This window comes from Eretmochelys imbricata, chromosome 2 (genome assembly GCF_965152235.1).
Source record: "Eretmochelys imbricata isolate rEreImb1 chromosome 2, rEreImb1.hap1, whole genome shotgun sequence".
In the NCBI taxonomy this organism is placed as follows: Eukaryota; Metazoa; Chordata; order Testudines; family Cheloniidae; genus Eretmochelys; species Eretmochelys imbricata.
Window position 1 is genome coordinate 2,959,563 of NC_135573.1, and position 62,233 is coordinate 3,021,795.

General features: G+C 60.0%; 2 protein-coding genes across 11 annotated transcripts; one reads left to right on the top strand and one right to left on the bottom strand.

Moving 5' to 3' along the window:
- The first annotated feature begins 7,604 nt into the window (after positions 1 to 7,604).
- On the top strand, positions 7,605 to 19,392 carry ADCK5 (aarF domain containing kinase 5). Of its 10 annotated transcripts, none has more exons than XM_077809652.1 (15): positions 7,605 to 7,681; positions 11,583 to 11,683; positions 13,521 to 13,670; positions 13,872 to 13,947; positions 14,396 to 14,596; positions 15,063 to 15,203; positions 15,836 to 15,949; positions 16,280 to 16,411; positions 16,829 to 16,912; positions 17,341 to 17,422; positions 17,654 to 17,732; positions 18,111 to 18,202; positions 18,438 to 18,690; positions 18,869 to 18,985; positions 19,092 to 19,392. In XM_077809652.1, exons 1-15 carry the CDS (start codon positions 7,664 to 7,666, stop codon positions 19,195 to 19,197), a joined length of 1,746 nt encoding a protein of 581 aa, XP_077665778.1. In that variant the 5' UTR covers positions 7,605 to 7,663; the 3' UTR covers positions 19,198 to 19,392. The 10 variants fall into 10 exon arrangements, with proteins under 10 accessions (XP_077665778.1, XP_077665780.1, XP_077665779.1 ...); XM_077809654.1 differs by having other exon boundaries at positions 18,470 to 18,690; XM_077809653.1 differs by having other exon boundaries at positions 16,280 to 16,387.
- A 349-nt stretch (positions 19,393 to 19,741) lies between these two features.
- CPSF1 (cleavage and polyadenylation specific factor 1) lies at positions 19,742 to 53,209 on the bottom strand. Its single transcript, XM_077809663.1, has 38 exons — positions 53,109 to 53,209; positions 51,393 to 51,562; positions 47,499 to 47,526; positions 46,959 to 47,092; positions 46,349 to 46,429; positions 45,329 to 45,480; positions 44,250 to 44,396; positions 43,407 to 43,546; positions 42,189 to 42,299; positions 40,698 to 40,791; positions 39,555 to 39,642; positions 38,676 to 38,801; positions 37,980 to 38,031; positions 37,490 to 37,584; positions 36,822 to 36,896; positions 36,040 to 36,120; positions 35,136 to 35,225; positions 34,668 to 34,778; positions 34,004 to 34,145; positions 33,498 to 33,676; positions 32,091 to 32,227; positions 31,480 to 31,654; positions 30,378 to 30,584; positions 29,499 to 29,588; positions 27,667 to 27,810; positions 26,979 to 27,131; positions 26,624 to 26,740; positions 26,126 to 26,216; positions 25,576 to 25,660; positions 25,074 to 25,215; positions 24,393 to 24,545; positions 23,607 to 23,783; positions 23,329 to 23,395; positions 22,898 to 22,945; positions 21,864 to 22,019; positions 20,941 to 21,070; positions 20,051 to 20,189; positions 19,742 to 19,922 (listed from the first exon to the last, which is right to left on the bottom strand). The coding sequence occupies exons 2-38, from the start codon at positions 51,534 to 51,536 to the stop codon at positions 19,875 to 19,877; spliced, it is 4,329 nt and encodes a 1,442-aa protein (XP_077665789.1). The 5' UTR covers positions 51,537 to 51,562; positions 53,109 to 53,209; the 3' UTR covers positions 19,742 to 19,874.
- Positions 53,210 to 62,233: the final 9,024 nt, after the last annotated feature.

A 62,233-nucleotide genomic window follows, 5' to 3' on the forward strand; every position in this document is an offset into this window, starting at 1 on the left:
TGAGAGCCACTGTTTTGGCAGTGCAATTGTGATATGGAAAGGCTTTTGACCATTTACTGAATTTATTCACTATAACAAGGAGATATTTGAATCCTTGGGTCCGGGGAAACTTAGTAAAGTTTATTTGCCACACCCGTCCGGGGCCTGGAGTGGGTTTCAGGGCTGCTGGTGGTACTGGGTGTCCTGGTCGGGGGTTATTTTTTTGACAGACTAGGCATTCCGCCTGTACCTGGGCAGCCAGGGGTCTGAGTCTGGAGGTTATGAAGTACTTTCCCATTAGTTGGATGAGTGCCTCCCTGCCAGCGTGAGTGGTTTGATGTCATTTTTGTAATACTGGCAGAATTGGGCCCTTTGGTAAGAGGACTTTCCCTTCCGGGGAATGAAGCCATTCCTCTTGTTTTTTGGAGACCAAGTTTGTCAGCTAGCTGTTTTGTTTTTTTTTTAGAATACTGAGGGGTCGGGAGCTCCCCCACTGATGGGATCAGGGCATGCACATAGGTGTTCTTAGTCTGAGGGGACATTAGGGTGGCAGCATGCTTTGTCTCTCTATCTGCCCTGGCATTACCCCTGGTCACATCTTGATCCTCCCTCTGAGGGGCCTTACAGTGTACCACTGCCCCTTCCGAAGGGAGTTGCACGGCCTCTAGGAGCCGGAGAATTTGGGGCCCGTACTTGACTGGGGAGCCTTGGGCTGTCAGCATTCCCCTCTGCTTCCACAGGCCAGCATGGGCATGCAGTGCACCAAAAGCATATTTGGAATCAGTGAAAATATTGACCCGGTTTTTTTTGGACAGTTTGAGTGCACAGGTCAGGGCCACTAGCTCAGCCAACTGGGCAGAGGTCCCAGCGGGCAAACTTTTAGCTTTCACGGTGTTATTGAGGGTCACAATAGCATAACCCGCCTTTTTTTGCCCTTTAGTACCATGCTGCTTCCATTAGTGTACCACTTATAATTTGCATTTGAGAGGGGCACATCCTTCAAGTCCGGGCGGCTAGAATATTGGGCATTTATGATTTTTAAACAGTCATGTTTTTGTTTTTTAGTTTTTGGTAAGAGGGTGGCAGGGTTAAGGGATGGACAAGGCTGCAGTGTGACCTTAGGGTTTTTTAAGAGCTTTGCTTGGTATCTTGCCATACGCGCTTGTGTGAGCCAGAGGCCGCCCTTAACATCCAGTAAAGCGCGTACCATGTGTGGTGTAAAAACCTGTATTGTTTTCCCTAGTGTTAGTTTTTCTGCTTTTGCCAGGGTCAGGGCGGTGGCTGCCACTGCCCGCAGGCACGCTGGCCAGCCCTTGGCTACTTGGTTTAATTGTTTAGAAAAATATGCCACCGGACGTTTTTATGCTTTTAGCAGCTGTGTGAGTACTCCCAGGGCCACCCCCTTTTGTTCATGTACATACAACTGAAATGGCTTGGAGAGATCTGGCAGACCTAGAGCCGGGGCTTCTATTAGCCTTTTTTTTTTTAGGATTTTAAATGCCCTGTTAGCCTCTGGGGTCCAATGAAAGGGGTCATGGTTTGCTCCTTTTACCCAGTTGTACAGGGGTTTAGCCCATAGTTTAAACTTCGGGATTTATATTTTACAGAAGCCTGCCATTTCCAGAAATGCTTTGAGCCACTTGCAATTACTTGGGATAGAAACTTGGCATATGGATTCCTTCCTCTCATTTGAAATCTGGCATTTCCCCTGCCGTATGTAGAACCCTAGGTACTGTACCTGTGGGAGAGCAATTTGAACCTTACTTTGTGCTACCAAATATTTTCGGAGTTTCACAAAATTTAGGAGACTTACGGTGGCTTTAAGGCAGGGAGTTAAGCCCACAGTGGCAATTAACAGATTATTTACATATTGCAAAAGGAGGGCTTTCTTATTATCCCACTCCTCTAGGTCCCTGGCCAGAGCCTGGCCAAAGAGGGTGGGGGAATTTTTAAACCCCTGGGCTAACACTGTTCAGCAAAGTTGCTTTTTAACTTTGTTTCGGTCCTCCCATTCGAAGGAGAAAATTTCCTGTGATGAGGTGTCAACTGGGATGGCAAAAAAAGCATTTTTTAAATTAAGAACTGAAAAATGGGCATACTGTCCCCCTATAGAAGCCAATAGGGTATACGGGTTAGGGACAAGAGGGTGCAAAGTCTTAACCCATTCAATAACTGCCCTTAGGTCTTGTACCAGCTGGTACGTGGCATCAGGTTTCTGTACGGGTAAAATGGGAGTGTTCCAGGCTGACTGACATTCCCGGAGAATACCGTATGTTAGAAATCGATTTATGGTTTCCTGTAACCCCTTTCTGGCTTCCTTCTTGATTGGATATTGCTTTACCTGCACCTGGCCTTTCCCGGGTATGAGCTGGACATGAATGGGGGGTTGGTGAGTAGCTTTTCCTGGGATCCCTGATGCCCACACAAGGGGATACACTTGAACTTCCCACTGGTCCCATTCTGGGGCTTGCATAGCTGAGGGTTCAACTGCAAGGGTCATAATCCATGCATTTTCAGGGGGTAAGGTAAGGGTTATTTCATCTTGAGTAAAATGCAGGGTGGCACCTAGGCGACACAGCAGGTCCCGTCCCAGCAACGGTGTTGGGCATTCAGGGAGGTATACCAGCTTGTGGGATATGGTTCTGTTTCCCAAAGCATATTTTGCTGGGGCATACACTAGGCACTTGGTATCTTTCCCTGTGGCTCCTGTCACAGTGAGGGAATCTGCTACTGGCAACTGAAGAGGTTGATTTACAGCAGTTTGTGCCGCTCCAGAGTCCACTAAAAAAATCTATTTTTTCATTTCCCACCCGCATTTTTACTCGGGGTTCTAAGGGTAGGATGATCCGTCTCCCCTGACACCCCTATTCCTGTTCTTCTGTTGCCATCATAGAGGTACCCCCCCTTTCCTTCTTGTTTGGGCACTCATTCTTCCAGTGTCCCTCTTGCTGACACAGGAACACTGATTGCTCCCCAGTTGTCTCTCCCGCGGGCCTGGACATCCGCGTCCACGGCCCCTTCCTTCTCGTTCACTTTCCTTCGTGCGTGCCTGCCTGCAAAGCCGCTACCATCAATCTCACTTGCTCCTTTTTCTTTTTCACTTCTTTTAAACTATACACTCGATTTGCTGCTTCTAAAATCTGTGCCATGGTCATACCCATTAAATCCTCCTTTTTCTGTAGCTTTCTCTTAATGTCGGGGGCTGCCCTGCTTGTAAATGCTCCTTTAATAATTGCCTCAGTTTGCGGATCATTAGGATCTGCATTGGTATACTGTCGGATCGCGTCTCGAATGCGCTGTAAAAAGGCTCCAGGGCTTTTCTTTGGGTCCTGCACTACCGCATATGGTTTAGTCCAATTATTCTGTCTGACAGCTGCGTGACGGAGTCCGTACAGTAGCAGCTCCTTATAGGAGGTGAGGTGGGTCACAGCCTGATTGTCATTTGGGTCCCACCTAGGATCCTTTACGGGAACCTGATCATCTGGGGTCGGGATATTGTTACGGTCCTGGTCATATCGCCTCTTTGCTTCCTCCCTTGCTTTAGCTATGACCTGTTCTCGTTCAACCTCAGTCAATAATGTTCGCAGAAGGACATTACAATCATCCCAGTCTGGCTTGTAGCTACTAAGACATCCCTCAAAAACCGATACAAACTTGCTTGGGTTGATAGAAAATTCTCCAGCCTGTGCTTTGAAAGCGGCCAGGTCCATAGGATTAAAAGGTGCATAAGTATAGACCTGCATGGTTAGGGCTGGTCTATCTTCTGCTGCATTCCGAGCAATTTTAGTCTCGGTAAGTAACGGGTATAATCCAGCAGATGGAGCTCAAACCTCACTATGAGCTTCACAAGGAATCTTACTCTGAGCCTCGCTCTGTGTGGGTGTAGGGGCCGAAGGGGGCACACTCTGTGTGGGTGTAGGGGCCGAAGGGGGCACCGGATCTGCCATTACATTTGGGGTGGGGGTCCGGGGACTGACATTAATTGCTACCAGGCCAATCGGGGTTAAATTACAGCATTGTAAAATATCAGTACGAGATCACAAGGTCATAAACAAGTAAGCATACGAATGCTCATTCCACTTCCCCGTTCACTGACAGAACAGGAGTAACTGGAGGATTGTATTATGATTTAGTGATCCTCCGGGAGGCCACTGTTCCTGGTCCTCTAATTGGTACTGAGGCCAGTCAACCGTACAAAATTGCTTCAATTTACCTTTAGTCGTTGGATCTGATCCAAATACCTTCCAATTTACTAAAATACACTCTAGGGGCATGCACCGTACCCTACCTCCCGTGCTCTGTTCCTGTCCCATACCTACAGGGTAACTCTGGGCGTCCCCAGGTTCCAACAGAGCATACAATCTGGATTTCAAAAGGTTCCTACCTTATCCAAGGGACCGGTTCCTCACCGTCGCCCACAGCTGCTTCTCCACTATATGAGTGCATTGCACCGTTGTGCCCTCCGGGGTCGATCAAATCGCGTCTCCTCCGAGGCCCCCAATGAACTCACCGGTGCGCGCTGGGCGTCGATTGTCGCTACAATCCTCGACCTCCAGAAGGGATCCGGGCAAGGCTAAATAGCAGCCTCGTCGCCCCACGTTGGGCGCCAAAAGCTGTTGCCGGAACCCAGTGCCCAGAGACAAAACACCAGCAGGGGTTCATTACCCGGTATGCTTCACTCAATAATCACAATGGGGTGGAGAAGCAGAAAAGTTTATTTGCAGCTGCAAACAAGGTACAGGGAGAATAGAATCTCAAATCCTGCACCCAGAGCAGGTCATTACACACACTTTTATATTTCTTAATGCTACTGCACTACACATTAGCCAATCAAAACTTTGCACAAATACTCTGCCTTCCTTATATGGGTTACAGCAATGTTTATTTCCTGCAACCTCTAACAAGCATTCCTAGCAACTTAAACAACCAGCACATTCTGTCTGGCCTTGTAACTGTCTCTCCTATTATCTTTAACTTGGCGTCAGCAAACCTTACACTATAAGGCATTATTTACAACTGCAACATTGTTTTAAGAGCAAAAGAGCTTACTCAAACCAGCCAGGCCTGAATTTTATTAAGGGGGGTTGAGAAGAAGCCCTTAGGCCTTCAACAGGGAGACCTCCTTGACCCTTATGGCCTTCCATCCCCTCAACTTAACTAGTGGCCATGCCCTGGGGTCTCCAACAGTGTGGAAACTTGTAGCAAGAAGGAAAAGATTCCTGAACTTGTGTGTGGCAAAGGGAAGGAGAATGCTTCTGACCTTTTGTCTAGTGAGTCTATAAATTTGCCTGAAAGGGGATTGTGTAGGAATCCGCCTGCCAAAGGTGATCATGGATGTAAGTGAGACCCAGAAAGAGTCTGTTGTTGCTCAGGAAAGTGTTCCTCTAGAGCAAGCCCTCGGTGAAGAGGGTAAGGGCAGAATTTCTGAGAGGGGTGAATTGTTGCTTAGAGAATCTCCCAGGAAAAGAGATCCTCATGGTAGTCTATGCAAGCAGTTTGCCGCAATTGAAGGGTGCAAAAGTGAGTTAATCAAGGAAGTTTCAGTGCCTAACAGCCAGAAATTTTCTGTGGTGAATGGATCCACTGACTTTCCTGTTGAAAGATCCAGTGTGGATAGCTTTGAGAAGGTCTCAGATGGAGTAAGAGCTGTTAAAAAAGTTGAACAGCCCTATAACCAAGTGGCTGTGCTTGACCAGTTTGTTGGGGATACAAGCTTGTTGAGAAAGGAATGTCTCCATGCCAATTCTTTGAGTGAGCAGTCTGTGCTTCAGGGTCTAAGGACAGATTTAGTTACTGGTGTTTCAGAGCAGAACACTTTTATGGCTGAATGCTTAAGGATGCAGGGGAGAGCAAGCAAACTGTTACCCTCAGACACTTTGGATTTGTGCGGTATCTCTTTAAGACAAGCCTTCATCTCAGATCTGCTTTGGGTTTCAAGAGGGGGAAACCTTAAGCCATCAGGATTGAGATCCCCAGTCACTGACTGGAGTCACCCTGAACATGCCCATTGGACTATAACCTCTGGAATATTCTAAAAGGACTTTTGGCAACTACAAGCTCATCTCTGCTCTGTATCTGGACCTCAAGAATTGAACTCAAGTCTGTCTGTATATTAATCTTTTAACCAACGCTCTCTCTTTTCTTTTTAAATAAATTTTAGTTTAGTTAATAAGAATTGGCTAGAAGCGTGTATTTTGGGTAAGATCTAAGTTATCATTGGACCTGGGTGTGTGGCTTACCTTTTGGGATCAGAAGGACATTTTCTTTTATATAAGATTTTCAGTAACCATCATCATATCCGACATGTATGTCTGGATGGAGGTCTGAGGCTGGGCATTTTAAGAGAACTGCATTGTTTGGACTTCTGACTAACCAGTGAGGTGATACAGAAGCTGCTTTGGGCTGGCTTGGTAAATCTAAGTGTTGGGATATCCACCAGCATTTGGGATTTGTTTACCCCATTTTGTTTGCAGTTCAACCTGATTGAGTGATCTCAGCTGGCTCCTGCAGGCACCATCATCACAGTAGGATACACTCCGGGGGGCTGGGGCGTGTGGGGGGTGATGCAGGATACACGCTGGGGCGTGTGGGGGGCTGATGCAGGATACACACTGGGGCGTGTGGGGAGCTGGGGCATGCTGGGGACCTGGGGTACGATACACCCCAGGGGGCTGGGGCATGTGGGAAGCTGGGGTACGATACGCACACTGGGGACCTGGGGTACGATACACCTCAGGGGGCTGGGGCATATCCTACACCAGCTCCCCACACACTCCAGGCCCCCAGTGTGTGTATCCTACATCAGCTCCCCACATGCCCCAGTGTGTATCGTACCCCAGGCCCCCAGTGTGTGTATCGTACCCTGGCTCCCCACACGCCCCAGCCCCCCAGTGTGTGTATCCTACCCTGGCTCCCCACATGCCCCAGCCTCTCGGGGTGTATCGTACCCCAGCCCCACCCATGCCCCAGCCCCCCAGTGTGTATCCTACCCTGGCTCCCCACATGCCCCAGCCCCCCAGGGTGTATCCTACCCCAGCCCCCCACACACACACTGGGGGTCTGGGGCGTGGGTGGGGCCGGAGTACAATACACCCTGGGGGACTGGGGCATGTGGGGGGCCAGGGTAGGATACACCCTGGGGGTCTGGGACGTGTGGGGGGCCGGGGTACAATACACACCAGGGATCTGGGGCGTGGGTGGGGCCGGGGTACGATACACACCCGCACCCTGCAGGGCTCTGGCTGCTCTGTCCCCTCCAGACATAGCCCCACCCACCCTGAGACTCCGCTGGGCCCAGCCCCCACGAGCAGCCAGAGCCCCGACCTGCGGAACTCCCCGCCACACGGTGCGCGGACACGCCCGCCCCCAGCGCCTCGCCCCAGCCCCGCCCCGTCCAGCTTCAGGGCGGGGCCACATGAGGGCCCCGCCCATTCTGCCCACCACTGCGACGGGGGCCTGCGGGCCAATCAGCGAGCGCAATGCGGCTTGGGGGCGGGGCCTGAGTCTGCAGGGTCCCCTCAGAGCGGGACAGGAGAGGCGCCGCGATCCGGGCGGGCCAATCGGCGCTCGCGGTGAGCGAGGGGGTGGAGCCTGGGAGCGGGCGGGCCAATCGACGCGGGGCTGAGTGAGGGGGCGGGGTCTCGGCGGCCCGTGGCGGCGGTGGCGGACGGTGACAGCGGCGGTCATGGAGCTGCGGCGGACGGTGAGGAGAACTGCGGGCCCCGCGCCTGGGCGGGGGCTGCCGGGACCGGACCCCGGGGCCTGGGTCCACCCGGCTGCGGGGCGGGGGGCGGCCGGGACTGGGGCTGGCTCCTCCTCCGCCCGCGGGCTGGTTACTGTGTTTACGGTGTAACCCCCCCTCCCCCGCCCCCGCCGTGCATTCCGCGGGCTGGCTATTGTGTGCATTACGGTACCGCCCCGGTGCTTCCCGCGGGCTGGCTATTGTGTGCATTACGGTACCGCCCCGGTGTTTCCCTCGCGCTCGTTATTGGGTTCATTACGGTACCTTCCGCCCCCCCGCCCCGGTGCTTCCCGCGGACTGGCTATTGTGTGCATTACGGTACTGCCCCGGTGTTTCCCTCGCGCTCGTTATTGGGTTCATTACGGTACCTTCCGCCCCCCCGCCCCGGTGCTTCCCGCGGACTGGCTATTGTGTGCATTACGGTACTGCCCCGGTGTTTCCCTCACGCTCGCTATTGGGTGCATTACGGTACCGTCCGTCCCCCCACGCTTCCCGAGTTAGTGGGTTAGTGGGTCCATTACTGTGTGCATTACGGTACCGCCCCTCCCCCCGCCCTCCCTAGTGTTGGGGATTATGTGGATTTTAGGACATTCCCCCCCACACACCTGTGGTTCCTGAGTGCTCGTTGTTATGTGCATTACGGTACCCCCCCCCCCCATGGTGCACTCACCCCCCCCCCCCAATGGTGCCAGGTGCTGCACTGGCCCTGGGCTCCCACAGGCGGAGAGCCCCAAGCTCAGTGCTGCCAGTTTCCCCTCTGCCCCAGCCTGGCCGGGCTGCACAGACGCCCTTGGGGGTCGGTCTCTGCCATGCCGGGTCCCGGCGGGCTTTGACCACGACAGGCAGCCCCTGTGGCTGGCTAGCGTGGCCGGGGCAGGGGGGGCGGATGCCTGCTCCCGGGCCTGGTCTGCCCCAGACGTCGCCCCAGCTGGGACATTGCACCGGGGACCCTTGCCAGGCAGGGCTGGTGGCTCACTCCTGGGATGAGGGAGGCCGTTTGCGCCCGGGCACCAGATCCGCCCAGTGTGCCTGGCACTGGAAAAACACCCCGAGGCCGATTAGGAAACAGCTTCCTGAAGGCAACTTGCCAAGGCCGGCTGGGGGGCTGTGCTGGGGTGGGGGTGGGGGTGAGGGGGAGGAGAGGGGGCTGCGGCTGCAGCCTTGAACCACCGCCGCCATGGGACTGGCGGGAGGCTCCTTGATCTCATGTTTCCTCCCTCCCCCAAGGACAAGTTGTTAATCCAGCCTGAGGCTGGAAATGGGGAAAAAGCCGCCAGCTCCTTGTGAGTGCCCATGCTGGGCTCCCAGACAGGGACTGGGGTGCCCCATGGTGCTGCCCGGGGCGGCCCAGCTGTGCACAGCCTGGCAGGGAGCAGTCGGGGTGGCAGATCTGCCACCTCTCCTCCCACTGGGTGGCATGAGGGAGGGTGCGAAGGCAGGAGCCAGGGCAGTGTGCCCACAGCTCGGCCAGGCTTTGGGCAGTCAGCGCCCATGGGGTGAAGCTGGTTTTGCCTGCTGGCTCCTGGGGGCAGGGACTGCCTGGGCTGGGCACTGTGCCAGGGGACCCTACGCCAGGGATGGGCAGCCCCAGGGCCACGTCGGGTTCCCAGATCATTTTATTTGGCCCACCACAGCCCAGGGCGGAGCAGCAGTCTGGTGGTGCCAGGGCCTAAGGCCACAAAGGGGTGCTGCAAGGGGAGGCCCCCTCCGTCTGTATCATGTGATGCTATGGTGAGAGCCAATGGCCAGAGCCGGGCCCAGCCCTGTGAGACAGGCCCCTACCTGACCCCTCCTTCCCCAGCATCACCCACCATCCTGGGGGCATGACCTGACCCCTCCTCCCCCAGCTTCAGCCACCGCCCCTTCCCCGGCTTCGCCCACCCACTCCGGGGACAGGACCCGACGCCCCCCTCTCCCGGCTTTACCCACCCACCCCAGGGACAGGACCTGACCTTCCCGCTCCCGGCTTCGCCCACCCATCCACCCCGGGGGCAGGACCCAACCCCCCCCAGCCCGGCTTCACTCCCCCCCCTCCCCCCCCCGGGGGCAGGCCCAACCCCCTCCTGCTCACAGCCCCTGGCCCACCAAAAGGTGGCTCTCTACCACCTGACAGCTGCCCATCCCTGGATGCCATTGAACTGTAGAGAGAAGTAGCGGCCAGCACACCTGTGGAAGGCGCAGTGAGCACCACGTGAACGGGCGTTACACTCCCGGTATTGATCTAACCCACGTCTATGGGGAGTTGGGGTGTGACGTTCACCGACTGGAACGCTCTCTCCCAGCGTCCGGGTCACCCCAGCAGGTGTCCCCGGCACTTTGCCGGCGTTCGAGGGCAGGCAGGCTGTGAAAGCTGGGAGAGGAAGGGGGCTGTCGCCTTGCCCCACCCCGGGCTGGCACTCAGCATCTGCCACGGAGACAAGGTGAGGACAGAGCAGGTTCAGGCCCGGGCGGGCACAGTCTGGTGACTGCAATCCAGCTGGGAACCCGGCTGGCTGGAACGCAGGTCCCCGAGGGGACGGCTGTGAGATACGTCTCCTCTGGGAGCGGGTTCTCCTTTCCCGGGCTTTGCACCAGCGTTTGGCTCCGGCCGCCGTTTGGTCTCTAGAACAAGTCAGCTGCTCCTCTTCGCTAACGAGTGCGGCCGGGAGCCGGCTCAGCGCCCCTGGGGCTTGTTCTGGGCTGCGCTGAGAGGGCTTCTCTGCCGCGGCGGGGTGGGAAAGCTTTCTCCTAGGCCGGCTGGCCCAGACCATGGGGGAGCGGCCTGTTCCCAAACGCCCAGCCAGCCCCCAGCCTGCGCCCGCTTGCTGACTTCCCCAGTGGTTGAAGCAGTCGGCTCCCGAGGCACGTGCTTGCGACATAACACCCGTTTACCCAGCGTAACGACGCAGTGCTGATCCAAACAGGTCTAGCGGGCCCCTCGCTCTCCATGCAATGCCTCCGCCTGCCCGGGGAGCAGCGAGGTCTCACTGCGTCCTCACCTCCTGCGGCCCAGCGCGGTCAGCTGGCGGGAAGTGGGCCTGCTCGGCAGGACTCCTGGGTTCTGCTGTAGGGTGACCGGCTGGCAAGTGTGAAAAATGGAGACGGGGGTGGGGGGTGATAGGCACCTGTGTCAGGCAAAGCCCTGAATATCGGGATTTCGCCTATAAGATCAGGACAGCTGGTCCCCCGAGTTCCGTGCTCTGCCTCTGCCGCTGTGAGGCAGCAGGGAGGGGGGAGTGTTGACCTGGGAATGTGCCCTGGGGAGGGGAGACCTGAGAGCCTGTCACCTGAGCCAGGAGGGGGACGGGGAGGGGGAGGTGACACCTCTGCCCAGGAATGTGAACAGAGGCTGCAGAAGGGAACCTGCTGTGGGGGGTTTGGTTTCAGTTTGGGGCTGGGTGGAGGAACGCAGGGAACCCCAGGGCTGGGGTCTAAGCTCCCTGCTCCCCCAGAAGGACTTGACTGAGGGGTCCTGGGTGTACCCACAAGCTCTGTTTTGGACTGTGTTCCTGTGGTCCAATAAACCTTCTGTTTTACTGGCTGGCTGAGAGTCTCAGTGAATCCCAGGAAGAGGGGTGCAGGGCCTGGACTCCCCCACACTCCGTGCTCTGCAGTGCAGCTAGGTGATGGTTTGGGTGCGGCTGAGCGAGGTGGGACGGGCATGCTGCCAGTTCTGTGCCTCTCCGGGTTTCCCTGGGGGCAGCTGGGGATGGGAGAAGCTCTGGCTGAGGGAAACTCTGGCTGGTGTCCCACGGTTCTGCTCTGGGAATGTCCCGGGCCCTGGCAGGTCCTGGTGGCAGTGAGTTCCGCAGGCAGTGCCCAGGGTGGCCGTTCCTCGCCTGCACTCTCGGGGTCCCGCTGATCTTTGCGCCTTGCCCCCCAGGTGCAGCTCTGCCGCTTTCACTCCCTCCTGCTGCAGAGGAGGTGCCCGTGGCAGCCGCCCGCCCTGCCCTGCAGACACAGGCCCACCCCTCCGATGCAACGGTAAGCCCGGGGAGCCAGGAGTCCCCGGGACCATCCCCTGCCACCTGGGTGTGTTGGAAACGGCCCTCCCCACGGTGCCCAGCCCCGCCCAGGGCCTGTCTGCACCCGCCTGCCGGGCAGGGTGTGAAATAACGGGGTGGGACGGACCATTGATGCCTAGGGGGGCCCGCACTGAGCTTGCTCAGTCAGGGCAAACTGCAGAGAATGGGGCAGATGATCCCCAAACTGGTGGGTTATTCTAACACTTCGATTCACCCAGCCAGCAACAAAACAGCTTCTACAATACCTTGGTGGCGACCCAGGAGCCAACACACACTCCCCTAGAGCGACCCAGCCCGGGGCTCCCCGCCCCTGCAGCCCAGTCAGACGCCATGAGGATGCCTGAAAGTCTTGTTCATTGTGTATAAAGTTCTGCCAGTCCCCAGGGATCAGCCACATCACCCCCCAGCTCAATGGATAGTTCAGATCTTACCCAAACACACGCTTCCAGCCAGCTCGTATTAACCACGCTAAGACTGATTAACCAAGACGAGAGAGGGTGGTGGGTCAAAGCTGGTTACACATCCGGATATGAACCGAGCTCTCCCAGCAGTTTCACAGCAGACATGGTGAGCTGCTGAGTGCAAAAAGTTCCTCAGGTTACAGTCCATGTGTAGGTTTCAGAGGAGCAGCCGTGTTAGTCTGTATCCGCAAAAAGAACAGGAGGACTTGTGGCACCTTAGAGACTAACCCATTTATCTGAGCATGAGCTTTCGTGAGCTACAGCTGAATGCGTCCGATGCAGTGAGCCGTAGCTCACGAAAGCTCATGCTCCAATAAATGGGTTAGTCTCTAAGGTGCCACAAGTCCTCCTGTTCTTAGTCCATGTGTAATTTGTTCTAATTCTTCCTCAAGGAGGAGCAGGGACTCCAGACTGGAGCTGGAGATCTCAGTCTTGTGACTCAGGCTTCCCCTGATGAAGCTTAAGCCGATCTGAGCTACAGGATCAGGGCCCTAGAGTTCCTTTATAGATCCCCGGCAGCCTGCGACAGCCTCTGGCCAGCAGGCGTTCCTCGGGTGCAGCATTGTGGCTTTGCCGTAAAACCTCCTGTTGCCTGTGTATGCACACGTAACTCGTTGCGTTCACCAGCACAAGGTAATTCTCCACTGGGCACTTGGCAAACTTCACTGAGAACTAGAGCCAGTGACGTCATCCCACCCAGGTTCCAGCTCCACGGTAATGTCCCCGTCTGATCTCGGGAGCAATAGGCTCCAGGGCCAGCCAGGGACCGGCTAGTTACCTGGGTACCCTCTGACAAGAGCGAGGCACACAGCCAGTTAGGATTCGCCGCTAATGCTCTCGCAATCCCGGTTTGCGTCTCCAAGCGCTGGTCTCTCTGCCGTGGCTGGAGCGGTTTGTCAGGACGGGCCCAGTGACCATTTACAGACTTTTCTAATATGTCTGTAAAGGTAGAAGTTGGGTCATTTCGCCTGCCAGTGGCATGACCCTGTCCGGCTCCATGTCACAGGGGGTTGGGCACTGCCCAGGCCTGGCAGCCCCGCCACTGCCCCTCCGCTAGCAGGCCCCGTCGGTTCACCCTTGCTGGGCCGCCAGCCAAGGCCTGTCTGGAGGGGGTGTGGCCTGGCTCTGCTGCACGGGGGGGGCATGGCGGGCACTGGCAGCGGGGGCCATGGAGGGTGGGGCGGGGCCGGGCAGGGCGGTCCCAGGTGCCGTGGAGGTCCCAAGAGCGTGGGGCAGTCACAGGGGGGCGTGGTGACCCCGGGGTGGGGTGGGGCAGTCACAGGAGGGGGCGGAGGTCATGGGGGGGCTCTCACCACTGTCCCCTTGTCCCTCCAGCGGGGGCCGGCGCAGGGGCCTGCTGTGGAAAGCGCTGCTGGCTGCGGGGTTGGGGCTGCCCCTGGCGGCCGGGACGCGCTACGGCCTGGCTGATGCCCAGGAGCGGAGGCAGATGCGGCTGCTGGTGGAGGGCGTCGGGCGCTTCGGCAGGTGGGTGTCGGCAGTGTCACACCCCCCACCCCCACCCCAGTACGAGGGGCTCCCTCTGCACGGGCGCCCAGGCGACTCCAGGGAAGGAGCAAGCTCCCAGGCCCCACTGCAGGGGGAATCAGGTCTCCTGGGTTCTCTGCCGGCCCCAGGCCAGTTGTCCTTCCCGTGGCCATGCTGAGCCGTCCCGCCCTGTCGCTGCAGGTCCCTGTACCTGGGCATGCGGATCTCGTTGGATTACTGGTGGACGGCCCACGTGGTGCTGCGGGGCGTGGACGAGGTATGTTCCCTGCTGCATGGGGACCCGTGTGCCCCTTGGCTGCGACCCAGTGCCAGTCCCCTCCCGAGCCAGATGGGTCACTGCCAGGCGCCCCGATCCCACGGTGATGGGCAAGGGGTCAGTGTGCAGGGGGTCACAGATGCTGTCTGGAGGGGTTTTCAGAGGGGGAGCCCCTCTCCTGCCACTGCTGCTGGCGTCCTGGGCAGCCCCCAGGGCGCAGCGCCCCCTGCTGGTGGGCGTGTCCGTCCATCGAAGCCCCATTACCCCTTTGCTTGGGACATGTCTTCTGCTGGCCATCCCCAGGCGCCCCCTGCTGGCCGGGTCCCTGTGCCCCCTGCTGGCCGTGACCGGACACCCACTGCTGGCCGCACCTGGGCGCCCGCGCCCCCTGCTGGCCGTGCCCTGCCGGTGCTAACGGCTGCTCCCTGCCCCGTCTCCCTGTCGGCAGAACAGCCCGGAGTACAAGGAGGCGACGTCAGCCTGTCATCAGCGAGCGGCCGACTGCCTGGTGCAGGGCGCCATCCGCAGCGGGGGCCTGTACATCAAGCTGGGCCAGGGCCTGTGCGCCTTCAACCACCTGCTGCCGCCCGAGTACATCAGCACCCTGCGCGTGCTGGAGGACCAGGCCCTCAAGAGGGGCTGCGGGGAGGTGAGTGCCGGCTCTGCGGGGCTCCTGGAGACGGGCATCACTTCAGCCACCACCACTGCCCCCAGGGCGAGGGGCCAGGCTGGCAGCCCTGGGGCTGGAGCCCCCTCTGCCTCTAGCTTCCCCCAGCTGCACCGGGGGGGGGCTGGGCAGAGCTCTCCATTCTGCACAGCACTGACTGAGCACCCGCCGGCCCCCCCGCCCTCTGGAGCATGGGCGCTGGTTGCTCCTGCAGGCTGGGTGCGGGGGACACCTGCCCGACAGACCCCCCCCCCAACTCATAGCACACAGAGCACAGCTGGAAACTCTGGTTTGGTCTCTGCTGCCCTGGGGCCGCTCAGAACCAGAGCTCCCACGCTTGGCATCTTCAGCGGCTGAGCCCTCCCGGCCGGCCCTGCCCTGCTCTGGCCACGAGCCGGTGCCGGAGGGCAGCTCCCTGATGGCCAGCCCTCCCTGTCCCCTGCTGCAGGTGGATGAGTTGTTCCTGGAAGATTTCAAAGCCACAGCCGACACGCTCTTCCGGGAGTTCAACTACCAGCCCATGGCCGCAGCCAGCCTGGCCCAGGTGCACAAGGCCCGGCTCCAGGACGGCACGCTGGTGGCTGTGAAGGTGCGTGAGCCGGAAGGGCTGGTGTGACTGACCTCCCTTGCTGGGGCTGGCTCCATACGGGGCCCTTGCCTCCCCCGCGGTCCCAGTCAGAACAGCCGGGCTGGGGTCATGGAGCCAGAGGGGCCCAGCTGCAGCCCTCTTCAGCCCCACAGTCCTGGCCCCAGCCTGGGCTGAGAGCAACCCTGCGTTGCTGGGTGGGAGCAGGGGCAGGCAGCTCAGGCTGATGGAGGGGGCCTGCAGGGTGGAGGACAGGCTAGGACCCGAGGCAACTCCCAAGACTTGCCTCCATGGGAAATCTCCAGCAGCTGCTCCCCTAGGGCTGGGGCTGGGAGGGAGATGGGGGCTCTGCCCCAGGCAGGGGTGTGTAGTGCCCAGCATGGAGCAGCCCCGATCCCTGCTGGAAGCCTCCCGGGCACGGATACTCAGCAGGAGGAGCCAGGACGCTGTCGGCTCCGTGGGGCTGCAGTCTGAGCCCTGCAGGGGGTGCTGCCAACGCAAGGCCCCCTGCTCTGCAGGCAGACAGGGCAGCATGTGCGGGGGGGGCCGGCCCCAGGCTGGGGGTGGTGAATTGCATTCTGGGACGTGTCGTCCCTGAGGGCAGCCAGCGGCTGAGGCGGGTCTCTGCCCCCCAGGTGCAGTACATCGACCTGAGGGACAGGTTCGACGGGGACATCCGCACGCTGGAGCTGCTGCTGCGCATCATCGAGTTCATGCACCCCAGCTTCGGGTTCAGCTGGGTCCTGAAGGTACCGGTGCCGCCCGAGCCCCTTGGACTGGTGCCACATCCCGGGTGCGGGGCCGGTGCTGCCGGGTGTGGGCGCTCCAGGCTCCGTTCGCCCCGGGCGCCAGCCCAGCCCCGGGCCTGGGCTGTTAGCACCCGCCCGTGGGCCCTGCCCCAGGCCAGGAGCTTCCCTTCGTGCCGGCAGGACGAGGCGCTGAGCGGAAATCAGGGCAGTTGGTGCCCCATGCTGCGGGATATGTGCCCCCCCTTGGCATAGGAACGCTCTGGCTAGCCCAGCTGTAAGGGGCCCCTGGCCATGCCATTGCCCACCCCTGCCCTCCCTCCCCCTCCGCAGGACCTGAAGGGGACGCTGGCCCAGGAGCTGGACTTCGAGAACGAGGGCCGGAACGCGGAGCGCTGTGCCCAGGACCTGCGCCACTTCCCATACGTCGTGGTCCCCAAGGTGCACTGGGACAAGTGCAGCAAGGTGGGGACGAAGGATGGCCGTGCCCCGGCCATGGCTCCAGCTGCCCACGCTGCGCCCCGGGCGCGGGGGCCCAGCCACGTCTCCAGCCGCCAGCTGGGTAGGACGCCTGGCTGCAGACTGAGCTGCACAGGCCCCTCCTCTCCTGTGGCCGGGTGGGTTTAGCCCCCAGCCCCAGCAGGCAGCTGGGGTCACCCCCTCACCCCAGACGTGGGCTCTATGGAGACTAGCTCCTTCCCCCCCAAGGGGACACAGGAGACCCCCTCGCCCTGGTAACTAGGCCCAACACCAGGGGAAGGACCCGCCTGCACCCCGGCCCCTGGGGCCGTAGGGCTTACCCTAGTTCTCTCTGGCTGCATCCTGGAGAGCAGGGCCCCAGCCCCCGCCCACCCCCTCCTGATCCCCATCTGCTCCCTGCAGAGAGTCCTGACGGCAGATTACTGCGAAGGCTGCAAAATCAACAATGTGGAGAGCATCAGGGCGCAGGGCCTGGGCCTGAAGGACGTGAGTGAGGCGCTGCTGTTCGGTGAAGGGGGAGCTTCCCTGGGGTGATTGGGGACCAGGAAGTAGGGCCCAACAGGCAGAGTCCCAGTGGATTCTGTGAACCTGCCCCTGGGCATAGGGCTGCCATGTTTAAGCTCCCCACCCCCCACAGCCGCTCGTAGCGTTCCTGCAGGTTGGGACTCAGCTGCCACGGTCCACCCCAGAGGCGGCTGCATTCACCGGCAGGCAAAGCACTCCCCTTCCGCACGAGCACTGCGGAACGGCTGAAGGATGGCACTTGCTGAAGGCCCTTCCCTGTTCAATGGAGCCCCGGTGCTGCCCTTGGCTGCCAGGCACCAGTGTCTGCAGGCTCGGCCCATCTGCTGCCCTTGGGGTGGGTGTCTGCCTTAGGGCACTCAGCAGCTCACCCCCCTCTCGCCCTCTTGCAGACCGCAGACAAGCTGATCCAGATGTTTGCCGAGCAGATCTTCTACACGGGCTTCATCCACGCGGACCCGCACCCTGGGAACGGTACGGGGGCGGGGGGAGCAGGGAAAGCCCAGCACAGAGGCACTGCCCTCTCCCCTCCATGGGCACCTTTGCCTTCGTGGCCCCCAGGCTGGGCCGGGCCAGGGGTTCTCTCCGGAGCAGGCCGGCTGCAGCCCCCTGCCCAAGCGCCAAGGGGAGGCGGCCAGTGGAGGAAGCAGGTTGGGCGCCGGGGGGAGGGCTGGCTGCTGTGCAGTGACCTGCTCTGTGTTGCAGTGCTGGTGCGGAAGGGTCCTGACGGGAAGGCCCAGCTGGTGCTGTTGGATCACGGCCTCTACGAGTTCCTCAGTGAGAGGTAGGGACCGGGCAGGGGGCCGGGGGTTCATGGATGGGGGCAGCGCACCAGGGCCCAATGTCTCCACCCCTGCAGGCAGGGATGCGGTCCCACCCCCCGGGGGGCGGGCAGCCCTGGGTGACGCGGTCCCACCCCCCGGGGGGCGGGCAGCCCTGGGTGACGCGGTCCCTCTCCCCGGGGGGCGGGCAGCCCTGGGTGACGCGGTCCCACCCCCCGGGGGGCGGGCAGCCCTGGGTGACGCGGTCCCTCTCCCCGGGGGGCGGGCAGCCCTGGGTGACGCGGTCCCACCCCCCGGGGGGCGGGCAGCCCTGGGTGACGCGGTCCCACCCCCCGGGGGGCGGGCAGCCCTGGGTGACGCGGTCCCTCTCCCCGTGGCAGTGACCGGACGGCGCTGTGCAAGCTGTGGCGAGCCATCATCCTGCGGGACGACGCAGCCATGAGGGCCTGCTCCGCCGAGCTGGGCGTGAAGGGTGAGTGGGGCTTGGGGGGCTCTGGCCTGGGCATAGGAGATGGGGTGAGAGGGGCCCCAGCCAATTCCCATGCTGGGGGCTGGTTCACTGCACTAAGCTGTGTCTCCACCTCGCTCGCCGGGGAGGGGGGGCGCAGAGGCTGGGAGGATTGAGTGGTTCAGACCCTCCGGCTCCTAGCCTGGGCCCCTGGGCTCTGCCCCGGCTCCCCTGACGGCCAGGCTTGGCCTCGCCCCAGATTATTTCCTCTTCTGCGAGATCCTGATGCAGAGGCCCATCCACATGGGGCAGCTAAGGCTGGCCAACATCCTGACGCGGGAGGAGACGCTCTACATGCAGGCCATGGCCCGGCACCACTTCGACCGCATCATGCAGGTGCTCAAGGACCTGCCCCGGCCCATGCTGCTCGTCTTCCGCAACATCAACACGGTGCGCAGCATCAACATCGCCCTGGGCGCCCCCGTCGACCGCTACTTCGTCATGGCCAAGAGGTGAGCGGGGCTGTACCCCCAGCTCCCGGGTACAGGCTGCAGCAACGGAGGGGAGCCCGTGGCACCAGCATGCAGCCCTGCCCAGCCCCACTGCGCCAGGGTGGGCTTGTGCCCAGTACAGAGGGCGATGGGCACCGAGGGGAGCCCCGGGCCTGAGCTGGCTCCTCTGTCTCTGCAGTGCTGTGAAGGGCTGGAGCAGGATCGCTGGCCACAAATCCTCAGGCATCCGCAGCAGCAGCCTCTTCTGCTGGCTCCGGGTGAAGTGGGAGAGCCTCAAGTTCGAGATCGCCCTCAGGTACGGTGGGGTGCGGGTGCGGGCTCGGGCTCCTGCACCGGGATGTTGACTCGAAGCAGGGGTGCTGCCGGCGCACGCTTCACGGGGTCTCTTTCTTCCTCCCCAGGCTGGAGACGTTCTCCATGAGGCTGATGGCCTCCTTCATTCGCTTCCTCGCCGACGTGGGCTTCCTCTCCGAGAGTGACCAAATCTACGAGTACCTCCAGGCCTAGCTGAGCTGCCAGCGCAGACAAGGGCAGACCCAGGCCTGCTGCGGCCTCGCAGGCTGACCGGATTGGACGCCAGGGGCAGCGAGCCTTGCCAGCGGGAGCCTGGGCCTTTCCCTGTGGCTGCATCAGCTCCGGGGGCCGCACAGACCCTGGTCTTACACTAATAAAAGGTGTGTGTGCGCCTGTGGGCACCCCACAGCAGGTGGTCAGTGGTGCTGCAAGGGGAGCGGTGGGGGGAAAGGAGCCAGGCCCCCTCCCTCGATGGCTTTCCGTGCAAGGGAGCCTGTACGGTGGGGCGGGGACACCCACTTCTCCAGACAGGCTGCCCGTGCGGCCATGGCCCCTCCTGGCCAGCGCTGGGGCTGGAGGGCAGGGGATGAGGCACATGCCTGCCCCTTCACCCTGGGGTTGCAGCCAGGGCCATGCTCTGCCCTGGCCTGGCCCCCAGCCTGCTGCAGCCTGGCGGGCCAGCATCTCTCTCTGTGCCAGCCGCCAGCAGGGCTCTGCCCTGTAAGCATCAGCCCCCAGCAAACACCACAGCCAGGAGCGCATTCTGCTTTTTCTTTACAAACCCCTCCCAGTTCGTACAAAGCCGGGCCGGGCACTCCTAGCCCGGACTCCACGGAATTTACAAGAGCTGGGGCAGGTGCTGGCCCTGCGGCCCGTCTGCCCAGAGTCCATTAGAAATGAGCCGTGACGCGGTCAATTTCCAACAAGTCCTCCAGGATCTGCAGGGAAAGAAGCAGGCAAGTTAGGGGAGGGGTTACTGACTGGGGAGTGGGTGGCTAACCCCTCTGGGGTGGGGCTGCCACAGCCCAGGGGCCAGCCTGCAGTCAGAGCGAGGGGCCCGACTCACAATGTCTGGCGTGGTGCCGATCTTCTTGGCCAGCTCGTTGCGCTCCATGGCGCTCAGGTAGAGGTAGCGGGTCAGCAGCTCCCCGTCCAGGATGTTGCGCACGGCATTCTGCAGGGTCCGGCGGTCCACGTGCAGCATCCTGCAGGAGAGGAGCTGCAGCTACCAGCAGGGACAGCCAGCCGAGGCGGGGCAGCGGCCCAGGCTGGCGTGCTGCCCCACTGCCCTTCCCACGGGGTCCGGGCACTTCGGATGGCCCAGGGAAAGGCACCGGGTGAAAGCCCCGTGTCCCCCTGAAGGGAGAGCTGGGGAAGCTCGCTGACCTTGGTGAGGCTGCTGGGATGGCAGGTTTGTGCTATGGCCAACAGGCCATGGGGGACCACATGGAGCCCCAGCTCCTCTCCCCAAGAGCCCTCCTGCATCAAAGCCTCCCACCCTGCATGGAGTCCTAGGAAGAGGCTGGCCCTGCCCCAGGAGCCCCACACACTGTTTTGAGGTCTATCCCCCCTTGCTGGAGAGCTGGGGGGCACCAGGGCTGAGTGCAGCCCCACGCAGGCTCACCCAGCACCTCCCTGGAGACACTTCACCACATCTCTCCTGCTACTGGCAGGGGGCAGCTGAGCCCAGGGTCATGCCCGTAGGACACAGCCCTTCCCCCTGACCGAGGGTACAGGGTACTGGCACCCAGCAGCTGATCCCTGCCCCTCCAGGGTCAGACAGGCTGAATGCCATCCTTCCTTAAGGGTCCCCTAGAGCTCAGCCCAGATGCCTCCACCTCTGGGGTGGAGAGCAGCCACCAGGCGCACACCAGGAGGGGAGGGGGGGGTCTGGCCAAGGGCAGCGGGGCAAGGCAGAGGCTGGGAGCAGATGGTGTGTGGGGAGCGGGGCAGTACCTGAAGGCCCGGGGGTTGAGGCCGGCATGGTGTGGCAGCATGGTGGTGAGGGCGTTCTGCAGCATCAGCAAGCGCCGGTACGTCTTCTCCAGCATGGGCAGGAGGAGGCCGATCCCACCGTCCAGCGTGGCTGGGGAGAGGAGAACGGCCCAGTCAGGGAAACCCGGAATGCCCCGCCGCGAAGGGAGGCTCCCTGGGCTGGGCCAGCAGCGAGCCCTGGGAGCTCAGGGTAACAGGGAATGGGCCTCAGGTGCCCCCTGCAAGATAACCCCTTCCATTGCAGAACCCGGAGCGAGGCCGGCAGCTCCAGCGCCTTCCCCGCCCGCTAGCCCCACCCTGTCCTTCTCTGGACACCAGTGCTGGGACGCATTTCCCACAGCCCCAGGCAAACCCCTGCTCCCATTGCAGGCTGTGCACGTCCCCCGTGGTCCTGACCTGGCCTGCCCCTGGCCCCACAGATGCACCTGATGCCCACTCCGACCCCATCTCCCCCCACAAACCACCGCGTGGCTCCTCCGCTTCCCGGCACCGAACACGAGCTCCTCCACGACCCCGTCCCCTGGCAGACCTGAGCCCCGCACTGGTCCGCCCACGTCTCTTCCTGCTTTGCCTGCCTCCCTGGCCCATGTCAGCCCCTCTACATACCTACCCCAACCCGGCTGGAAGCCTCTGGGGCAAAGCCTCCAGAGCACAGCCCCGCGCGGAGGACACAGATGCAGGGCCGGGGTGGAGACACACTCGACCTTCACTCCCCCCACCCACGTGGCAGCTGTCTCCGGAGACGGCCACCTGCTCAGCCCAGGCACCATCTCAGTTTGTACAGCCCCCGGCACAACAGGGGTCCAGCCCGGCTGCTCCCCCAGCATGTGGATGGGTCAAAACTGGGCGCAGCGCTGCCCTCTGCAGGCCGGAGCCCAACCTACCGAACCAGGTGATGTGCTTGCTCTCCCAGGCACTGGACTTCTTGGTGACGCCATCGGTGGCCCAGCGGCACGGCGTCCTCCAGAAGGTGTTGACGTGGGCGCCCACGTGGAAGTCAGCCCTGCGCAGCAGCCGCATCCCACCGAAGCTCTCCTTGGCTAAGAAGGAGCAGGAGCAATTCCATCAGGGCGAGGTGTGGCCCATGGAGACTACAGTTCTCAGCATGCTCCGCTTCACAGGTGATGGAGCATGGCATGCTGAGCGCTGGAGTCTCTAGGGGCCACACTCCCGAAGGGGCTGGACTAGCTGGAGTCCTCAGGCTCCCACCCAGCTACCGATGCGGCTCTGGCTGTGCCGGCATGAAGGACTTTCCAGTCCCATGTTCAGGGGGCCACAGGTTGTTAGATGTTCCTGTGGGTTCCATGCTGCTCTGTTTACGTGCAGCCCTACAGTATTATTATCCGGCACTGCAACAGGCCAGAAACAGAGGCAGATGGGGAACGACCACAGTGGGGCAGACCAATGGTCCATCTGGCCTAGTATCCTGTCTTCCAGCAGTGGCCGGTGCCAGGTGCTTGAGAGAGAACAAACAACGGGGCGATTTCAGTGACCCGTCCTATGAGCCAGTCCCTGGTTCTGGCAGTTGGAGGCTCATGGTGGGTGTCCCTGGCTAATTAGACCCTGGGCTAATCAGAGGCAAGGTGGGTGAACCACAGTGGTCGGTGTAGCTGGAACGCCTGGCTCTCACCCAGAGAAGCTGGCCCAATAAAAGCTGTTCCCTCCCCCCTGGTGTTTCTGACACAGCTCAGCCAGCAGCCACCAACAGACTTGGCTCTTCTCCAGCCTATTTGGCTGGGCTCCCAAAGCACCAGACAAATACGAGTGTCATTGTGTCTGTGCTAGAGGGGAAGGGACCCCCTCACAGCCCCAGAGCGAGTCATTGGGAGAGCAGGGGCTATCCCTGGTCCTGTGTGCTAGCCATGGCCCTCTGCAGGAAGGGGCATGGCTTAGAAGCGGAGGGTGCGGAAGGCCTTACCTTCAGGCAGGTACATATAGACCATGAGGTTGCGATCGCGATCTGACACTGCGGGGAGAGAACAGATCAACAACGTTGCTCTGGGCAGCATTTCAGCCCCACCAGAAACACAGAGCTACCCAAGAGCCCCCACCCTGGTGGGCACGCTCCAGCTCCCCCGCCCTGGGTCCAAACCTGGATCCAGCCCCCATCCTGATCCGCCCACAGCTGCTGGCTCTGCCCTCAACACCCCCCACCCCCAGCAGCTCTCAGTTCTCAGCATGGTCACCACACTGAGAAGAGAGGGCCCACGCAGTTCCAGCACCACCAGCTCGTCCAGCCGGGACTGGGGTTGCCCATGGGGGTCTCCCTCCCTTGCTGGCCTCCCTGGCTCTGGGCAGGACGCCCAGCCAAGCCCTATGTGCGGGGGATGGAGAAGGAGCAGCACATACCCAGGAAGCCCAGCTGGTCGGTGTCCACCATGAAGTCCACACTGTACACCTCCAAGGGCTTGGCATCCTGCAGCAGGAGAAACAGGGGTCAGGGGGAGTGCACACAGCCACGGGCGGGGACCCAGCACCCCCCAGCACCACGTCAGGGAGTGACTAAGGTACCATGCTGAGCCCTGCTCTTGGCCCCGGGCAGACCCCTCCTTCCCGCAGAGCCTCTCCACCCTCCCAGCTCCCCCGTGGGCCAGGTCCTGCAGACACCCCCTGGGCCCAGCCCACACCCGGCTGACGAGCGACAGCGTCTTGCTCTCCTCCTGGTAGCGCAGCAGCGAGATGCTCTTCATGACGTCAGCCGCCAGGATGAAGTTCTTGACGCTGATCATCTGGTGGATGTAGAGCTGCGTGTCGATGAAGGCCATGCCCGTCAGGTCGTTGTCCTTCAGGCTCCACAGGAAAATCTGCAGGGGGCAAGGGCGCCAGGCTCACGGCCATGGACAGGCAATGCAGCAGGGGGCAGACTGCCTGAGATGGGGCCCGACTGGAACCAGTAACCTGGAATATCCCCCGACCCACTCCTATCCCAGGGCTGGGTGAGAGCCAGCGCTCCCAGAGGGAACAGGCCCCATACTCCATAACCACACCCCCTGAGCCAGCCATTCACCACCCCCCCACACACCCTCTGGGGCTGGATCAGAACCAGCGCTCCCCAGAGGGAACAGGCCTCATACCCCGCTCCCTGCCAGCCCACCCTAAAGGCAGCGGCTGCCCTGTGGTGTCTCAGGCTGGCACTGGTTCATGATCAGACTCCACCGCCCAGGGCACTTGGTCCCCAAGACCAGCTGGAGGAGACGGGACTCTGTTCCCCAGGTGGTGCCCTCCCTGAATCGGGACGGTTAGCCGCCGGGCAGCTGCTGGGATGGGGTGGCACCAAGGGCCCGTTTCTTGCCCACAGCCCCCTCTGGGCCAAGCTCCTCGGCAGAGTTTTGTGCAGTTTCTCTGTGGTGAGGGAGGACAATGAGAGGCTCCTGGCGCCCCCTGCTGGCCCAGCTGGGGAACAGGCCCCTCACCTTCTGGCCAATGGCCGACACCAGGTAGCCGTGGCAGTGACAGAGTGCCGTCACCGGGCCCTTCTGCTCCTTCTCATACAGCACCTTGAACTTGTTCTTGGTAAGCGGCTGCCCCGGCTCCGGCACCACCTCGATGATGTCCATGATGAGGATCTGCAGAGACGGGTGGGACAGGGGGCTGTGAGCGAGGGGCCGCTCCCTCCCGGCTGCCCTGAGAGCCCGGCCGCAGGGCCGCCCGCACCAGGCACCACACACTGGCCTGGGCTGAGGGAGGGAGGCGACCCCCACCCCCAGGGCCCATCAGAGCTGCGGAGAAAGCATGCCCCACAAGGAGCCCGGCTCCATGGAGAGAGTCGGGGAAGTGACACCTTCCCTCCTGCCCCCCATGACAGGTATCTCTTGGGCACAGTCCAGCAGCTCCCACACGGCGACCTGGCCAAGTGCTGGGTGCAGATGATGGCTCCACCGAGGGAAGGTGGGGGCAGCACAGTCCAGCCTCCATCAAGGTGCAAGGTGGAGGGGGCAGCCAGGAGGGCAGAGGGATGGGCTCAGTAGGGGGCGCTGTGATGCAGGGAGCGGGGTCGGGGCTTGGTGGGAGGACGTGCAGGGAAAGGATGGGGGAGGCAAGCCCCAGGCCCCCCAGGGTGCTGCTGGGGCAAAGCGAGGCCAGCCCGCACTCACCCGGCCGCGGCAGGTCACCTCCTCGCCCTGCATGAGACACGTGCCGGCGGCAATGTAACCCTTCAGCCCCGACACCGTCTCCTCGCTCTTCAGCGACACCGTCTTCATGCAGGTCACGTGCTCCCATTCCTCCAGCTCGATCCTGGGCAACCGGGAGCGGCAGGCACAGGTCAGGGGAGCAGGGAGCCCCACACCAGAGCAGCCAGGGCCAGGATGGGAACTGGCCCTTTTGGCCCAGGGCATCAGGCTCCTCCTCCCAGACACAACCACTCATGGGCCAGCATCCTGCCCCATCTCCCTCTGCTGTGGGGGGCAGGGGGAGGCCAGCGCCTGCTTCCCACCCTCTGCCCTCCCGGTGCAGGGCCGCGCCCTTGCCCATGCAGCACTCCCAGGGCCAGCCTCCTCGTCCCCCTGCCTGGCAGAGCCCCGGGAGCCCGTCTCCAGGAGAGGAGTGCCAGGGCGCAGCCAAGCCCAGCCGCCTGCCCCACTCGCGGGCCCTTACCGGGTGTTGGGGATGGTCTCCCAGCTCACCGGTGAGATCAGCTGGATGGAGAAGGCCTCCTGCTGAGGGTGGATGTAGCGCTCGTCTGGGGGAGAGACCAACACAGCTCCAGTCCCCAGCTGGCCCCCAGGAGAGAGTATGGGGCTGGTGCAGGCATAGCAGCCCCCCTGCTGATGTCACGCACCGACCCAGCCCAGGAAGGTTTGATGGCACCCCCCATCCCACAGCTCTGCCCCATGGGAGGACACAGCTCTGCCCCATGGGACCCCACCCCAGGACTCTGTGGGCTGGGGGGACCTTCACAGCCATGGGCACAACGGCGAGACCCCCGCGGAGCCCACTGGGACCTGTGCCAAAGGGGGCCAGGAGCCGGGCCATTGGGCCCACGCAGGACAGGGAGTGCCGGCCCGAACCTGGCCCGTAACTGCCCCGCAGGAACCTCTGCCAGCGCTGCGCACCCAGTGCCAATGCGCTCCCCACACACCCCTCCCGCTCAGTGGGGCCAGGGGGGGACCCGGGAGGGGCCCCTGCAGGGCAGGTCTCTACTCACCCCGCTCGATGCTCTCAAACTCCTTCTCCTCTCCCGTCATGCGTGGGATGCGGGTGCAGGGGTTGACGACACTGGTGGCCACGGCGTAGACCTGCCAGAGACATGCAGCTGTTAACAGGCCACCGGGGCGCAGCACCAAGAACGGGGGCCCCCTCTCTGACCCCCCGACTGCTGCAATCCTCCAACCACGCAGTGTGGACACAGGAGACACCAGCTGCTCCCTGGGGGCTCCCCTCCCCCTCGGCTGGCGTTGTGCAGGCTGCCAGTATGGGGCATGCAGCAGAGCCAGGCAGGACAGGTCTGAAGCACCCGCTTTGGGGGCTGTGCTCTGCAAGGCCAGATGCCCCTTGACCAGGATGGGGGATGGGCAGCATCTGCAGAGTAGCGGGTCCTGCGCCGGCAGAGCTGAGCTCTCGGGGGACGCTGTGCCCCAGAAGGGGATCCCCAAAGCAAAGCCCGTTCCCACACGGCAGAGCTGTCCCAGCAGCACCCCAGTACCTTGGACTCCACATGATAAGCCACGTAGTGTGTGGTGCAGCGCAGCGGGATCTTCCTCACAGGCCACGGAGCGTCGTAGGAGAGGTACGCGGGCAGGACGCTGATCCGCAGCTCCCCCTGCGAGCAGAGCCCACCGTCAGCCCCTCCCCTCAGTTCAGCCCCCCCAAACAGCCCCCGCCTTTCCCCACGCCCTCGAGAGAAGAGCTGCTGGCCAGACAGCCGTGCCCAGATGGAGCAGTGAGTGCTGGGACCTGGAGGCCTTCTGCACCCCACCTCCACAAAGAGCCCAGGCAGTGTCTGTCTGCCCCTTGTGGGGCCCTGGGCTCTGCCCCCAAGCCAGCCGTGCCCCACATACCTGCCGGTTGAAATAGAGAAAGCCCTTGGGGCAGTTGACATTGTGGAAGGGAGCGAAGGACTCGATTAAGCCGTCTATCGTCATGGGGTGCAGGCGCAGGGCCCCCCGGGCCGTCACCAGCAGCCAGTGCGGGGAGGGCCCACAGATGAACACCTGGGAGCAGAGCAAGCACCGGGGTCAGAGTGGGGAGCCCAGGGTCCGCTGCCAGGCTGCTTCGGACCAGGGGCTCCCGCTCGGACTCTCCACGGGCTCTTTCCTGGCCAGCACGCCAGCTGCAACACAGGGCTGACTCACCAACCCAGAGCCCCGGCCCTGCCCAGGTCTCCCCTCCAAGTGCCGGCCGAGCCAGCCCTGCTTAGCTTCTGGGCTCTCACAGGATGGCAGCCCGCAGCAGGAGGTCGGGAAATCCTGCGGCGTCACTTCCCCAGTGCAGCAGCCAAAGCCGGCTGCAGATAGCGCAGAGCCCAACCTCCTACCAGCACCCTGCAGGGTCTAACTGCCCCAGAGACATGCCCAAGTGGGGCTGCCCCACCGGCTCTCTCCTGCTGTCAGCCCCCGATACCAGCAGCTGAGCCTGGGGTCAATCTGAACAGTGAGGGACTGACCCAGAGGCAGTCCCTGCTGCCCTGCCAGCCCCCAGGACAAGACCTGGCAGTAGTTCTGAGGCAGGCCTGCCCCCGTGGCTCACCCCCGAGTAGCCGTAGATGTCCTCAAAGAAGCGGAAGCGGGCGACCCGGCCCCGCGCTCCCCCCGACTCCTCACCCCCTGCACTCTCCGATTTCTTTTTGGACAGCTTCAGCTTCTTCTCCCGGAAGTTGATGTTGTGGGGGACCTGACAGGGAGGAGAGATGGTCACAGACGAGCCAGGGCCTCCAGGCACCAATGGGACCGGAGCCCTGCAGTTGAGGCTGGGAGGGGAAAGCACCAAGTGGGGAACCCACACAACAGGTGAGGGGGGTCCCCACCTTTCCATGCCCACAGGCACATCACCTGCAGAGGGCACTGCAGACCGCACCCCAATACTCCCTGGCCCTGCCCAGCGCTGGCCCCCAGGGAAGTGGCTGAGGACAGTCTGAGCTGCAGCCATTCAGCTGCTTTGCACCTGGGACACACACTTTAAACCAGGGCACTCGCCCCAGACCAGCCCCCCAGAAAGGAACAAGCTGCTTGGGAGTTTTACCTGCCACTGGGTCAAGATGGTGCATTGTGTGCTGGGAGCTGAAGTCATATGGATGGGACCTCGAGAAGTCGTCTAGTCCAGTCCCCTGCACACGTGACAGGTGTTTGTCTAACCTGCTCTTAAACTTCTCCAACGACGGAGATTCCACAACCTCCCTGGGCAATTTATTCCAGTGCTTAACCACCATGACAGTTAGGAAGTTTTTCCTAATGTCCAACCTAAACCTCCCTTGCTGCAATTTAAGCCCATTGCTTCTGACCCTGTCCTCAGCAGTCAAGGAGAACAATTTTTCTCTCTCCTCCTGTAACAACCTTTTATGTGCTTGAAAATTGTTATCATGTTCCCTCTTAGTCTTCCCTTCTCCAGACTAAACAAATCCAATGTTTTCAATCTTCCCTCAGAGGTCATGTTTTCTAGACCTTTACTCATTTTTGTTTCTCTTCTCTTGATTTTCTCCAATTTGTCCACATCTTTTCTGAAATGTGGCACCCAGAACTGGACACAATCCTCCAGTTGAGACCTAATCAGCACAGAGTAGAGCAAAAGAATTACTTCTCATGTCTTGCTTACAATACTCCTGCTAATATAGCCCGGAATGATGTTTGCTTTTTTCTTGCAACAGTGTTACACTGTTGATTCATATTTAGCTTGTGATCCACTATGACCCCAGATCCCTTTCCGCAGTACTCCTTCCTAAGCAGTCGTTTTCCATTTTGTATGTGTGCAACTGATTGTTCCTTCCTAAGTGGAGCACTTTGCATTTGTCCTTATTGAATTTCATTCTATTTACTTCAGACCATTTCTCCAGATCATTTTGAATTTTAATTCTATTCTCCAAAGCACTTGCAACCCCTCCCAGCTTGGTATCGTCCACAAACTTCATCAGTGTATTCTCTGTGCCATTATCTAAATCACTGATGAAGATATTGAACAGAACCGAACCCAAAACTGTTCCCTGCAGGACCCCACTCATTATGCCCTTCCAGCATGAGTGTGAACCACTGATAACTCCTCTCTGGGAACGGTTTTCCAACCAGTTTTGCACCCACCTTGTTGTAGCTCCATCTAGGTTGCATTTCCCTAGTTTGTTTATGAGAAAGTCATGCAAGACAGTATCAAAAGCCTTACTAAAGTCAAGATTACCACGTCTACCACTCCCTCACTATCCACAAGGCTAAACGCTGTCACAGAAAGCTATCAGTTGGTTTGACACATTCCCACTGGCGTGGAGGGTGACTATGAAGCAGAACTTTGTGGGTTGCTTTGGGCCCCCCTGCTCCATATCGGCTGGGTGTGATGGCAGGAGGAAACATGGGTGGCCTCAAACACTCCCCTATTACCTTCTTAAACCGGACTTTCAGGTTACTCTGGCCCAGCTGGGAGTCATGGCTGAAAGCCTCATAAATCAGCAGCTCCTGGTCCACGTGAACCTGCCAACAGAACGAGAAGAGCTGAGACTCCTGCCCCTCCCGTGCTCACCCAGAGACCACCCCACCTCACCCCCGTACCCACAGGTCACACTTGGTCCCTGCTCCAGGCAGCGGAGCTGGGGCAGTGGCAGGAGGCGTGTGAAGCTGTGCTGTGAAAGGAAGCCTACCCAGCGATCGCAGGGTTGGAGTAACCCCAGCGGGTCCAACCCTCAAGACAGGGCAGGATGGTACCCCTCAGACAGACACCCCAGGGCATGGCAGGCGGGTACCCCTCACACAGACATCCCAGGGATGGGCTCCCACACTGCGCTGGGGAGTCAATTCCCAACCAGCGCTTCTTTGTGTGGCGAACATTACCTTAATATTCAGCCTACGTTTCCCTTTGCTCCATCCCCCACTCACCCCCCAACCTCACACTGGTGGGCCAGAGCGCTACAGCCCCCATCCCCTGCTGTGCCCCCTGCAGCACACTCAGACTGCCCAGCCAGCCCCTCCCAGCTTGGTATCGCCCACACACTTTATCAGTGTACTCTCTATGCCATTCTCTAAATCACTGATGAAGATATTGAACAGACCCGGACCCAGAACCGATCCCTGCGGGACCCCACTCATTATGTCTTTCCAGCATGACTGTGAACCACTGATAACTCCTCTCTGGGAAGGGTTTTCTGCACCCCCCTCGCTGCAGTAAGCGGCCATCTGCACCCCGCCCTGCAGCCCCCTCGCTGCTCCCCTGCCTGGTACGTGCACACACCAAGTGCAGCAGTGAGCGCCCATGACCCAGCTCACCAGCAGGTACGGCCGGCTCTGGCGATTGCCCAGTGCCACCAGCAGGACCTCCTTCACCAGGGGCATCTCCCCCTGTCGCGTCACCTCCTCCTTCTTGGTGTCCCCCTGGGCCGCAGGCTGCCCGAACGAGCTGTCCACCAGCACCCGCTGGCCCATGGGAAAGTTCTTCACCAGGAAGACCAGACGCCAGTCGGGCAGCTGATAGATCTGCAGGGAGAGAGACAGCAACTGAGCTAGGCAGGGGCCCAGGGAGGCTCCTCGTAGGAATCCGCACACGAGGTCAGAGCAGGGTCTGCCTCACCCACTCCCAGCTGTCCCGAGGAAGCTGCAGGGAACCCTGCAAGGGCCATCCCCAGATAACAGCCCATGGAGAAATGTCTCCCAAGCCCCCTCCCTCGGCCTGGCACTGACCCGGGAGTAGGATGGCTGTTGTTGTTACTCTCATTAGCCACGTGAATGTTATGGCCTTTCTATGCTTCTAGATTCAGTCTTGTGGCCAGGAGTTCCACAGGTTAATCACATGTGGGGGTCAACATTATTTCCTTGTCTCAGTTTAACTGCTCCCCTTTAGGGCCCCTGCACATTGAACCAAGAGAGTGATTTCATGCAAGGGGGAACCCTAGAAACACCCCAGAACAGGGCCAGCAGCAGCATGGGGTCACAGCTCAGTGGGAATCCTGTACCCAGCCGACTCGCCGGGGGATTCAGAGCAGAGCAGGGATCTGGCTGGGACTGACCACCCAACTCTGGGGGTAAACACGAACTAGGCCTTGGTTTCACACCTCACCCACCAGCAGCACAGCACCTCCTGGGGGTCCCCTGGGGTCAGCGCCCCCACAGGCTCACTAATGCCACAGCGTCCCCTAGTACCGCACTGGGGCATTAGTCAGCACTGATTCCAGGGGGAGGACACCTCGTACTAAGCCCCCCACCCCACTCCCTGCAGGCCGTTTTGAACCCGGAGGTCTCCCATCCAAGCCCTGACCAGACTGAACCTTGCTTAGCTTACAAGATCCAAGGGGCTCAGCACTAGGTGGGCAGGGGCTGCCCTCCAGGCAGTGCCAGATCAGGGTCCTTAGGGAGGGGCTGGACCAGGCCTTACCTCCATGGCTCCATTCTCCCGCACCAGCACACACCAGTGCGTGGGCTCCACTTTGTACTGATGGGGGTCCCTGTCAGACAGTGGGAGGCTGCTGCGGCGCGGCTCCTCCTTGGTGGGGCTGAAGAGGGAACTGGAGTCCCCGTAGAGCATCTCCTCCTCGTCGTCCACCGTGTTACTGTGCCGGGCGGCCGGGGCGGGGGAAGCAGGGAGAGGCTGTTACGGGGGGTTCTGAGCTCCTTCCCACCCTGTGCACACAGGGACACGCCCATGCTTGGGGGGAGACTCATGCACCCTCTCTTGGCCGGGAGCGGCAGGCGCAGGACGTAGGGATCACTGCCAATGACTCACATGGCACAGAAGCAGCAGCCTGGAGGGGTGGGGGGGCTGCCCCCAGCTGTGCCCTGTCACACAGATCACCCACCCTCATTCCCTATGCCATTCATGCAGACACGGCTCCTCTCCCCTGCCACGTGCTGCTGGGCACGGCTCGACTGCCGCTCCTGGCCGCTGGGCCAGGACAAGGGGCGCTAAAGCCCCCCTGCCATGTGCGTCTCTCCCCGCCCACCTGCCCATCCCCGATGGCCAGGGAAAGGCCCCAGCCTCTCTCGCACCTGATGTCCTGGATGACGGTCTCCACCTCTGAGTGGCTCCTGAGGGAGAGCTCGTCCCTGGAGCTGGTCGTCCTGCTCTCCGTGGTGAACATGCCTCTGACGTCGCGGTACACACACAGTGCGATCACCTTGGATTGCTGAAAGGGAGAGGCGCTGCAGGTCCCACCCCGCACAGCAAGGAGATGCCCAGGCTGTCCCCAGCCCCGGAGCCCTATGTGCATGTGACAGCACACGCCCCTGCATTCACACCCTGCTCGCTACTGTGACCATCTCAGTACAAGGTACGCCTGGTGAGGGACCACTGAAAACTCATCACGGGCTGGTCAGTATCAGCCTGGTAACATGCGTGTGGCAACATTGTGTGATACGATTCCCCTGTCTGGTGCAATTTACACACGTGCCAAACCCCACTCCCCTCCCCAGGCAGACGTTGGCAAACAGGCCTGTCCTACACCAAGGAATGGGTGCTCCGCTTAATTTGCATTTAAGAGTAAACAGAGTCATCGAACAGGGAGGGAAGACAAAGTAAGTTCAAACAGGTGAGGAAAAGCAGCAGGGAACATCCTTCCACACAGACTCTGTGTCTCCTGGTGCCCAGCTGGAATCGTTTTTCAAGAGGGGGCCTGAAACTATAGAACTGAGGGACAAACACCCCAAGCCTCCCTCTCCTTGCCCATTGCATTCACTGCTCCCAAAGAGACAAGGGAAGCAGGCCTTGGACTCTGGGGGAGGGGGTTGGTCAGTAACCTGCTGGAGCATGTGGTGAGAAACTTTGCTTGAATCCAATATAGTTTGTTAAGTTAGTTATTAGTAAATGTCTGGTTTTTATTTTCTTGTGACCATTTCTGACTTTTAGGCCTCATTACTTGGACTCAATCTCTCTCAGTGTCGTTAATAAACTTGTTTTACTGTTTTATCTAATCCCGTGTGCTTAAACCAAAGCGTCGGAATAACTATTTGAGATAATACACTGGCATATTCTTCCCTTACTTAAAGGAAAGTATTTGTCCTGCCCAGGAGTGGGCTGGGCAGTACAGGACATACAGTTCTGGGAGAAGATCCGGGACGGGGTTGGGGGTGTGTGTTGGGGTCACCCTGCAGCGTAACCGAGGCGTGGCTGGCAGGCTGCAGTCACACACACACATTCAGGGGGTAGCTCACATGCTGGCAGGCTGGTTGTGGGCGGCTCTTGGGGGAGCTGCAGCAGGAAGGCGGCAGGGCTGGGGTGACACAGCTTCCCACTGGTCTGGACTGTACCCTGGTATGTTGCACATGCCCACCCCGACCGACAGCACCCGGGCGTGTCCCTCCAGCCCCACCCCAATGGACAGCCCCAGTGTCACACAGACATCAGGACAGGGGCATGGCAGCCTGTCCCCCACAGCAGCACCGCCTGCTCAGACTCACGTGGTGCAGCTGGGGCTTCTGCAGGGTGAGCCGGTGCGTCCTGCCCCCGTACGTGTCGCTCTTCAGCACGAACATGGTCACCTGGCCCTCGGCGCTCATGATCACCACGTAGGGGTCGGCCACGGCGCAGTGCACGATGGGGGAGCCCAGGTCCACAGGGATGAAGTGCAGCTGATTCACTGGAAGACAGAGTCACCCGGCTGAGCCACGGCCATGCCCAGGGCCACAAGGCCCAGCCCCAGCCCGCCAACCTAGCACCCCCTTCAGATCGGAGCAATGGGTTCCTCCAGCCCTGCATCCCCCCTTGGGGAATAGACCAAGGTGGCCCTGCTCCCAGATCAGAATGGGGGGCCACGGAGGTCCCCAGCATGCACCAGTCCCGCCAGCACCAGCCACTGCAGATGGCCCCAGCTGCTCGGTTCCAGTGTGGTGACCGGAGCAGGCAGGCCAGCCTGAGGGGGTCGGCAGGAAGAGACGTGGCGGCTCTGCCCACCCGCAGTGCCCACCTCCTTCCAGCAGCCGGATGCCCAGGGGCGACACTTGCACGATGTAGCGGTTCTCTCCGATGTTGCCAGCAAACACAGTGGGCCCCTGCGTGGCGAACCCACTTGTGTCCAGCTCCATGATCTCCTGACCCGTCTGCAGGATCTAAGGGGCACAAGACCAGAGGGCAGTCAGCGCGGAGAGTGCCCAACCCTGCCCGAGCCCCTACACTAACCCACCTGCCTGTCGCCTCAGCAGGCATACAAGGAGCCAACCCCGCCCCTTTAAAAACGGGACAGGTACCCCCCCACCCCCCCAGTGCAGCCACCTCCAAGGTGGAGCATGTCAGCTGATTAACAGAGCCCAGCAACACCAGGGAAGGCAGGAGACGAAGCTCCCCATGTCCCAATGAACCCACAGGGAAATCAGGGAGCTGGAACAGAACGATCCAAGCTGGATGGGAGGTTCATGCCCCACATGCCGGGAAAAGAGCCAGGGCCTGTGTTCTCTCTCACCCGAATACAGCCCCTCCAGAGGCACAGTGCACTCGGGCTCCCTCCACCCGGCCTCTGAGGCAGTTCGCTGCTGGGGCGCTTCCCCAGAGATGGAACCGACTCCATGCACACTCCAGTGCCGCAGTCCCCTGGGGACAGCTGCCTGGGCTGGCGTCACTGCCAGGGCCCTTACCATGGTGGAGTCCTCACGGCTCAGGATCAGGAACCCATGTCTCTTGCCATCGTCCTCAGGTTCGGGGTGGCTGGGCTCCTTCTCTGCAGTCTCCCCTTTGGCACTCTCGTCCTGCAGAAGGAGAGAATGAAGCCAAGCCCTGGGAGTGCACAGCACCCCCCAGTCCCTAGGAGCCGAGCCCACAGTGATGGGGTGCTATGGGGCACAGTGCTAACCAGCCTCGCCAGGGGCCTTTACCCCAGCGATGGGGCTGGGGGGGGGGCACTCCTCCAAGAGACATCTCCTGCCTCGCCAGGCCAGACACAGCGAAGGAGCACACCCAGAAGCGAGTCCTTGGCATGCTGGGATCAGCTTGAAGAAACTGGGGCTTGGTGGAAGCCAGCGGAGGTGCCAGGAGCTCTAGGGGCAGGTGGCTGATGGGCCAACCCAGAGCCTCCCCCTCCAAGCTGCAGGCAGCCACCCACTGACCTCTTCCTTCTTCTGGGGCGAGATCACGGTCCACATGTCGTAGCAGCCGGGCAGCTCAAAGGTCGTCACCACTTGGGGGCGGATGCTTTTCTGTTGGGACGAGGCAGAGGCTAGAACTGCAGCTTCCCAGTCCCCCCAGCCCTGGTGGGAGAAGCGCCGAGACCCAAGACTCCCTCCCTGGAGACCCCCATTGCTCCTGAACACTGGCGTGGAGCCCAAACTCTGCCCAGCCGCGGGCCACCCCTCGCCATGTGCACTGCCAAGGGAGCAGCCCGCAGAGAGCACGCAGCCCTGCATGCCCAGCAGCTGCGGCATTGCATGCGGTCATGTGGCTGTGCCTTTAGACTGGAGAGTAGGGGCCACGCGCCAGCCAGCCCTGCCGTGACAAGCGCCAGACGCCCCCTTCCACCGAGCGACCTGGGGTAGCAGAGCTCACTCCCCCGGCCCTGTCTGCTCCTCCCCACCCCCCTCCCTCAGGCAGGGCCCGTCTCTGCCCCGCTGGGCGCTCCCCCTGCAGGGATTGCCAGGCACCGCACCCCACCCCACCCCTCCCATAGCCTCAAGGCAGATCTGCAGGGTGGGGATGCCTGAAGCCCAGAGCCCGGATGTGGGGCCTTCGCACGGTGACAGCCCTCCCCATGCCACACTTGGACCAGCCAGGGCTCACACAATACCCTCACCCCTGGGCACAGACTCCGCCTCCCCTGCCTGTGCCGGGCTCACTCTGGGGCACAGACATACCCCCCTGCTGGCGCCACGCTCCCCCAGCACAGATGCCCGCCCCTCCTGCCCATCGGGGCCAGACTCTTCCCAGCACAGATGCTCGCCCGCCCACCCATCCCGCCCATTGGGGCTAGGCTCCCCCCAGCACAGATGCTCCCCGTCCCGCTGGCACTGTGCTCACCTGCAGGACAGAAAGGGCCCCGTTCTTCCCATAGCCTGAACAAACCACGATCTCCAGGTCTGGCTCCGGGCTGTTCTGAAACTGTAGCCATGGAGACAAGCACCGGATGTCAGGAGCTGCCCCACCCCCAAAGGGACGGAAGCCCCCTGTCCCCCCCACCCAGGACTGGCTGCTGCCAGGGCCTCCTGCGGGCCCTGTGCTGGAGGGCTGGCACCCATCCCTGGGGCTGCTGCTCCTGCATGCTGACGGCTCCACAGACCCCAGACCCCCTGTAGCCCCCCGCCCTTCACCCCACTGGCTCTCACCGCCTCGGCTCCGTGGAGCACAGAGGGAGACCTACTCCAGCCCCTGCACCCATCCTGTCAGAGTCCCGACCTCCCGCCCAGCTGCCCTGCAGCGACAGGGACTCGGGCAGGCAGTGAGCTGGGAACGGCCATTGCTAGTGGCTTGGTTTTGTGGGGGATCAGACAGGACAGGAGGGAACAGCCGGACTGGACTACCCAAAGCAGCCCACGTGCTGGCTGTTCTCAGGGGGCAGAGGGAGAAGAATGAGGATCGGAAGGACTGGGGGGTCTTGGAAAGCGTTGTCAGCTCAGGTCAAATGCCACCCTGGCTCAAGCTGCACAGAGCACAGCCCTCCCATAGCAGGCAGCAGCCCAGGGAGACTCCAGATCCCAGCATGCACTGCAGCCAGGCCACCTGGAGCATGGCCTGCTGGGACCCGTAGGCAGCACGTGGACGCGAGGGGAGCAGAGCGCCGTCGGCTCTGGCGCGGTACGCACCTCCTCGGACAGGAAGGCCGGCTCCCCCATGGCTGCGTTGGCACAGGGCCCGATGTTGAGGATGCTGTCGCACACCTGCAAGATTCAAGAGGGGGTCAGCGCCCTGCGCCATAGACCAGGCTGGGGGAGTTCGGGGGGAGGGCTTCAGGGACTGGAAACGGAGCTTTCAGCCTCGGGGCAGCAGCTCCAACCCAGCCCCAGGGCCAGGAGAACGGGACACATGGCCCTACCCCCCAGGGCTCCAGCTCCAGCCTGGCCCCAACCACCATGGAGCTGGTGGGGATCAGCCCGGTTCCTACATGAGAAGGGTCAGCACCACCAAGTCACTAGCCCGGGCCCCTGCCAGGGACCATCTGAAGGGAGGGGCATGAGGGAGGGGGTCAGCGTGGGAGGGGAAACAGAGCCCCCACTGCCTAGCCGGGGCCCTGGGCGTGTCAGGCTGCTGGGGAAGTGGGGAGAACTCACCCCCTGGGCTGACACCAATGAGCAAGCAGAGCAGCCTAGGGAGAGCTCGGCTCAGGGAAGAGCTCAGTCCCTTGGGGCAGCAGGGGCCTGGGTCCCACCTAGCTGCCGCCAGCCCCCCAGGCCGCTGGGCAGGGAGCCACAGCCAGCCCCCCCGGCCAGAACGGCAGGTCCAGGGTCTTCAGGCAGCTCCGCAGAGCGCATACCTCAAAGGAGTAGGTGGCCAGCTGGGTCCCGGACTGGGCCTCGCTGCCATACACCTCGATCTCATCCACCTCGTCCTGCGGGGCCGACTTCCCCCCTGCAACACAACAGCGAGCCGGAGCCTGGGACAGAGCTGCACCTCCCTGTACTCCTGCCCCGAGCCACGCCAGCCTCCCTCTCCCACCGCAACACAACAGCGAGCCAGAGCCTGGGTCAGAGCTGGGGGCAACGCTGTGCCCCCCTGTACTCCTGCCCCAAGCCACGCCAGCCTCCTGCACCCCACTGTGTGCCCCAGCTCCCCCACCCTGAGCCACACCAGCCTCATGTGTCCCCCGCACACACTGTATCCCCAGCTCCCCTGCAATGCAGTGCATGGGGGTCCGGCACTAGGGCTGGGCAGCCACTGCCAGGCACCCCCGGCCAATCCTGGGATGCAGAGACTGGCTCAGTCGGACCCCTTCGCCCCCCGACCCCGAGGAGGCGCCCACCTACCAGCCCAGTTCCCGGACGACTCCGATCGCTTCTTCTTGACAGGGGGCTCCTCCTGTGGGGAACAGAGAAGCCAGCAGTGACTCCCCACCTCTGGCCCCGAGCTAGGGAACTCCAACCCTCCCAATCACCCTGCAAATGGGAGGAAGGATGGGGCTGTTTGCTGTTTGGTGCTGATGGCCAGGCCAGCAGTGACCCACGGCAATAGCCACTCAGTGGAAGGAGCTGGGGGCTCTCAGGCCTGCTCTAAGGAAAGCCACAGCACATGGGTACAAGCCAGACCCTACACTGGCAGCCTCCAGAGAGGCCAGGGACCAGCCAGAGACAGACACCTGGGCAGAGAAAGGGTGGGCAGGTGGGGTTTGCCTGCCCGGCTGCCCGCTGGGCTGTCCATGGTCTGGGACAGGGCTGAGCCTGGCACCTCTTCTGGAGCTTTCATCACCTCCAGTTCCTCAGCTGTCCAGCGGGACACCACACGGACGTGGGGCTAACGGCTACTAGGTCACAGAGCCATGCCCTGTAGCCCCTCGCCACGCTGACCCGTAGCAGCCGCTGGGCCAAGCCCCCGAAGGACGGCGCAGCAGCGATGCACGGAATGTAGCCAGGCTGGCTTGGGCCACAGCAGAAGCCCAGGAGGGGCAGGGTGGGGCAAAGAGCACATGGAGGAGGAAGCACCCACAGGCCCTGGGCTGCCCTGACCTGCTTGTCGGCCGGGTCCTTGACGACGTTCATGGGGGGCTCCTGCAGCTTCTCCGTGTACTTGAGGAGGAGAGAGTTACCAAGCCGCGAGCCCAGGAACAGGTAACCCGGCTCCATAGTGATCATCTGAGGGGAGCAGAGAAATGGACGCTCAACAGATCCACCCCTGCGCCGCTCTGGGACTCAGACACAAAGGGCCGGGCCACGCGGCCCGCACCGGCCCGCCCCCGGGCCCGGTCCGCACTGGCACTCCCAGAGCCACATAGATGTTGCTGTCAAGCCTACACAGCTCTTTTTAGAGCGGCAGCACAAGCCGGAGTCTGTGGAGCCAGGCTCGGCAGCTCGCTGTCACTGGCTGTGTAGACGTGCCCTGCAGAGGGCAGTGAAACCAGGCCTGGGGCCATGAGCTCCTCTGAGCCCCCAGAGCACATGGGTCACTTGCAGGAATGCTGACACGGTCAGTGACTGATGCCCCCAGGCCTGGCCTGGAAGCCTAGCAGCCACCTGCTAGTGCATAAGGGCCCCACAGCAGCCCCTCTGACTGCCCATTCGGGCTCAGCCCTGCTGACCGGCCTCGTGCGGAGTCGGCAACGCTCTTGGCACCAGTGTCCCGCCCATACCTGCTCCCCCACATTGGGCCACCAGTTCATCCCCAGGCACACGACGGGGATCCCTGGGAAGCATGGCACCTACCCCATGGTCCCCATCTGCCCGCTGAGGTCTCTGTAGCCCAGTTACCCTGGCAAAGAGAAAGGCACTAGCCTAGCACAAGGCAAGAGCTGGGATCCCACCTAGCCAGGTCCAGGAGAGTCCCCAGGCAATTACTAGCACCCCCGTGACAGGCCCCCCGGGACACCCCTCCTCAGCCCAGCGGCTTACACAGGTGGTGAGGACGCTGGCTGCTGCCTTGTCAAAATGGAAGGAGCGGACACTTCTCATCCCGTCTGTGATGAGGGTCAGGACGTAGCTAAGGAGAGACAGGGAGAGCGGTGAGGCCAGAAGCTTGTCCCGGGTCCCGCAGGGCTGCTGTGGGCCAGCTGGAAGCTCTGACGAGCTGCTGAAACAGGCTCCGCAATCAGCCCCCGCTGCGGAGCCGGGCACGGCTCAGGAGCCTGGGGAGGGGCCAGGGCAAGCTCTTGCGCACCACACCGCGAGGGCGGCACCCAGGGGCCAAGCTCCACAGCAGATCAGAGCTTGCGCTCTGCATGGCAGGGGAAGCACACGGGAGCAATGGACGGGGGAGGGGGAACCCCTGCATGGGCACGGACCATGCTGGCGAAATCACAGCAAGAGCACCAGTTCTGCACGGGTGAATTTCTAACACTGGGGTCGGGGGACTCCGTGGAGACTGGCAGGAAAGTGAGTCAGAGTCAAACCATGAGCTCCCCAAAACCGCAGGCACCTGCTGGCCATTCTCCTAGCCACTAGTGTTCTCTCTTGCCCCCCCCGGGGGTCTCCAGAGGGCACGCCAAGCAACGTGTGTGGAGCCCACCCTGTGGCCCTTCGCCCATCCCTTTCCTCTCGGGGCTGGCCGCACTGTGCACAGGATGATTTAATTGGGTATGGGTCCTGCTTTTGAGCAGGGGGTTGGACTAGATGACCTCCTGAGGTCCCTTCCAACCCTGATATTCTATGATTCTATGATTCACCACCCAGAAGCACCTCCAACGCAACGAGCCAGTGCCACCATCCCTGCCTCACGCACATGCAGGGCAGGGACTTGCCCCGGGCCGCTGAGGAGAAATGAACAGACCCAGGAGTCCTGCCTCCCAGTCTTCCACTCTAGCCCTAGACCCCAGTACCCCCACAACAGCTCCTACGAACCTGCAGCTGCTGGGGGGACCGGCTCCTTTCAAACCCTGGCTATTTAGAATCCATGACCTCCCCACCACCCGCCAACTAGGAGCGAGAGGGAACAGCAGCAGCTCAAAGCTCCCAGCTCCCTGGGACAGACCCAGCTACCAAAGGCAAGGTCAGTGATTGAGCCGGGCCAAGCTCCCGGGGCCACCGCTGAGGTCTTACATCTCCCCTCCTTTCAGCGAGATCACCATCTTGTCGTAGGAGATGAACGCCGCCTGCGCACAGTCCAGCGTTACCTTCACTCCGTCCTGAATGCCTGCAGAGAGAGGGCCCTGCTCAGTGGCAGTCCAGGGACATGACGCAGCCCCATGGCCCAGCTCGGCCGGCCACACCACCACGACCCCCAGGACTGTGCCTGAGCTGGGGGAAAGGAACCGGGACAGCTAACTGGCAAGCACGGCCCACACAGACTACATGTCCCAGCATGCATTGCTCTATGCACTGCATTGCATCAGGCTTATAGGCTGCACCTATGCTGCGGCCCCCTGCTCTGAATGCTGCCCCCTCCACACCCCCTGGCACCACAAATGCAGGGGGCATAGCTCTGCCGTGGCACACACTGATGCCAGTGGTCTATCGGAGGGCAAAGGAGCGCACCGATGGGCATGTTAGAGACCCACGGGCACTGCTGCAGTCTCCCCGGGTGAGCAAGGCCACTCTAACCCACCGGTCCCTTGCAGACTAACGACCCCCACAAAGCACGTCCGCAGCTGGTACCAGAACAGGTCCTCCAGGTGGAGCAGACCCCAAGTCCTGAGGGGAGGTTCACACCCCCAGCCCCACAACGAGAGCTGTCATCTCTAGCCTGACAGCTGCTGGACCGATGGCAGGTCACTTTTACTGTCTCCGCGGCCCTTTCCCAGCGCGGCCCTTTCCCAGCGCGGCCCTTTCCCAGCGCGGCCCTTTCCCAGCGCGGCCCTTTCCCAGCGCGGCGCTCTGCTCCCCCGCAGGGCCAGGGCGAGCCTGGTGCACACACTCTGGGGAAAGCAGCACTCTGCAGGGACCTGACTGTCGGGCAGGTGGGTGAGGCATCCGGCTGTCCAGAGCAAGCGGGAATTCAGCACTGGAGAAAGGTCTCAGAGTGAAGAGCTCAGGACATCTTCCCCCACCCACTGCCCACAGGCCTCGAACCAGACCCGGACAGGCCACAGGAGAACTGGCAGTGGAGTCGCCATTCAGGGCTGGCCTGTCTGATGACAATGCAGGAGCCAGCTGGCGGGAGGTGGCGGGAGCCCCCGGCTCATCTCACATGCATCACTGAGCGACAGCAGCCCAAGCGGGCACCACACCCCTCTACCCGCCACAGCTAGGCCCCCTCATGGGCTGTCGGCAGCAAACTCCCCACACCCAAAGTGGCCGGGGACAGTCGTTCTCTGGGCTACACGCGCCGCGGCCATCCGATTGCTCAGACCCCAGCTCCCAACTGGGCCAGAGTCAGTAACAAGCCCTCAACAGCATCACTGCCATCGCTTCGGCAGCTGGCATCTCCCACTCAGGCCAAGATCGCCCAGCCTATCTCCCCACCTTGGTGCCCATCAGCCCCCTAAGCTCTGCCCAGAGAACTGCCTCTCCAGAGGCCCCAGAGGCCCATCCCACACGGAGCCAGGCCCAGGACAGAGAGCCGCGAAGAGAAGGACAGGCACGCCAGCTTACGCAGGGGGAACACCGTGGTCCCGGTGGTCAGGCAGTTGAGAGACACGCCGTACGGCGGGACGCTCTGGTTCAGATACAGCAGGGAGTTAACCGCGAAGATCACCACGCCTCCTAGAGAGAGGACGAGCGCAGCTGTAAGTGTCAGAGGACACCAGGGCAGAGCAGGGACTGCCCTGGGGACAGAGCTCCTCCATGCTATCCACACATGAGTGCTGACTGGAGGGCAGTTTGTGGGGTGGGCAGCTGGCGTGAGACCCATGGACTCATTGCACACACGGCCCCACGCAGCTCTCCGGGCCAGCCTGGGCACAGTGAGCTGAAGGCGAAGGGCTCCGGATCCCGGCCCAGAGCGCCCCTCACTAGACCTGCAGTTCAGCCCATTCTTCAGGGAAGATTTGTCGGGACTTGGGCTCACGTTCCCCGGCATGAGCGGATCAGCTCCCCCAGGACCCATGCAGGTCCAGGGCTGGCGGCAGGGAAGGACACTGCGCAGAGGACAGCCCTGGAGCTCTTGCTTATAGGACCCAGCACGAGGCACCCCCAAGCCAAACTGGGGTGGGTTCCTGCGCTGGGTAAATTAGATCAACCCGGGATCCTTGCCCTGCTTTAAACCCTTCCCCTGGGGCTGGGTGAGGAAGGATTTGCAGAACTCACGGCACCAGTTCCTGGGGAACGGGCTGGGTCTGACCCCTTCCTCTCAGAACCGAGGGGTCTCTCTGCACCAACCCAGGGGGGAACTGGCGGGGCTGGTGATGCAGGCTCACGTCTGAGCTCCAGGGACAGCAGATGGTCAGAGAGGAGTCTGGGAGGAAATGGGGCTCCTTTAGCTCCACCCTCAGCCCCCCCCATATCGTGCTCCAGGGGAGTGAGTGCCCCGCACAGCAGGTGCCATTCTGTCCGTACGGGTGGCGAGCGTTAGCCAGTGCCCTGCATTAGCCAGACACTGGGCTGGCCAAACCAGGGAGGCGGTAATAATGCTACGATCCTGCACTTACCGGCCACCCGATGAGCCACATGCAAAGCCCTGCACTGCCGCCCAAGCCCCGGGGGGTAGGCAACCACTGGACTCATGTTCCAGGGTCTCGAAGAGGCTGAGCAATTTGGCCAAGGCCTCAAAGGGTCAGCAGCGGAGCGGGGACAGAGCCCAGGAGTCGTGCTAGAGTCATGCTCTAGCCACCAGGTCGCACCCCACACCTGGGAAGCAGACGCTCGTCTCACCTATTGGCTTGGGCACAGCCAGGGCCTGCGTGCAGTCGAAGGGCAGGTTGCTGAGGGACCAGATGACCGGATGGACCTTCTGCATGATGTTCAGAGAGATGGCCACGATGCTGCACGTGTCCTGGCGCACAGCCACCCGCCTGCACCGAGGGGAAGGAGAGACAGCAGCTCACATACACTCCGCCCCCAGGCCTGCTCAGGGAGCCCGGAGCAAGACAAGCCGTAGCAGCGTGAGAAGCGAGCGGGGAGAGATGCCACGGGAAGTGGGTGGAAGGGGAGAATGGTGGGGTGGGGTCTCCCCCAGAAAGCTGGCTGCCCTGTGCTTCACTATCATTGGTCACGTGCTCCCCACCAGCCCCCACGTCCTCCGTTTCCCCAGTGACTACGTCCGTCTCTGCTGCTGCTCAACTCACCTCTGCGAACCCGTCTCCCCTGCTGGGTCCCACAAGGTTTGGTGCCACCACCCCAGCCCCTCCACACTGCACCACTGAGCCCCTCCTCCCAGTGCTGCGGGTCCATGCTGGGCAGCGAGTCGTGCCACGGCACTCACTGGGATTGATCTGCACTCCAGCTCAGCAGGGGCTGCACCAGCCGCCCCTGGCAGCCCAGAGCCCCCTGCAAACAGAAATCATTTCCCCCACCACAGAGACACAGCACAGCGCCCCCCCAGCACCAACTCAGACCACAGCACCCCCTGCCAAGTCGCCCTCCAGCACCTCCATTCAGCACCTAGCAGGCCCAGCCTTGCATGGGATCCGTCCCGCTCAGTGCCCACAGTGGGCTGGCCAGGACTCCAAGCTGGCAGCAACCCAGGGGGGCAGGAGGGATGCAGGAGGGACGCACCCTGGCCAGGTCTGATTGGGCTCGAACAGGATGAGCAGGGTGGGCTCATAGTAGCCATACAGGAACTGCATGTCGATGATGTTAAGCAGCTTCTCGTCCAGCTCCCGCACGTCAATGATATAGCTGGGCAGGAAACTCGATTTCTGGCTGCAATTGGGCGGGGAGAGGAGGGAAAACACCGTCACACAGAGTCTGGGAGGCCGAGCTTAGCAGGCTGCCCCGCTCCAGCCCAGCCACCCCCACGACACCTTCCCCACAGCCTCCAGGCAGCTCCTGGGCGGGCCCCTTGGCACCCCATGCTTGGCCACACTCCCTCGGATGGGGCCTGCGACCTGGTGGCTGGAGCGTGACCAGAGCCCTATCGGCTGCCGTCCTCTCTGAGGTACAGCGAGGCCCGTGGGGAATACAGGTCTCAGCTCCTTGACCAGAGAGGCATGGCAGCACCGCTCCAGATAGAACATTGCACCCTGATGTCTGCAGCCCGCAGGTAATCGGCTCTTTACACGTGCACTGGATCCCCAGCACACTGCCAACGTGGCCACCCTGGGCATATCCGGTGTTGGGCACATGCACCTTGCAGGAGATGGCTGGCTCCGTTCATGCAGCAGCATCCCGTCCCCACCCCAGCCACAGGGTTCCCTGCCTATTCTCGCACCCGTTCTGGTACATTTCCCAGCCCAGCCAGCACTGGGAATGGCCCAGCCAAAGTGCAGCCCCTCCTCCCTCCAGAGGGAGATCCGGGGCTTTCAGAACCCATCACCCTCTTGCCTTTTCCACCCCCGAAAACGTGACTCCAGTGGCCAACTTCACAAAGTGCCAGAGTCTACCCCGAGGCATCTTGTGGGGGAAAGCTGGGAGCCGGGCTGTTGCGAGGCCTCGCCGCAATCACAGAGCTCAAGTGCAGGGAAGCCAGGTGGCGAGCAGAATGACGGGATCCCGTGAGCCAGCAGGGAGCTGGGAACGCTGCCAGCTTTGGAATGGGACAAGGGGCATGTCCTAGCCCGGGCAGTTCATAGGCTTTCACCCTGTGCCCACCAGTGCAGAGGGGAGTCCTGCCAGGGCTAGCTCTGGGACCTTACCCCTCTCCCATGACCCCCTCGTGCTCGTCCGTCAGTGTCTCTCTCCGGAAAGGCAGCACCACCAGGCGCGTGCCGTAGATCAGCATGACTGCGCAGCGCCCATCCGGGTCCACCCGCACCTTGGGGATGTGAACGTTCTGCACAAAGCCATCCTGGGAGCACAGACAGCACAGAGAATGAGTCACACCAGCCTTGCCAGGGCCCAGGAGCAAACACGCCAACCCAGGGCAGCCCACGATAGAGCCTCACAGGGAGCTGGGGGGCTGGCACCCCCCCCCCACCACATGAGCTTCACCAGCCCCCACAGCCACCTTGAATGGCGGGTCTCATTCAGGGAACCCAGCCAGACAGCACAGGTCTGCTCTGACGCTTGCTGGGACCCATGGATCTCTCTCCTCCGAGGGGGGAGAGAGGGGATGGGATAGGGCACGTGTGGGTCACTCCCCCTCTAGCTCTGGGATGCCCAAGCAGTGGTCTCAGCCTGGGGAACGCAGGCTGTCTCCATTTGAACGCACAGCAGAAAGTCTCAGTCCGCACTGGTGGCTCAGATTCAGACTAAATCATTGGTGGCCATTGTGGCAAAGCCGTGCTGGGAGAGGGGGCCTGCCCCATCTCCAGGAGCTGGGCCATCACCCACATCTCCTCTGAGGTTAGGCCTGGAGGCGCTCTCCCCAATATCCTCAGCACAGCTCAGCCTCCTCCTTTCACAGACACCCCAGCACCGAGACCAGGGTCCCACCTCTTCCTGACACACAGCAGCCTGAGGAGAACAGCCAGCCCCCTGGATTGGACACCTGCCCAAACACCTGGGCTGGGCCCTTTCCTGGCCATATTTCACACCCATCCCTTGGGAGCGGAGGGCAGGGCTGTCGGGATAGGAAGGAGCACAGAGCTCACAGCACTGAGTGGGCACGACGCCACAGGGCTAGTGGTTGCCACCGAACAGCCCCCAAAGCTGCCTCCGTGCTGCAGCAGGAACAGGAAGGTGCTGACCCCCACAGCCGGCACACAAGGACCTACCTTTAGCTCAGGCTCCTCAAAGTAATGGAGGGAGAGGGTCTTCAGGTCATGGGTGCCAGGGTCGTATTCTACCACTGACAGCTACAGAGAAGGAAGAGAAAGTGGTTAACGAGATGGCGCCCCTCGGTTCAGGTGGGCACCATCCATGTATACAGCATCTCCATGGACTTCAAAGGCCTGCAGGGAGCACTTCGCCCAGGCCTGAAATGCAGCCACCTCCCAGGAGAAGTGCCACGGCTCTCCTGCACAGGGCGTAGGACAGGGCCAGCTGAGTTCAGCCTGCCCCTTGGTTTCATGCTCTGGCTGAAAGATGGGCCCCCATGGCACAGCACCCCCTGAGGCATTGCCTAGGTATGGACAGACTAAAGAACAGCACCCGAGACACTACCCAGCTCTGTTCTGAAGCACGCCAAGCTACTCCCCACGTCTCTGCCCCTCATCCCAGGCCTGACCAGTCACTGCCCCTCACTCCAGGCCTGCAGCCCCCTCAGCTACTCCAGTCCCAGGCCTCTGAACTGGGACTGGATCTAACCCCTTCTCCTGCTGGGCTGGGGGGATGGATGTAGCTGCTGATCCATTGTAGGAGCCTGCCCCTGCCCCGGGAAGTTACCTTGGCATCCTTGAAGCTGAGCAGCAGAGCGTCCCTCTTGGCTCCCGCCAGCTGCACACTGGCCATGGACATGACATTGCCGAAGAAGGAGAAGGAGGCCACCAGCTCTAACTTCTCCTTGTGACCTTTGCCCTCTGCATGGGCCAGCAAGACAGAGGGGTGAGAAGCCGAGGCTCTGGGGCTGGGCCCTGCCCCTGGGTCAGGGCAGGCCCGGCACGCTCTGCAGGGCTCCGCCTGGCCCACTTCCACCCCCTCCCTGCAGAGAGGAGTCACTGGCCTCACAGATGTCACCCCCAGATAGTCACTCCATACTGCCCCCTCTCATTCCACCCATGAGCCCTCCTTCCAGCCCCAATGTGACCACCTTGCTGGGCCATGGCCTCTCCGCCAGCTCGTGACCTCAACAGGAAACGGAAGCTGTCCTGGGGTTCCATCCCTCCCTGCTGTCATCCCCCACATTCCAACCCCACCCTGGGGCGATCCCAGGAGCTGCAGCAGAGCCCAGACTGGCCCACCCCGACATGCCCCAGTCCCACGTACCTGTGTTCCTGTCTCCTTTAGTGGAGGGCTGGAAGGAAGAGAAAGAACTTCATCAGAGTAGCTGCAATCAGACAGCCTGGATCCAGCGAGCCCAGCGGAGGCAGCTACTGCCCTCCTCTGGGGCAACTGGCCAAGGCATCTCTCAGTTCAATGCCAGAATGACATGAGTGCTCCTGAGGCCGAGGGGGTCTGGTCTTACTCAGAGGGGCAGCTCCAGAGCAGGCAACGGATGTAGAAGTTCCCCCTCCTCCACAGCTCTGCCGCTGCCCCTCAATCTTGCAGATCCTCAATCTGCAGATCCCCCTGTTATTCCTGGGCTTTCCCCCATACCCCCAGGCTCTGCCCATGCCTCTCAAGCCTGACCCACAAGGCCCAGCCCCCAGGCACATGTACCTAAACCCCTTTGAAAATAAGAAGAGACGTGAGTGCTAAGCACTCTAGTAACCCAGGCTAACCGAGCTAAGCCGAGCACAAGTACCTCTCTGGGTTCTCCACCTAGTCTATGTCTACGTCCCACAGATTCTCTCTAAGATCCACCCTTTCCTATCCATCCACACAGCTAAATCTCTTGTGCAAGCTCTCATCAGCTTGTATCTTGATTACCACAATCTCCATCTCTCTGGCCTTGCTCCACCCATACCCTAGCCTGTCACGTTGAACGGGCCAGAGCTCTCTCTTCCTGCTGGGGAGAATTCTGCGCCACTGCGCATGTGCAGAATTCATGCCCCACACAGATTGCTTCGCTTCCCCGCAGAAAAATGGGGGGAAACAAAGGGAAGCCGCAAGAGCGGTCACGCGTCCCTCCCCAGCAGCATGGGTGCGTTGTTTCGGGCGCCCGGAGCAGCCAGCGGAGAGATAATCATTGTGGGGCTAGGGATGCTCTGGCCAGTGGCTCTTGCCCTGCACCAGGCTCAGGTGCTATTCCCAGCTGGGCTGGGGAGACGGGACTTTCTCTTCCCCTGCAAGGAGCAGCTGGGGCCAACCCACTCCCAGAAACCTCCCCCAGCTGCAGGAAGCTCTGCACCTCCCCCCACTTCCTGCCCACATTGCTCCTGAGCCGCAGGGGAGGGGTCACTGTACAGGGAGCTGCTCCCCCATCTGTCCAACCCCTACGTATCCGGAACCCCCATACCCAGAACCCCTGCCGAGCCTCACCCTGCCCACATCTAGAACCCCCTCCCCACGAAGCTCCCCATGCCCGAACACCCACCCCACTGAACCTCACCCCCTGCATCTGGAGCCCCCCTGCACCCAGAGCACCCCCCACTGAGCCACACTCCCTGCATCCCAACCACGCCCCTCCAACCCCACCCCATCTACAACCAGACCCATGCCGAGCCCCTCCCCTCTGCATGTGGTTCCCCACTCCTGCACCCAGACCATCCCCCACACCCAGACCCCCCCTCCCACCTTCACCTGGATCCCCATGCAAAGTCCTATTCCCCCTTCACCTGGAACTCCCCAAGGAGGCCCTGTGCATCCAGATCTCCCACCAAGCCACTCGCACCCAGAGTGCCCCACACAGAATCCTCTCACCCCACACCTGGATCCTCCCACACTAAGCCTCTCTACACTTGGAAGCTGCTGGGCTGAGCCTGCTTGCCCCACACCTGGATCGGGGGCCAGGACTGGGTGTGCACGTGAGACTCGGTCCCTCTTGTTTGCTATCTTGGTGCACCTAGTCTGGAGGATTCTCCTGTGGGAATTCTGTGCCACTGCGCATGTGCAGAATTTATGTCCCCTGCAGATTTCTTTGCTTCCCTGCAGAAAAATGACTTTCAGACGGGGAAGCAAAGGGAACCCACAAGAGTGGTCATGCGACCCTCCCCAGCACTATGTTTCGGGGGCCCAGGGCAACCAGCAGAGAGGTAAATCACTGTGAGGCAGGACTCAGGAAGACCCGGCTTGTGGCTCTACCCTGCACCAGGCTTAGTTGCTAGTCTCGGCTAGGCTGGGGAGGATGGAACTTCCTTTTCCCCTGCAGAGCATCTGGGGCTGGGTCAGACACCCACCCCCAGATTTCTCCCCTGGCTGAAGGAAGCTCTGCAAACTCTCCCCCACACACACACTTCCTGCACCCATCGCTCCTCAGCTGCAGGAGCTGGGATCCCTGTACAGGGAGCTGCTCCCCCATCTGCTGTGCATCCAGACCCCCTCATACCCAGTCCCTCCCACTGAGCTTCAGACTCCCGCACTCAGAAAACCCCCATCCTCAATGAGCCCCACACCCCCTGCACCTGGACCACCCTGACGAGCAATCCACACCCAGATCCCCACCCCAGCAAACCCCAACCAGCTGCACCTGGACCCTCCACTGAGCCCCCCCACACACACCCATACCTCCTGCCAAGCTCTATTGCCCCCACACCCAGACACCCCCCCGTTGAGCCCCAACCACCTTCACCTGGACACCCCTGCAGAGTCCCATTACTGTTGCACTCAGAACGCCCCCACCAACAAGCCCCTGTGCATCCAGATCCCCCTACACCTGCATCCCCCACTGAGCTACCCGCATCCAGATTGCCCCACACAGAACCCTCTCAACCCACAGCTCGATCCCCCACACATACTAAACCCCTCCACACTTGGGTCCTGCCTTGCTGAGCCTGCCTGCCCACACCTGGTACACTTGGTACAGAGGGTCATGGCCCTGGAGTGATTCTGGGGCAGGCCTGGTCCTTGCGCTGTGTCAGGATTGGGTGCAGCCTCACTGCCGAGTCCATGTCCGGGGATGAGCTGCACACTGATCTCCCACCTCTGTAGAGCCAGAGGCCTGTGCTCTCCAATGCAGTGCTCCACATTTATTTGACAAATATAATTTGCAGAATTTTAAAATATTGTGTGCAGAATTTTTATATTTTTGGCACAGAATGCCCTCAGCAGTAGGAGGGGCAGGGCCCCAGGGTGTTTCTGGGACAGGCCTGGCCCTTGCGCTACAGCAGGGTCAGGTACAGCCCCACGGCCAAATCTGTGTCAGGGGGAGGGGAGACTGCAGGGTAATCTCCCACCTCAGTGCAGCCAGCAGCCTGTGTTCCCCACTGCCATGCCGGAGCCTCCACATTTATTGTCAAATAAAATATGCAGAATTTTGCAGAATTTTAAAATATTTTGCACAGAATTTTTATTTTTTTGGTGCAGAATTCCCTCAGGAGTAATTTTCAAACAAGCTCCTTTGTGCTTTCTGCCCTGCTGTCCCTCATGCTTGGGAAGCACTCGCTGTAAACAAACACAAAACTACCTCATCACCCTCCTTCAAAACCTTCCTCAAAGTTCTCCTTTGCCATGAGGCCTACAAAAATCTTAACAGTTAGGCTGCTGGTGGGCTGAGACCACAGCCTATCATGCTCAACAATGCTGTCTCAGTGCTTCTTTGTACTCTCCCGTCTGTCTGTATCCATCTGTTGTATCTTGTCTTATACTTAGGAAGCTTACTGAGATAGGACCTGCATTTTTGTTGTTTGTACAGCCCCTAGCATAGGGGGGTCCTGGTCCATGACTAAGGCTCCTAGGCACTATGGAAATACAAGTAATAAACAATAATAATAATAATTTACAAACACAGTTCCAGATTTTCTCTCTCCTTTGTGATTTATGAATGAAATTTCCTGGAAGGTGTCCAAAGCTTTTATGGTTATGCACCTCCACTCAGAGAAGAATTAGTTCTGAGGTCCCAGGGGTCAAAAAATATAATGCTTTAATTTGATTAAAACACAAATTGGATTTGAGTTAGGAACACAGGACTGTAAGGGACCTCCTGAGTCACTGAGTCCTGTCCCTGGTATCACAGGCAACCCGTAGACGCACATAGATAGGATCTGTAGAAACAGCTGCAGCACAGAAAGACACAGAGGGCTGGGTGGGATTGCTGGATGGTTTGGCGAGAGGACAAGGTACCTCTGAGTCATGGTTGAGCCTGTACACGTAGAGCTGAGACGTTCCTGCCACTACCAGGTTGCGCTCCGCGTTGGAGAAGAAGTTGCAGTACATGGAGAACTCCACCCCCGTAGGGGGGTGGGCTTGTCTGTACACCGCATACATCCCCGGGGAACGTCAAGGCCACCAACCTGCCCAGGGACACAAAGGAAAGAGAAAGACAAATCGGCTGTGAGAACCACCGATAACCCTAGGGTTGCCAGAGAGACTACTGCTGTCCCAGGCCCTGCGAGATGGTGAGAGAGCCTAGCGCTGCAAAAGGGTGACAGCCCAGAGACCAATCCTTCTCCCCTGCGCACACCAGATCCTTGGCCATAAGAACAGGCCCTGCCTTGGCAGCCTGAGCCTCCTGCCAATCGTGAGGTAAACGTTTCCCCCAGGGAACATCTTCACCCTGCTCCTCTGGGGGAGTCACTGGCTCTTGGGCTAAAGACATTATGGCAGCCAAATTTCCCAAGCAAGATTTGAGACCTGTTTCAAATGGAAACCTCCACACCACCTTAGCCAAGGAATCTCCCGGCACCAATCAGAGCCTGATGCTGGGGCAGAACGAGGGGGGCTGTTAACCCCCAGGCTGCAGGGCGGGAAGGACCATTCCCCCGGGCACAGTCCCACATGTTCATGGCTCAGCATTAAACCTTCCCTGGGGCCCAGGACACAGGTTGGGGGTGAGGGGCGGCTATGCCAGTCTGCAACCACCTCTCCCCCCATCGGCTCTAGATGTGAACAATATAGCAAGGGGGCCCTGTCATCTGGGGGGCAGCACCCCACTTCCCCCTGGAGGGACACAGAGCACCCTCTCACCCTACAGACCACCCCCCAGGGACCCCTCCACACACAGTTACCCCCCCATGCCCCCTCGGGATCACCCCCTCACCCCACAGACCAGACCCCAGGGACCCCTCCACACACAGCTACCCCCCCACGCCCCCCCGGGATCACCCCCTCACCCCACAGACCACCCCCCCAGGGACCCCTCCACACACAGCTACCCCCCCACGCCCCCCCGGGATCACCCCCTCACCCCACAGACCACCCCTCCAGGGACCCCTCCACACACAGCTACCCCCTCACCCCCCCGGGATCACCCCCTCATCCCCGAGACCGCCCCCCCTCAGGAACCCCCAGCCCCCCCTACCCGTACGGACCGCCCCACCCCCCACAGACCCCCCCAGGGACCCCTCACCCCCCAGGGACCCCTCCACACACAACTACCCCCTCATCCCCTCCCCCGGGATCACCCCGTCACCCCCAGACCGCCCCCCCTCAGGGAGCCCCCCGAGACCCCTCCACACCCCTCTGCAGCCACGGACCACCCCCACCCCCTCAGGGATCATCCCCAGAGACCCCTCCACACACCGCTCCCCCTACCGACCCCAGACACCCCTCCACACACAGCTACCCCTCCCCCCCCGATCACCCCGAGACCCCTCCACACACCGCTCCCCCTACCGACCCCAGACACCCCTCCACACACAGCTACCCCTCCCCCCCCGATCACCCCGAGACCCCTCCACACACCGCTCCCCCTACCGACCCCAGACACCCCTCCACACACAGCTACCCCTTCCCCCCCCCCGATCACCCCGTCACCCCCCAGACCGCCCCCCCGAGACCCCCCTGCGGCCACGGACGGCCCCCGCTCCCCGGCTCGACCCAGGCCCCCCCGCCCCTCACCTGCCCGCCCCCCCCGAGTCTCCTCATGCAGCCGCCGCCGGAAGCGCCGGGTCCCGCGCCGGGCTGAGGCCACCATAGAGCGCAGCGACGTCAGAGCTAGAGTGGCCGCGAGGGGGCGGGGCTAGCCGGGCCCATAGAGCCAGGGCCAGCCCCGCCCTCTCGCGGGGAGGGGGGTGGATTGCGCCTGCGCCGCCCCTCTCCCGCCTGCGGGGGTTCGAACCCGGGTCCGTCCCTCTGCGCCCGGACGCCTGGGTTCCCTGCCCGGTTCTACGAGCGCTGGCCGCGCGCCGTGACGGAGCCGGGGGCTGAGCCCAGGGGCGTGGGGCAGGCCCAGGGGCTGGGACCGGTGGGCGTGGGGCAGGTACAGGGGTTGGGACTGGGAGAGCGGGGCAGGCACAGGGGCTGAGACCAGTGGCGGGGCCGCACAGGGCAGGCCCAGGGGCTGAGCTGGGGGCGCGGAGCAGGAGGGCGCGGGGCAGGCCCAGGGGCTGAGCCCAGTGGCGGGCGGCATGGGGCAGGTACAGGGGCTGGGACAGGGGGGCGTGGAACAGGCACAGAGGCTGGGACCAGGGGGCAGGTACGGGGGTTGGGACTGGGGGAGCGGGGCAGGCACCGGGGCTGAGCCCAGGGGCAGGGGGGCGCGGGGCTGAGCCCAGGGGCAGGGGGGCGCGGGGCAGGCCCAGGGGCAGGGGGGCGCGGGGCAGGCCCAGGGGCTGAGCCCAGTGGCGGGGGGCATGGGGCAGGTACAGGGGCTGGGACAGGGGGGCGTGGAACAGGCACAGAGGCTGGGACCAGGGGGCAGGTACGGGGGTTGGGACTGGGGGAGCGGGGCAGGCACCGGGGCTGAGCCCAGGGGCAGGGGGGCGCGGGACAGGCCCAGGGGCTGAGCCCAGGGGCAGGGGGGCGCGGGACAGGCCCAGGGGCTGAGCCCAGGGGCAGGGGGGCGCGGGGCAGGCCCAGGGGCTGAGCCCAGGGGCAGAGGGGCGCGGGGCAGGCCCAGGGGCTGAGCCCAGGGGCAGGGGGGCGCGGGGCAGGCCCAGGGGCTGAGCCCAGGGGCAGGGGGGCGCGGGGCAGGCCCAGGGGCTGAGCCCAGGGGCAGGGGGGCGCGGGGCAGGCCCAGGGGCTGAGCCCAGGGGCAGGGGGGCGCGGGGCAGGCCCAGGGGCTGAGCCCAGGGGCAGGGGGGCGCGGGGCAGGCCCAGGGGCTGAGCCCAGGGGCAGGGGGGCGCGGGGCAGGCCCAGGGGCTGAGCCCAGGGGCAGGGGGGCGCGGGGCAGGCCCAGGGGCTGAGCCCAGGGGCAGGGGGGCGTGGGGCAGGCACAGGGGCTGGGACCGGGGGGTGTGGGACAGGCACAGAGGCTGGGACCATGGGGCAGGTACGGGGGTTGGGACTGGGGGAGTGGGGCAGGCACCGGGGCTGAGCCCAGTGGCGGGGGGCGCGGGGCAGGCCCAGGGGCTGAGCCCAGGGGCAGGGGGGCGCGGGGCAGGCCCAGGGGCTGAGCCCAGGGGCAGGGGGCGTGGGGCAGGCACAGGGGCTGGGACCGGGGGGTGTGGGACAGGCACAGAGGCTGGGACCATGGGGCAGGTACGGGGGTTGGGACTGGGGGAGTGGGGCAGGCACCGGGGCTGAGCCCAGTGGCGGGGGGCGTGGGACAGGCCCAGGGGCTGAGCCCAGGGGCAGGGGGCATGGGGCAGGTACAGGGGCTGGGACAGGGGGGCGTGGAACAGGCACAGAGGCTGGGACCAGGGGGCAGGTACGGGGGTTGGGACTGGGGGAGCGGGGCAGGCACCGGGGCTGAGCCCAGGGGCAGGGAGTGTGGGGCAGGCACAGGGGCTGGTGGCAGCAGATGGTGATGGGGCAGGGCCATTGGCAACAGAGCGGTGGCGTAAACGGTGGCACAACGAACAGCAGTGGTCAGAGCGAGCAGGGAGCAGCTGGAGGAACGAGCAAGGTGCCTTCTTGCCCCCCACCTGGGAGGTGAACTCACGTGAAAGCACCTCTGAACTCTTAGTCTCCACTGACCAAGGACAACACTGATGAGTGGGGTGCGGTGGAGGGAAAAGTGAGGGGCACGTTAAATAAACATTTGTTTGTTGGACTATATTTTAGTGACTTTGCTCCAGAATGCTAGATTTGTGACTGGGAATGGAAACTTGTAGACATATGTTTCTTAGTAGGCCAAGATTTTTAAAATGCATTATTTGCCAAGGTTGTTATCTCACCTCGTTGCTATCTTGAGAGGTCATTATGTTGGGGAGTTTCTGTACTAAACATTTTTATTATTATAATTATTTTTTACATAAGAATGGTCATACTGGGTCAGACCAATGGTCCATCTAGCCCAGTATCCTGTCTTCTGACAGTGGTCAAGGCCAGGTGCTTCAGAGGGAATGAACAGAACAGGTAACCATCAAATGATCCATCCCCTGTTGCCCATTTCCAGCTTCTGGCAAACAGGCTAGGGACACTCAGAGCATGGTGTTGCATCTCTCCCCATCCTGGCTAATAGCCACTGATGGACCTAGTCTCCAGAAATTTATCTAGTTCTTTTTTTAATCCTGTTATAGTTTTGGTCTTCACAGCATCCCCTGGCAAAGAGTTCCACGGGTTGATTTTATGTTGTGTGAAGAAGTACTTCCTTTTGTTTTTTTTAAAACCTGCTGCCTATTAATTTCATTGGGTGACTGCTAGTTCTTGTGTTATATGAAGGATTAAATAACATTTCCTTATTCGCTTTCTTCACACCAGTCAAGATTTTATAGACCTCTATCATATTTCCCCCCTTAGTCGTCTCTTTTCTAAGCTGAACATTCCCAGTCATTTTAATCTCTCCTCCTGTTTCATACCCCTAATCATTTTAGTTGCCCATCTCTGTACCTTTTCCAATTCCAATATATCTTTTTTTGGGATGGGGTGACCAGATCTGCACACAGTATTCAAGGTGTCCAAGTACCATGGATTTATAGAGAGGCAATATGATATTTTCTGTCTTATTATCTATCCCTTTCCTAATGATTCCCAACATTCTGTTTGCTTTTTTTGACTGCCGCTGCACACTGAGTGGATGTTGTCAGAGAACCATCCACAATGACTCCAAGATCTCTTTCTTGAGTGGTAACAGCTAATTCAGACTCCATCATTTTGTATGTATAGTTGAGATTGTTTTCCAATGTGCATTACTTTGCATTTATCAACACTGAATTTCATCTGCCATTTTGTTGCCCAGTCACCCAGTTTTATGAGATCCCTTTGTAGCTCTTCACAGTCTGCCTGGGACTTAACTATCTTGAATAGTTTTGTATCATCTGCAAATTTTGCCCCCTCACTGTTTACACCTTTTTCCAGATCATTTATGAATATGTTGAACAGTAATGGTCCCAGTACCGACCCCTCAGGGACACCTCTATTTATCTTTCTCCATTCTGAAAACTGATAATTTATTCCTACCCTTTGTTTGCCATCTTTTAACCAGTTACTGATCCATGAGAGGGCCTTCCCTCTTATCCCATGATGGCTTACTTTTCAAAAGTCAATTTAAATTAAATACATTTTTTTTAATTTATATTTTTTTAGAAATCTAGACCTGTTATGTGTTTTGGTGTAACTTGCATTATCATGATGTTAAATTTGCATTATCCTAACAAAACATTTAGTTTATTCATATCTCTTTTATATGTTGCAGGTCAAAGTGAAAATGAAAAGACAAAAAACAATACAACAGGTTTTCCACTCAAAGGCCTCAAAAACTAACCAAGGTGAAGAACACGTCAAGAACCAAGAATATATCAACATGTCGTCTGAAGGTTCAAGTGGTGGATCTACATCCAACCAGCCCAAAGCACGAATACAGCTACCTACTGAAGAAACCGTGTTTCCAAGACCTAAAGGCAGTTCCCGATGTTTGTCGGTCAAAGTGTTCCCATTTATTGAAGTTACAAAAGATGGCTACTGGTGCACCTCTTGCAAAAAAGCTTATGAAGAAGGAAAGCTTCCCAATGCTACAATTGGTAAAAGTGGAGGAGCTGGGTTTGTCAGACCGATCAGCAAAGCCAATGTTGACAAAGTACGTGAAAAGGCTGCAAAACACCAGGCCTCTGGAGTGCATCAACATGCAGAAAGCCTTATAAGCCCCTTTTCAAAGCCAATTTTAGACGTACTTAATGAGGCTGATAAGAATGCTGGAGACGCAACACAGTTTATGCGAACAAACATGGCTGTGGCATCCTACTTTCTATTTAAGTAAGAGACACCACACACTACAAACTGGAGGCCAATGTGAAGTGCATTGTCACTTGTTCATCCTGGAGTTGAACACTAGTTCCGAACAAGACCAGCAAATGCTCGCTGTCTTTCTGCAAGAAGCTCAACTGACTGGCTAGGAGCATGCGGTGCAACAGTGAAAGACTCAGCAGCTGAAAAAGTGAAGAGCTCTCACCACATTCAAAAAATGTGCATACATGGCTGATGAATGAACCGGTGCAAATGGGCATAAAGTATTAAGTCATTGTGTGTGTTATCTTGATGTCAGGGGTAGGCCAGTAGATGCATTTCTACATCTTCAAGTTATAGAAGACACATCGGCTGCATCTGTGACAACCCACATCTTAGGAGAGTTAAATGCTTGTCAGTTGGACCCCAGACAGATGGCTGCTTGTGCATTTGATGGAGCTGCAAACTTCTCTGGAAGACATGGTGGAGTACAAGCTTTGCTCAGAGAAAAGTGTAACCCTGTTCTCTCCTATACGCACGGCAGAGGCCATCTACTCCAACTAGCACAAGCACGAGCTGCAAAATCTTCAAAAGACATTAAAAAAGCTATAAATTTAATGTCTTCATTGTATTCTTTTTTCAGCAAGAGTCCAAAAAGACTGAATATCTTGGAAAATATAGAAGATACACTGGGACTGAAGTTCAAATTAGTCCAACCTGGGAAAACCCGCTGGCTTTCTCATGAGCGATCCTTGGCTGTTGTCTTAAAATTACTCCAGCCATTATTACTGGCTTTGGAAAGTATCTACCAAGGTGGGATGGATCTAAGTAGTGAGGCTGGTGGATTACTTTTGAAGCTACATTCAGAGAAGACTATTGCCATTCTCTCTCTCTTAAGTCTACTGTTGAAACCACTTGGATTATTAAACAATGCCATCCAGGCATCTGCTACAACAGTAGTAGATCTTTGTCCAGCAAGAGAGGCTACATTTGGATCAATCAGAGAGCTATCCATTGAAAAAGTACTGGAAGAAACAAAGACTTCAGTCCAGAAGTTGACTAATGAAGGCATTTGTACTGAATCCTTAAGTGAAGAAGACAAGAAGTGTTTGTTAAGACAACTGAAAAAGTACACAGCCTTGATTCTTAAAAATCTACAACAGCGACTTCTAGATTCTACTCACCATCTACGCAGCTTTTACAGATCCCTGTCCTATAAAACACTGACAGCGGAGTGGAGTGAGGCACAACCAGCCATGGGGTGTCATGTGCTCAGGACAAAATAGAGAATTCAAACACAGAGTGGAATATCATACGACGAATGAATGAAGATTTGACTTCAACTTCTTTTTTATCATCACTAGTGGCTCGACCCGATCTTTGTGCTCTGTTTCCTGGAATGAAGGAAGTAGGAATTCATCTCTTGAAACTCCCAGTCACAACAGCTACAGCTGAGCGTTCTTTTTCATCATTGACTAGAATTTTGTGTTCTGAAAGAAGTCGCCTTCTGCCTGATCCTGTGAATGAACTAGTGAGCGTATCAATTGAAGAAATGGAAGTACCGGACACATGAGAAGCCACCAAAGATGAACGCATGGCATTCAAGAAGTTCATTAACAGAGTTGTGCAAAATTATAACAAGAAACCAAGAAGGATGTAGACGTAGTGCTTCATAGAATGTTTGAGTAGCCAACTTTCATAGAATCATAGAATATCAGGGTTGGAAGGGACCTCATGAGGTCATCTAGTCCAACCCCCTGCTCAAAGCAGGACCAATCCCCAATTAAATCATCCCAGCCAGGGCTTTGTCAAGCCTGACCTTAAACACTTCTAAGGAAGGAGATTCTACCACCTCCCTAGGTAACCCATTCCAGTGTTTCACCACCCTCCTAGTGAAAATTTTTTTCCTAATATCCAACCTAAACCTCCCCCACTGCAACTTGAGACCATTACTCCTTGTCCTGTCCTCTTCTACCACTGAGAATAGTCTAGAACCATCCTCTCTGGAACCACCTCTCAGGTAGTTGAAAGCAGCTATCAAATCCCCCCTCATTCTTCTCTTCTGCAGTCTAAACAATCCCAGTTCCCTCAGCCTCTCCTCATAAGTCATGTGTTCCAGACCCCTAATCATTTTTGTTGCCCTTTGCTGGACTCTCTCCAATTTATCCACATCCTTGTAGTGTGGGGCCCAAAACTGGACACAGTACTCCAGGTGAGGCCTCACCAATGTCGAATAGAGGGGGACGATCGCGTTCCTCGATCTGCTCGCTAAGCCCCTACTTATACATCCCAAAATGCCATTGGCCTTCTTGGCAACAAGGGCACACTGCTGACTCATATCCAGCTTCTCGTCCACTGTCACCCCTAGGTCCTTTTCCGCAGAACTGCTGCCTAGCCATTCGGTCCCTAATCTGTAGCGCTGCATTGGGTTCTTCCGTCCTAAGTGCAGGACCCTGCACTTATCCTTATTGAACCTCATCAGATTTCTTTTGGCCCAATCCTCCGATTTGTCTAGGTCCCTCTGTATCCTATCCCTGCCCTCCAGCGTATCTACCACTCCTCCTAGTTTAGTATCATCCGCAAACTTGCTGAGGGTGCAATCCACACCATCCTCCAGATCGTTTATGAAGATATTGAACAAAACCGGCCCGAGGACCGATCCTTGGGGCACTCCACTTGACACCGGCTGCCAGCTAGACATGGAGCCATTGATCACTACCCGTTGAGCCCGACAATCTAGCCAACTTTCTACCCACCTTATAGTCCATTCATCCAGCCCATACTTCCTTAACTTGCTGACAAGAATACTGTGGGAGACCGTGTCAAAAGCTTTAATTTGTGTGATTTTAAAACATGAGTTAAATCTAATAAAATGGTCATGAAACATTTTTCAGTTTTTACTGTGGTGCCATACAGCCCATCTTCACCCTCACGGTCTCACCCTTCATCAGCCCTGATACACACACCCCTGAAATTTGAACACCCCCCCCCATTTCAATTCCTGGGGAAACCACTGGTGGGGCAGGCATAGGGGCTGAGCCCGGGACCAGGGGGCAGTAGGTGCGGGGCAGGTACAGGGGCGTAGCCTGGGATCAGCGGGTGGGGGTGTAGGCCTGGGTCCGGGAGCAGTAGGCAGGGCCCACCGGGCTATCAGAGAGGGGCCATCCCTAGCATGGCTCTCACTGAGTGGCATGAGAGGAGGTTATGGGTATGTTATAAGGGAACATGCCCTCCCACACACTGGGTGCATTGCAGGGGGGATGTGCAGGGGAGCACCCGGATTTGTCCCCTAGCCCTGTTCCCCCCACGGAGGAGCTGTCGGATCGGGGAGCGGGGATTCCAGGTGCCTGCTGATCGGTTTGCCCATATGGGCTGCCTAAGGGAAGGGCAGGGATCAGCTCCCTCGCAGCTCACGTGGGGAAAGTGACCAGCAGGCACAGAGCCCTGGAGTCTCTGCTTGCCCCTTCCTGCCAGGCCATTAGGGGGGCAGAAGGAATGTGCTGGGGGGGGCACTCTGTGCCCGCTGGTCAGTTTCCCACATGGACCATGGCTGTTTTCAGCGAGGAGAGCCAGGCTGCTTCCCAACCCAGGGGAGCACTCAGCTGCTAGATGTGGGGACAGGACTTCCCTTGCAGGAAGCCACTGGGGTGGTCAGACCTACCCCCAGGAGCCTCCCCCGGTTGCAGGAAGCTTTGCACTCCCCCCTGCTTCCTGCCCCCATCGCTCCTTACCCATGGGGGGCGGGGTCACTGTATGGGAAGTTTCCCCCCCCTCTGCCGAACCGTCATGCGTCTGGACCCCACCTGCTAAGCCCTCCCCCCAGCACCCAGACAGCCCCCCACGGAGCTCCAACCACCTTCACCTGGACTCCCCCTGTAGAGTCCCATTCCCCCTGCACCCAGAATCCTCCAATGAGCCCCTGTGCATCCACATCCCCCCCACATCTGAAAACTTGAATCCTGCCAGGCTGAGCCTGCCTGCCCCATATCTGGATTGGAGGGCACAGCTGGGCATGCCTGTGAGACTGTGTCTCTTGCTCACTATCCTGGTGCACCTGGCATGGAGGGGCAGGGGACAGGCTTTAGCAATGGTTTGATGTGGGCATTGCATGTGTTGAAGCAAAGCGTAATTACTGGGTGTGACGTTATTGACTTGAACTGGGACCATATAGAACATCGTTGCAACCAAGATCCTGTAGTGGCACCAAATCGTGTATAAAGGGGGTCAAATAAGGCGTCTAAGACGAGGTTATGGTTTGCTGGTTAGGATTATGCGATCTGTTTGCATGTATCATTTTTGTATTTAAAGATATATGTATTGGCTCTATACTGTCTGTATGCTATGCTTCTGGGTGACACCCCAGACCAGTTGATGACAGCTGTGCCTAGCCTGCTTGATGGCCCATTAAGGACCATCCGCTGTACAACTGACCCATTAAGAGAAGGCAGACGCCCCTTGGGACTCAGCAAGGTAGGCAGGGACCTGCCTAGGGACAGAACTCTGAGGTTTTTCCAGGCCATGGGATGGACAGCTTGTCTTTGGGACAAAGAAAGACAGACCACATGTCAAAAGACTATAAAAGGCTGCTGCAGCTCCTCCGTCTTGTCTTCAATCCTGCTTCATACCTCTGGAGGGACTTTGCTACACTGAAGCTTTGAACCAAGGACTGAAGGACCCACCCCAGCTGGGGATGTTCTCCAGAGACTGGATTTGAACCTGCCATTTATTCCATCCCTGCTACAAGCCTGAACCAAGAACTTGGCCGTTACTGTATGTCATTGATTCCATTGAACCCATTCTAGCTCTCACCTCTATCCTTTTCCTTTTATGAATAAAGCTTTAGATTTTAGATTCTAAAGGATTGGCAACAGCATGATTTGTGGGTAAGATCTGATTTGTATATTGACCTGGGTCCGGG

Excerpts from the sequence above, each read along its gene's own strand:
- ADCK5 (XM_077809652.1), top strand. Across the intron at positions 15,204-15,835 it reads GCACGCTGGTGGCTGTGAAG|GTGCAGTACATCGACCTGAG; the intron begins GTGCGTGAGCCG and ends TCTGCCCCCCAG. Across the intron at positions 17,733-18,110 it reads TACGAGTTCCTCAGTGAGAG|TGACCGGACGGCGCTGTGCA; the intron begins GTAGGGACCGGG and ends TCCCCGTGGCAG.
- CPSF1 (XM_077809663.1), bottom strand. The coding sequence starts at position 51,536 with ATGTATGCGGTGTACAGACAAGCCCACCCCCCTACGGGGGTGGAGTTC. Across the intron at positions 25,661-26,125 it reads GTTTGAGAGCATCGAGCGGG|ACGAGCGCTACATCCACCCT; the intron begins GTGAGTAGAGAC and ends TCTCTCCCCCAG. Across the intron at positions 22,020-22,897 it reads CTATATGTACCTGCCTGAAG|CCAAGGAGAGCTTCGGTGGG; the intron begins GTAAGGCCTTCC and ends GCTCCTTCTTAG.